Raw genomic sequence first — 72089 nt, 5'->3', positions numbered from 1 at the left:
TTATGAATGTGATGAAATTATTTTATATGTTCTAACCGTTTTCTTTGCACCGCACTTGCCGCATACCCCTCCGCGAAAAACAATTATTTTCGTGCGTGACAAATTACATCATAATTCCGGACGCGCGACGGACGGGTAAAAATATTCTTGATCATAATGATGTAAGAAAGAGTTGGTGTGATTTTTTCATGATATATCATCTCATGAGTAATTTCTAAGTTTTTGTTTGCTTATATCGATTTTGAGCAGATCTTTGTAATAAATTGGTGTTTGCTAACTAATTTTAGTTTTTTGAAATTGTTTTGATTGCTTGTTCGATGTGGCACTTTCCAGTATTAATGCTCGTTCATATCGTGACCCTCAGTCAAGTTCTATCGATGCGCAGACGATCTTTGATGGCTCTCTATCTACCTCGCGCATGGACGGCCGGGTACCTTGAGAACTAGCCGTCGACGATCTTATCGATGGAGCGGACGAGATTGGAATTCGGCGAATCAGGCCTGAAATTAGGTCCGTATTGTCTTCAGAAAATAGATCAATTGGGATCAATTATTAATGCAAAACTATGTTATACGATATTTTAAGCATTTTCTGTCATTTTTGAGAAAAAAAGGTAGAAGTTGGATTTTTTCGCCTTGTTTTTGCAAACTTGTCTTTGAATTGATCTGTGAAATTGAACTGCGGAAGTCTTACGGTACGAAATTGATTTCGTACGCAATAATATGCGCGTCCGGAAATATGATAGTGTCCGGTAATACAATACGTGACTATACAAGGTACTACTAGTACCGTACCATGCGTACTACTAGTTTTACTTATCAATTTCATTTATTAATTCAAGCTAAATTTCAACTTGGGATTTGATCATCCAAATTCCAATTGGTTCATTTATTATTTTTTTAATACTTTTAATAGCTAATTTAGACAATTGCACAGACACAGTGCCCCCACTTGTCAATATAATCCAAAACAACAGTAGATCTTGATTTAGAATTATTTTTAAAATGTTGAAAGGAAAATAAATATAGGCCTATATGTAAATAAAGCCAAATATGGCTTCCGACAAGTCACACATTAGATTAGGTAGGATGGGGGGTCCAGGTGTCTGGACACTTTATCTTTTTGAAACCTTCTTTTTTGTCTGTGGATTACACTAAAAATATGAATTCATTACTTGTAATCATGATCCATTTTGTTATTTATAATATTTCCTAACATTTTGTACTAGAAATTGATGAAACTTCGCTTGTAAATTTTTCCAAATGACATTCTAAAATTGATCGTCCGGACACAACCCGTCCGGATACACAACAACTGGGTACACCTACATAATTAACCCAGGAAGCTTACCATGTATTTACCCATACTCACGGGACAAGGGTAGATTATGGTCAAAATATCTAGAGAGATACAATAGGTGGTTTCAGACCGCCTCGAAGTTCGCCAGTTCCAGGTATTCTCTGATCGGGAAATTTACCCCGATCAGAAAATACCAGGTATTTTGGTAATGTGAAAGCAAACTACGCGTAATATCCCCGAAAGAAAATACCCGCTAAATAGCAGGTACTTGGCGAAATTACGAGAACTTTCGTGGGGATTTTTCCAAGGTCGCAGGTATTTTGGCGATGTGAAAGCAAATTACGGGAACTTTTATCCCAGCGTGTCGTTGGGCGCGGCGGTGTGGGTGGCTGCTGGGCTAGTGATTTTGAATCTCCCGCCTTGCCTGCTTATCAGACCACACTGCGCATGCTCGTAACTTCGGGAACTTATCCCGAAGGATGTGTTTCGGGGCGGTCTGAATGCAGGAATGATTAACGGGTATTTTTTAGCCTTAAAAAGTTCTCGTAATTTAACGGGGATTCTTGTGATCGAGGCGGTTTGAAACCGCCTATTGTGAAAAAAGAAATTATGCACTTACCACGATTATATGGATGAAGGTCTAACGAGTGGTAGAATCCTGGCATTTATGCACAGACTGGAACCTCAAAAAACCGAAAAGTTCTCTCCTTCTACCCTAGTCTCGATCGGCCATTTTGTTATGATTCATAACAAAAACGGCCAATCGAAACTGGGGAGGAGAGAACTTCTTTCGATTTTTTGAGGTTCCAGTCCGTGCTTCGACGTCAGAATTCTACCACTCATTAGACCTTCATCCATATAATCGTGGTAAGTGCATAATTTCTCTTTTCACAATTTATCTTGCAAGATATTTTGACCATAATCTACCCTTGTCCCGTAAGTATGGGTAAATACACGGTAAGCCCTAAGCGGGCCGGCGCTCCCTGGGTTACTACATAATGAGAGTAAAAAGTGGAAACTCAGACTTGTCATCAGCTTACTCTTGTTTGCATGCTGGTATGTTATTTGTTAAAAAATCAAATTCACATTTAGGCCCTAACTGTTAGATAAAGACAATGGCCCGTATTCTGAAGTCGGGTTTAACTTAAACTCAAGTTTAAAGTTGTGGTTTAAGTATGGAAAGCCAATTGCTACATAAATCACTAATAGTAAAGATATCATAATCAGCTCATTCGACTCTCAAATCATTCATAATTGTCTAGGAAGTATAAATAGATGATTGTCTTCACCATCGATGAATCAGGAAAGAGCACTGTGAAAAATTAGAAACATACAACTTAATAAAAAATTTGACACTTTTGGCTTCCCATAATTTTAGCACAGAGTTAGACCATGGTCTAAGTTAAACCTGACTTCAGAATACGGGCCTACGAGTTTAAAGTCAATAGATTCTACATGTAAAACAAAAATTAACATTAGGCCTACCGTCCAATACTGATACGATGGCATGGAACTTATTTAGAATTTTGTAGGACTCAAATGAGCTGATGAGCAGTAAGTTTTATTAACTTTATCAACCCCCTCTATAGAGTACACATGGTATTATACAGGGATGTGAGAGTTTAGATTTGAAGCTGATATCAAATTTTTGTTTTGTTTTTATTTTTAGCTTATTGTTGTCTTTCCTCTGTACAAAACGTACAGGAGCTCTTTCTATTTCAGACTTTTTCAACACTCTTCAGCTTTTTCAGATCTTTTTATTTGTGACCACTCACACCCCTGTATTAACAATCAATATGTATTCATCGAACATACAAAGCATAGATAAAATGAACATGGAATAAAGAATTGGTATAAACTATAGCTACATGAATACAAGGTTAATGCCACAAAAAAAAAAATCAAACATGCAGGATTTTTAACAGCCTTGTAACTATGGGTAACAACACCCTTAGAAAAGGGGGGGGGGGGGTTCTCATAAATCACCTTCTGTTTGGGTTTGTGTGCAAATAGATATTTTTACAAATTACACAATTTTTTTTCAGATAGCTACTTTTTAAGTAGGTGTAAGTGTAAATAGCTAATTAAACTGTATAGAACATGGTCTGTGAATCTGGTTATAATCAGTTAATAGGGCTCAAGTAAAAATGCAGATATGACAATTTCAGCTTTTTAATAAAGTGGGTTCAGTGTAGTGATCAGTCTGGTTATAATTGCAGTGGGTTCAGTGACACACAGATGGCGCAGGTAAAACCATTTCAACCCTGTTTACATTACAGCGGGTTCAGTGTTGTGGACCAAGTGGAAGACGGAGCCGGGGATAAGTTCGCTCTGAAGCGGATTCAGTGCCACGGGGCTGAAGATGAAAGACAGGCGAAGAAGGAGGCTGAATATCATTGTCAATTCAAACATAAGAACCTCATTGGGCTAGAGGAATGGGGCTCGGTGAAAGGAAAGGAAGGTCTCACAGAAGTTCTTTTGGTGTTGCCATTGTTCAAGGTATACTGTAGTAGTAAATGTGAAATGTTCAGTGATTGTTTATGGTTGATGATATGATTTGTACATTCTGTCAAGAGTTCAAAGTGCAATTGTATGGTGCTAGTACCAGTATGGTACAGTAATATATTTATGATGTATTTTACGGCCTGCATCTATTGAGGTGAACTCAAATGACCAGTGTTAACTCGGCAAAGTGGTAATAATTATACATTTTTTGGACAAAGTTGTGTAAGAATTGTATGAAAAACTACCCGTAGATTTTCATTTCATAAAGGATATTTTGAAACAAGGTTAACGATGAATCAACTCCTAATCTAAGGATGGGGGGGGGGGGGAGAAGACTGAGTTTTGAATGGAATACAAATGTGTGTTTTTCCCCCGTTATCAATCAAATTTACAATTTTAGTTTTATTAAAGAGACTGGTGAGAATAACAGAAACCAGCCTGCATATAGACTCTTCAAGTCGAAACTTCATAGTGCGCAAAGTGAACTCATGTCTTCACACAATTTATTCTATTATTCTCAGATTTAAAAGCATATAATTCCTTTTTAATTTCATGGGGAATTTGACACCATTCGGATTTCAAGATCAAGATTACAACCAGCATATGTTATGTAATCTCACTAAAAATTACATGATGTGTGTGATTATCTCACATTCTGGCTTGACAGTTTCCAGTGGCTATAAGGAGGTTTGATCTAACAATACCTTCCAGGTACGTGAAGATTGCCTCCCCCCCCCCTTATGAAGTTCATATTCCAAATGCCTCGGCAAATTTATATTAGCCCACTCCCCATGAAAAACACTATACAACTTTAGGCTTATCTGTTCTTTCTCCTTATAGAGAGGAACACTACAAGATGAGCTGGATAAGATGAAAGCCAATGGCAGTCACATGCCTGAAGACAGGATCTGGAGGATATTCAGAGGCATATGTGAAGGGATCAAGGCATTGCACTCAGCCAAACCCAAGCCATTAGCACACAGGTCAGTTCACTCATATACTGGTGTTGAAGTTAATTCTCGTCCAATGTACTAAACTTTTGCCCCAAAAAGGCCAAAGTACTGTAATAGGGACAGTGATTTTCCGTTTCAAAAAAATGCCTTTCTGTTTGAGAAAATCCCAAATTCCGTTTCAGCATGTCAGAAAACGGAAATTCAGTTTCCCCATAGACTTTGTACACACGGAAAAGTGGCAATTCCGTTAGCACATTGAATAGCAAAATCACAACACGTACACTGGCACTGGTCAAAATTTGTATCTGCTACTGTACCAACAACACAATAGAATCCGTTCTAATCGGATCTATGCGGGTGCATAACATATTTTCATGAACATAGTTAGCATGCATACATTGTACATCCTCACCTTTCACATTATTAGCATTACTAGCAGCAATTACCCGTGGCAGCATGCACAGGGGGTAGGAGTCATTTTTCTTTATCAAAGTGTGTGGGGGAAGGGGGTGACAATCTTGTATGTACAGCTAGACTGCCTATTCACACTGAAAGCCAAGCAGTTTATTGATGAAATATATTTAGACAACTGATTCATAGCAGACTTCTCTTTCAATATAGATAGGAGGTTCAATTAAGTTAAGCATCTTGGGTTGAACTGGAGGAAGAACTTCAATAATCATTACAGAGTGAAATCCAAATCTAACTATAAAATGGAAAAATGTATTAGAACACGGTGTATTCAGTAAGCAGTCAAGAGGCAATTATTGTGATATAGAAATGTTATGATTACATGTATTGGGTCAGAAATAAATATGTAAGTACATTGCACATGTACCTTACAATGTACATTAGACTGTGGTTGTTTGTACTTTTTAAATTAAAGGTTGCTCAATCATATATAAGTATGGCAGGATGTCGAAAAGAAGTGAGAGTGAGAGAAGGGGGGGGTGATAAAATGAGTGAGACAGTCTGTAAAATCATTTTACCAATGCTTGTTTATTACGATCACACTACAGTCATTAGTATTTTGTTAATCACACAGAAATAAAGTTTAACATATGAATTGGCGAACATAATACTAAATATAGTTCATTTATATTTGTAAATGAATTTTAGAGACATTAATTTTGTTGAATGTGTGTAGCAAAGAAAGAAAATGCCAGTGTTACCAATGTTCCGAAGAAAATCTGATCAAATTTGCCCTTAAATAAAAGGGTTAATAGCAAATCTATTGAGTGGCAGGTAGCTGAATCTGTTAAAATACAGGATTAAATATAAAGGATGTTTTAATGAAACTGGGCAGAAACATTAGATCTAGACCCTTACCCCCCAGCATATAGGCGCCGGAAGTGGGGGGAGGGGGGCTGGGCAGTCGCCCCCAAAACAAAAAAGTGGGGGCAAAACATATTTTCGCCCGCCCCCCCCCCCCCAAAAAAAAAGTAGTAGTAATAGTATCATTGTTATTATTATTAAAAGTAGTAGTTGTAATAGTGTATATATAAAGTGTTCAAACTCTTACTTTACCTTACAGGTTTTTGTATTTTGTTAATCACACAGAAATAAAGTTTTACATATGAATTGGCAAACATAATGTTTAAATATAGTTAATTTATTTGTAAATGAATTTTAGAGACATTAATTTTATTGAATGTGTGTAGCAAAAAAAGAAAAAATGCCAGTGTTGCCAATTTGCAGAAGAAAATCTGATCAAATTTGCCTTTAAATAAAAGGGTTAATAGGAAATCTATTTAAGACAATTTTAATTTTGGGTTTTGGAACTTAGCACTGAGTTGATTTTCTGACTCAACCAAACAACTTCATCATATGTTGGAATTTAGATTTACTGCGGCATCAATCATTCAATATAAATATTACATTTTACGTCAAAATACTAACCATGCACTGAACTGTGTACAACAGAGCACTGGCACAGTTTGATTTTGGAGCGTTGAGTAGCAGGTAGCTGAATCTGTTAAAATACAGGATTAAATATAAAGGATGTTTTAATGAAACTGGGTAGGTAGGTCATTGGATTGACCTAATTATCAAGAAAAGGTAACCTTCTCAAAGATTCATCATGAAGGTTTTATCTCCCGATTTCACTGATGTTGACATAGATTCTAGGCCTACAAATAATATTCTCACTTCATTCTCACCTGATCAGCAAGCAGGTGACAGTGAAGTGAGAATATTGTTTGTATGTCAAAGAAATCGGGAGATAAAACCTTTGTGATGAAGTTTTGCAACATGTACCGTCGCAAGAAATACACATCGCTTGTGAGTTGTGTTACGCGTTTGCGATTACTGCTGCTGCATAGAGTACCGCGTGTAGCGGTATCCTCAGCGGGCAGGGCATCACTGATATATGATCTCTCCCCTAGGGGAGAGATCAGTGCAGGGCATGCATGCTTTGTATTTCGCTGACCCGAGAGAGGTAAAAGGGACTGGGAACTTCGAAGCTATACTCAGGGCTGCGAAAAGGAATGCCAAAAAGTTACAAATTGTAAAAAAACTTTAAATAATGCGACCAAAATACCACAAACAACCCCCCTCATGACAATCTGTGAACAATTTAACCATGTTTAGAAAAAATTCCAGCTCCATTGAGTGGAAAACCACGGAGAAAATCTGCTTCAAACAAACGGAAGGACACACAAGATTAGCCAAATTATAGTAAGGATTTTACGGTGAAATATTTCATCGATTATTTTGGGGGTTTTTTGACATCGTTATCATCTGTCAACGACTTTGGCCAATCCGCCATCTTGGATTTTAAGACCTCGATATCGTGCTGTTACATCTTCAAACATAGAGGGCAGCAACACACGACCGTGTAGTTGGAACGATATTTGTGCATATGAAGCTCAACCCGACCGGCCGCCGGGTACGGCTGCGGGGTACAATTGAGTGTGCTGATGTCGAGTGCAGTCACAATGTGTGAATTGTCATGATTGTAGCGAAGTGAGACCGTGTTTTGGGGGGTTTTGTGGCCATTTTATATTCTCATTTTGTTGTGATTTTGGAGTAATTTCTGTTGATATTCTGTGTATTTTGAGGGAAAATACGTTTTCCGTGATTTTTCGTTCGAAATGCCACTTTCCGTTTCAAAAGGCCCTTTCCATGAATTCCGTCCGTTTTCCGCGATCGCGGAAAATCACTGTCCCTACTGTAATTATCAACAGTTGACTGACCACTACACCATTTCCAACTTGTCTTAAACGTTTCTTTATATTTAATATTGTACAATTTTTTGTAACATTGGAATAGCTTTTCTAGTACTAGGCCAAGTTGCATATTTAGTATTATTTTTTGTATAATACAGGACATAATTATTTTCCTCTTTTTTTGTCATATGAGAGAAGCTAATAACTTTAAATTCTTTATAGTCCTATGTCGAAATCTGCTACATAAATTACTTTTTTCGCTGTGATCGCGCAATCAGTGGTGGAGATCTAAAGGGGGGTCAAATTGACTCCTCCCCAGTATATCCTGAAATAGCCCAGTTAAGATAGGGTTACATAAATGTGGAGCATACTTCAATGTGTTGCTCCTGTAATGATGACTTCTAGAGTAACACTGCAACAACCAATTAAAAAATGGACTCCAAACACAGGATGGCAAGGTCTCAAGACTACCAACATGCAACAGGGTTCAGGAATCACTTCTAGATAGTAATGAAAGTAATACTTTTCAGTCTATGTTGACACTCCAAGATTTGTAAAGTGGGGATGTAGAAATGAGGAATTAACTAGGTGATCATCTAAAGTGCATACTTGTATAAAAATGCAAATTATCCTTTTCAAGAGTCGTAAGTAAGTAACATACCAATATTTATTTAGTAGTAAAATGCATTACAAATAAATATGGTTCCAGGCTATGGCCACAAATGCCGTGACCTTCGACCTCCATGCCCCTCATATTGGCCTTGAAAATATCTGTGCCCTTTTAGATTTTCTCATTTGTGAGCTTAAATTATGCTCTGTTGAAGGGTGGTTAATGACAGAGTTATGGTAATTCAGGTCAGAATAATTTTCATTGTGATTAAAATATACATACCGGTATACCGGTATGTTTGTTTTTTTTCTTCAGAGATATGAAGCCAGGTAATGTGATGTTATCTGAGGATGATGCACCTGTCATAATGGATTTTGGCTCAATGGGTGAAGCAAGAATAGAGGTCAAAGGTCGATCTGAGGCATGTGCTCTACAGGTAAAAGAAGAGACCTGGATCCCGTGACACAAAGGTTAGCGATCGATTGTAGAACATTTTTTTTTATTGATTGCATTGACTACAATGTACAATCAATCATGAAATCAAGAGTACGATCAATCGCTAACCTTTGTGTACGGGACCCTGGGAAGTGTTATATGAGATAATTTTCAATGATTAAAGTCATAAGTTACTATAAAAGCTTGTAACTGACTAGTTAAGAGAAAAATAGTTAAGTCACTGACAAAATTCTTCATGAAATGCTCCTCTGTATGACAGTGATACTGGTTTTGAGGCGACGGATCACATATGTTCTTTATATTCAATGTATGGTTTTTAACATATGAAATGATTGTGCTTTTCCAATGATGTTAAGGAGGTGATGACAGTGATAAGGATCCATTGAGTATCATAAAGTTAAATCAAAACTTGAAGTATCTCTAAACTGATATGTAAGTCTTTGCACAAGTTATAAAACATTTCAGAATTGTGGAAAAATTGTGAAATTGTTATTTTGATCTTTGTTGGTTATTAGGATCTTGCAGCTGAAAAGTGCAGTATGTTATTCAGAGCTCCAGAACTTTTCCATGTTGATAGCCATTGCATTGTGGATGAAAAAGTAGATATCTGGGTGAGTATCTCTGATCTAAGCTTGTGAAAAATCCCTGTTTTAGGCATCTTGTTTTAAGTCAGAGCTATGCCTTTCCTGCAGGGATCGTTCATACAGGCTTTCATTACCAACACTTTACATTTCATTAGTGACAAAGTGAGGAATACAGGAAAGTTTCTATGAAAAGATGCATAGAGCATTTTTAGCGTGATTTCTGCATGAGCAATGTGTGCTCGGCATTTACAAAGGCGTCAATACAATTTAACAGCATATTTTCTTTCATTATCTTTCCATAGAACGATCAATTCATCCCCAAATTTTGCCTGAACGTCCAACATGCAAAGGGTGTTTCAGAAACAACAATAATTCAAATTCGACTGATGTGTCACTTGCTTCCTTTTGCAAAAGTTTGGCAGTGTAGTCCACTACTTTTCTATGTTTAAGACTTGAAAATCCTGTAATAAATAGTAATTGGAGTAATTAGTAATGGAGCATTGTGGCCCAGTGGATTAGTCTCCGGACTCTGAAACAGAGGTTCATGGGTTCGAATCCCAGCCATGGCGTAATTTCCTTCAGCAAGAAATTGATCCACAATGTACTGCACTCAACCCAGGTGAGGTAAATGGGTACCTGGCAGGAATTTATTCCTTGAAACGCAGCGCGCGTAACAGCTGCTCTGCGAAAGACAGGGTAATTATGCTGTATATACTGTAGAGTGCTTAGAGACTTCTGACAAAGTAATTAATAAGCGCTATATAAGCATGTATAAGTATTGTAAGATATGAAAATATTTGGTTTATCAACTTTTTGTTGAAAATTTCATCTGCAAAATATATTTGGAACGTACACTGATATCATTATAGTTATTGAGTTGTCATAGACCCCCTGATCATAATTTTGAAAGAAAACTAACTCTTTGGTAAAATTAATTTCAAATAATGTATTGTGTAAAAAAGGGGGAGAATTACTCTACACTACCCGCCAAAGAGGATGGTTTTGCAAAACATTCATGTATATATTGTTGCATTTTACAATGTACATGTAAGATAAATTCAAATTTGAATTCTTTTATTGAATTTTGTATATGCATTTAAAATAAAATAATACTTAGTAAATTAAGCAGTAATGATAAAAGAAAATGAAAATTGCAGTGGATGATTGACTTGAATAAATTTACAAACTTATATTTTACATCCTTTAAATTTATTTTGTATCCTCAGTCTCTTGGCTGTGTTCTCTTCAACATGGCGTTTCTTCACTCACCGTTTGAACCTATCTATGCCAGAGGGGATAGTATTCATTTAGCAGTACTCAGCAGGAGTTTCAAGTTTCCTGAAAATTCAAGGTAAAATCATGAGAAATTATTTTTATATTGAAAAATTGAAAGTTTGAACCTTAAAATGTGAGGAATAGTTATATTTTACAACAGTAATAGGAGAATGAACCCAGAACAGTGGAATTGAATGAAATTAGAAAAGTCAAAGAAACAGACCAAAGAGAAGTTTTGAATTTTCATCGATCTGTTTCTTTGATTTTTCTGTTCCATAGGTTTCAACTGGTTTAAAGGTTTCTACTCCTATCGGAATGTTTCCATGAAAATGAACTTAATATAGTGTACAAGCATGAGAGAAAACAAATATGAATATTTTGGGAAAATTGACCCAAGAATCATATACTTATGAATGTATTGATTTTTAAATTTTGTGCTGCCATATGCCATTACATGCTAGCAGCAACCCAGATATAAATCCCATAAAGAAAGTTTTTAAATGTTTTTGAATGTGCATAGAATATTATGATAGATACACTGCAATACATGCTTTGAAGAAAATTATATTTCCAGTAATTTTCAAAACATCATTAAACTATTTGTTAGTCTGACCCCCTCTCCCCATTTCTGTTCTTTTTAATTTTTAAAATGCTCAAGCCATGATAAATTGGAAGCTTTACAACTGTCAGTAAAAACTAAAAACAGGAGCAAATAATTTGAGAAAGGTCCCACACATAAAGCGTCAGACTTACATAATTCAATTGCCTCAAAGTTTCTTATGTTGTCATTTTTATGCAACTTTTTATTTTTTCATTCTACCCTTTCTAATCTTCTTTGAAATGCATAATATATTATATCAGGGAATTTTCTGGGCTTTTAATTGAATTTATTAATGACATGCTGCATGTTGATCCTCAAGAAAGACCCTCAATAAATCAAATTTGTGCAAAACTAACCTACTAATCTATGTTTTATTTTTCAAAGAGGAAAAAATATGTATATGTATAGGCTTTGTATATACCTAACGTGCACTGAAAGGATCTTATGTATATTTTCGGAACTCTTAATTGCAAAATAAAACAGATTGGTATTCAAGCTATAAATTCAAGTGTTATTAATGATGTAGACCCTTTAATTGAAAGTATTGTGTTTTATCTGTTAGATATCAATCTTCAATAGAAGTTAGGCCTTAAAAGTCTGGATGATTACATGTTGGCTAAACTTTGACCTATAATTTTTTTTTACTTAGCAATCTTTGACATTACATGTTTTTATGAATTTGGTTTTGTTTTAAAGTGCAATAGGATCGTTTATGTTGGCCATTAAAAAAATATTCACATTTTGTTTGAGGAATTTCATCACAAAAGACACATGGGAAAATAATTACTAATATCAATCTATTCATCAAGAATAAAACAATTTGTGTGTCTCAGTATTTTGCTAATGACTTTGTTGGAGAATATGTCATTTATCTCTCACCTTGAAGTATTTTTTCAAGTTGGATATTTGCTATAAAGTGTCATCCTCATTCCATTTCTCACATACCAGAACGTTTAATTATACTTATGTGCTGTGGCTATTTTTGTGCTTATACAATGCATTTCACCCTCTATATTGTGTGTTGACGGTGGTGGTAAATATATATAAATACTGTCTTACCTCCTCTCTTTTTCCTCTTACAAATTTTCCATTATCAAAATACACCATTTCAATACTTTTCCCACCCTCAATAAAACTGCATCTCATTTGCCCTGCCTTCTTGTTTTGAAAAAAATTCATATTCCATATTCCCATGAAATAAAACTATCACTTTCTTTTCACATACGTACATGTATCATTAATATTCCCAACTTTCCTCATTATTTGTCATACTTTCTTATTTCTTCATGAACATATCTCTGGTATACTTCATAATAATAACATTCACTTCACACTCCTATGACTGATCCTGCTCCCTCTCACACTCACCACCCACACTCGCACTAGGTATTCTCAAGGTCTCCTGGATGCTATATCAGGCATGCTGGTGGTAGAAGCCCTGGAGAGGCCACACATTGACTGGGTCCTGAACAAGGCCAACGAGGGACAACTCAACATGGAGAATAGAATATAGACTCCTGGGACTAGTCTCGGTTCCAATCTGAGGACTTGCTGACTTCCTGCTGTGGTACGTGGTCTCAGATAAGCTAATGAAGGATGACACAGCTTGAGACTTGTGGGATTACAGGTTTTGCCTTTATAGTTTACCCAGCTGGCTGTCACTAGACGGGGTCCTAAACAGGGCCCCCCTGATCGACAACACAAGTATAGGCCTGTGGGACGACATAATTTCACTTCTCTAGTTGACTCAGCTGGTTGTCATGAATAGTGAGGGTCCTAAACAAAGCCCCTGAAGGACTGCACCATGTAGAAGATGGAATAGGTTCCTGTGTAGTCAACTGGCTGTCATTGTGCAGGGCTTACGAAGCGAAGATAGCAAGAAGTAATGATACAGGATCAGAGATATCTCTGTTATGTCGATTTCTGATGCCATTCAATGTTGAAAGAAGGGTAGTTGACATGGAGAAACAAGAGGAGATCCAAGGTATTTTGTGTATTCTGAGATTCTGTAAGTGTTAACTACTGTTAGACAAGCTGATTCTTCTGCATGGGAAGGCAATTTGATCTAATGGACTTCTTGAAAAGTTTTAAGATCGTCTAGGATAGAGCGGTAGGGTTTAAAGGAAGGAGGTAAAATGAGAGGAACTACTGAAGAGGGAGAACAGAGTCAGTGAAAATAGTCTCTTGTCTGACAAGCAGGCTACCTACCATCAATTGCATGGAACCACAGGCCACCTTTGTGTGTAATTCCATACTCTTCTAGTTACTGTGCAGGTTTAGATATATCATTGGGTTAAAAAAAAAAGTGATATTGACACACCAGTATAATGCATAAGACTTTGTATCAAAATATATATGGTCTTGTCATTGTAGTGAATTCCAATTTGGTCATTGTTTCATTGTTCACTAATCTGCAGATTTATGCATATCGTATGTAGGTGTGGCATAGGAAGATTGGGTAGTGTCTGACAATGAGAGATGTTAACCATAAGTTTGGGCCATGCTTTGAGATGTCTAAGCATTGAAAAGACTTACAGTTCATGGAGATCGCTAGGGTTTTTTTTTTTTTTGGTCATTAGCAATGCAGTATGCTGCAGAAAAAAAATGGAAGATGATATATGGTAGGTTCCGGTAGATATGTAATGTGCAATTTGTATGCATGAAGAGGAGGGCTCATATTCCAAGATCAGGTTTAACTTGATAGACCGTTGTCTAACCCTTTGCTAAAATTATGTGAAGCCCAAAATGTCAAGTTTTGTTTACATCGTAAGTTTCTTATGTTTACTGTGCTCTTTCCTTATTCTTTTATGGTTAAGACAACTCTCTTATTTATTCTTCCCAGACAGTATAGATTGATTAAGAGTCAAATGAGCTAATACATTATACCTCTGCTGTTAGCAATTTATGTCAGAATTGGCTATCCATAGTTAAAGGTAAATGCTAGTTTTGGTAACGATAGCAAAATGAGTTCGTACAGAATCCAATGAAATGACCACCAAAGTGTCTGTTTGTATAGATAAAATGCATGTGCCAAAGGATTCTGGAAGAAATTGTTTAATTGCTTAGAAATCAGCAGATAAGCACAGGATTCGGGTAGAGCGTCGGGCCCGACGCTCTAAGCAATAATTATGCATTGTCCCATGTGCGCTTATCTGTGTTGGGGATCTTCGATGTGAACATTTTTCAGCGTAGATTTCAAGATTTCACAAAGTTCAGTTAATGTAACTATACCAGATCGAGATTCTCGATGATATGCTGACAATTAAGCCTTGTTTTACAGACTTTCTCATGAAATCAGTGTTTACTGCAACTACTGGAATTTCTCTTTAAACCACAGATTTATACCATAATCTAAATTCATCCAGAGATCAGAATACGGTCCAATGGGTTTAAAGAAAAAGTTGCAACTCTGTAATAGTTGAAGGGAGTGAGTAGTGTGCTTGAAACCGGAACAACTCAAATAAAGTTTAAAGAAACATTTTTGTTTGCTGGAGATTGTTGTCTCGCGATGAGTGATTAGTAATTTTACAGGTAGATAACCTCCACATGTAAAATGGCAGATTCAGGGGGTCCCGGGTCTAGGCCTCCATACCCTGAGGAAAATATGTGAAAATGTTGGAAAAAGACAATATTATTAAATGCATGAAAATTGAGTCCCCAACCTCGGTAGCAAGACGAGGGGGAAGGGTGAATGGAGTGATGATCTTCTGTTTTTTTTCTTGTCACAGAATTTTGGGAGAAAAGTGAAGAAACAAAGCACCCTCCTAGATTTCCTTGGGTGCTGCATGTATTATTCTCCATAGGCAGGACCCCAGGTACACATAGTCTGCAAGATTTGTCAAAATTGAAAAATTTAACCAAAATTACCTTCACACTACATTTTTGAGTGAAACTTTCTTTTTGCTTTTCAAATTTCTGGGGACTAATTTGTCTTGATTTTTTGTTCAGATTTCTGGAATTTTACTTCCATTTTGTAGTGAAAACCATTTTTTCCTTTTCTTTCAAATTTAAATCAGCATCTCCACTTAAAAAAAAAATGTTCCCAGGGCCCTGCCCCTGGCCAGTCATGAATTAGTGCAATACTTTGTAGAATGATGTGACATGTTGCAAAAACAAACGCATTGACTTTTCAGTTGCAGGTAGTCACTCGCAACTCTCCCACAACTTTTCCGCATGGAAATCAGGTTTGCCTGTGCTTCTGCGGGCAAGACATGCGCAAAGTACAATGTGGACGACCTGCGGGTAGCAACAATGGTCACCTGCAAGCAGTGTTATCACAGATCCAAAACAGATTTCTCGAAACTGAATCTCAAATTTCCTGAAATTCATAGACATTTCCTGGAATTTTCATATGTTATTTTTTTTAACAAAAAAGAGACAATAACAAAGTGAGCATAAACTTTGTCCAAGTGACCAAAATGAAGGAATTCGACCTTTTTTGAATGCACATTTTTAAAATACCAACAAAATTACAAAATGTGAGCATGGGGCGCTTGCAGATAATTTTGAGTTACGTATGAGGTAACAATTATTTGAATGTAACATGAATATTGAAAGTTGCTACTTTTTATTGTAATTTATGATTTCCCAGAATTTCCTAGAATTTTTTCATTTCCCGAAAAACTACCTGAAAATGATCAGGATTTCATGGAATTCAGGACATTTTGTTCAAAACGTAAACACTGCCCGCAAGTGATACGCAAGTGTTACACGGAATGAAGTGACAGGGCACTTACAGATTTATATTACAGAGCCTAGCTTTCTTTATCGATTTCTTGCTTCTTTAAAGTGATTGGTTAACATTGGTTTGACTTTTAAACAATCTTGAGCTAGAAGGTCACACTTGTCACCTGTGTCTGTGATATATTACAAAAAATGAAGCCCAGAAAAAATACCTTTATGCATTGCAATGGCATTCTCCACTTTATGACCCACCATTTTTTGTTGACCATCGATTGCACCACTAATAAATAAGCCCTAACGAATCTGCATCAACATAATTTATATAAATTATATTCATTACAATTAAGAAATCTTTGTTTTACTAAAATAAATTAATATTTTAGTACACGTTTGTTGATATCAGTACTAATTAAGGCTCGCAAGAAAACCGAACCTGTAGAAGTTGCAAGACAAATAATATCTAGCGTTCTTCAGCAGTCTGCACCTTTGTACTCAGCCTGCTTCAAGGAGTCTGTGAGAAGGCCTATTTATTCTACTAATGAATTTTTACTATGTTATAGGTCTATAAATGTTATCAATGTTGACTTTAAATTCTCAAGATGTATATCTAGTGGGGCATATTGTGAAGCGGTTTGAAACCCCAAGGAAAAGGCGCTATGCCAAATATTCTATTGATGGGATTGAATAAAAAAAATCTAGAATACCGTTTTCCATTCTCTTGATATGTGTATGGTCATTTAGAGCTTTAGGGAGAATCGTGCCACTGTTTCTCAGGTCATTCTATACATGTAGGTACTTTATGATAAAATGAACATTGTTTATCGTAGTATTGATTAAAATGTACTAACAACCTCAAAAATGATTTTGATTTTGTGTACATGTGGAACAGAATCTTGAATTGTGTTCCGCTGAAGCCATGTCATTTTTAAGTTCTGTTACATTGTTCTATGCAAGTCTTGCGGATGATTGCACACAACTCACCCGCAACAAAGCCCGCACTCCTGCAGGCCAATACATGTGAGATACATGCGAGATACTGTCAATGCGGGTAGCAAAACAGTCAGCCGCAAGGCTTGCACAGAACGATGTGACAGGTCATTTATGTTTATATATGCTTAGTCTACTAAATCGTGTAACATGTTTTTCATGTTTTAAAAATGCTTGAAGAACGACCAATCATAAATCTCTTCTTACATGTATGGTGGGTGCACTTTCAATCGGAAAATTAAAAATTTTTAATTTTGCAATGCCTTTGATATGACCGCACAATGGGAAGGTAAATATATCTGTACATGTATATGTTTCCCGTATTGTCTGTATTCTGTGTATGAATATCAAATAAAATGAAATAGTATAAGCTTTGAAAATGACATGTGTAAATGTTGTTCTGATTCTTTTGTGATTTTTCTGCTTTTTTTCATGTACATGAGAGGGAAGTTTCTTCAAAATTCAAAAATGTTTTCAAATGTTTGTACGTTGGCACATTCCTTGTGATGCTTTGTTTTTTTTTCCCAAACAAAATGTTGGCAATGTGGCATTACTTTTGCATGTGAAATCACGCATACTTGTACAATGCAATGTGAAGGTACGGCGAGGACTATTTCGGATCTGTGTTCCATGAAACGTATATTAGTCGCATGTGCTTTTGTGTGAGGGGTAGTGAGAAAGGGTTCAATGACATTTGCTCCGGCGACAATTGCTCCGCGGCTCTAATTTCCACACACTAATGGAATGGCCAACTTCAACCCTTGGTTTAACACTATACCCTACCCTAAACCTAACATGAAGCCCCATCAAAACCCTCAACCCAACATGAAACCTTATTAAAACCCTAACCCTACATCTGAAGACAATATAAAGCCCGGAGCAATTGTCGCAGGATCAAATGTTGTGTCATCTAAGAGAAAGTGGGAGAGGAAATAGGAGAGGGAGAGAAGAGGAGATAGAGGATAGAGAGAAGGGAGGAAGGGGAGATGAATAAAGGGAGATAGGGAAATATAAGAGAGAGGGATAGTCAGAGGGAGAGATTGATGAACAGAGAGAGCAAGAGCAATGTTGTCTTCACTTAAACTGCCTTGTTCTTCTCATGCATACAAATTTTTTCCTGCATAATAGATCCCAACTCATCAATATTTCACAATTAGACTATCCACTGATGAGATTAGCCTCTTTTCTGTTCCTTCACTCCCATTTATTCAGTGTCCCTGTCTCACTCTTATTCTGTCCTTCCCCTTGCACACTCTCTTTCCTATTATCAGGGATGCCACTAAGAATTTATAAAAAAGGTATGAAAATCATTTAGAATGACCCCCTTTCCTACAGGAAAAAGTTTTTCCTGTTGCCAAAAATAGGATGAAAGTCTGAATTCAGACTAAGCCTGATATGTGGCATTGCTTTCATTCCCAATCCCCTCCCCCACACAAACAATCTTCTTTGTTTCCCCGATTCTATTTTCTGCCCCTTCCTTATTTTTTTCCTCTTTCTCCCTCGCTCCCCTATATTTCTCTCTCTCTTCCCATCAATCAATCTTGCTTTCACTCTCTCCCATCCATTCTCTCTTTGATTTCTCAATCTTTCTCTCTGAAGTTCTGAACCACGATGTAATCATCAAATCAAGCATTAACTATGAACATTGGTCAACTCCAATACCACTTTCAACAGGATTACACACGTACCAATTTCATTTTGCTTGACAAACCAAATCCTTTCTGAGTAAACACAAAGAACACACATATGAGATGCAAGACGTTTGTAGATAAATAATTTTTATTAAAAGCAAAGAAATGGCAATGTATAAGTCAAATTATTACTTATTCTTCATTCCGGTTGACTCGATACTGAGCTTGTTAATCCCATGATCAGCACTCTCGGTATTTCACATTGGTAAGGAAACCAATTCACTTTGTTTATATCTGTGTAATTAAGAGGATAACCACAACTTAAAAACTTTCTAAAAAATATATATCAATTTGGCTTTCCTGCATTAAAACATGACTTTACCTTTATAGAGAGTTGGACAACAAAAGTGATGAAACATATTCAGGAATGAAAATCAGATCATCAACTTCAGAAGAAAAGAAAAAAGAAGGCATGCATGTTCAGTTGAAATCAGCCGTTTTTGTTTCTTATTTCCTGCTTATATTCAACTTTTTGTGAATGCTTCCTGAATTGATTCATAACGGCTTTTGGTGTAACTTGAAGGCCGATGTTTCTTCCTTAGTTTGGTACCAAATTATAAAATGTGGCAGAGGTTGAAAAATGCGAGATGAACACAGGGGGTCTGTTTCATGAAACTTGTCAGCACTGACAAGTTGTTTTTCTCCGACAGTTACCATAGTAACAGCCAGAGGCTTGTGCTTCTCGGCCAATCAAAACCAAAGATTTCACTGAAATTGTCAGTGCCGACAACTTCAATAAAACACCCCCCCCCAGGTGTACTTAACTTTTGGAGGGTAATGGACAGACATACATGTGCCAAGTATCAAGCTTGGGATGTGAGTCTCCCGCCCTTGGGACACTTGCTCATTTCCCAATATCTCTTTCTCATGCCTGTATCACAGCCTATCCCCATATATATTATACACAGCGTATTGAGTGTACTCTCACGCTGCATCACAGAAAATCTTGAGCTTATCTGGGCCCCATTCCCCCGTCTAACAAAGAATTACTACTGATCCAATGAATTGTCATTCTATGGAAATCCATCACTGTCATAATTTTGTCTACAGGAAATTTGCACAATGTCCTTCGTAAACAAAGAGAAGCACAGTGAATTTTCAAGAAAACAATGAATGCTCGAATATCCATCATAGTTAGAAAACATTTTGAACAAACATGCATAATAGATGTTGACGTTACTGGCCGTCCATTATTGTGATTGATCGGATCAATCGCAATTCTTTGTAAGACGGGGCCCTTGTCTTTGAAGTTGAACTTAGACCCTCTGAGTGCATGTCCAGCAACACAGTTACTGCACCTTGGCACCGACACGAAGTGCATCATTCTAGAATAGCTTCCAAGTACACATTTAAATGTTGCCTGAAGACGAGTCTATTCAATGCTTCCTACTCTTGTTTCTTATTTTATTCCTCATTGTATTTGTACTTTTCTCTCTTTCACTGCGCCTTGGGCACTCTACAGAGTGAATTTGGTGCATTACAAGTCCATCTATTATTATTAATATCATCATAAGCAACTGTGATTAAGATTACTGCCAGCAGTACAATGTTTGACAACTGTTTAAAGGACAAGTCCACCCCAAAAAAACTTGATTTGAATAAAAAGAGAAAAATTCAACAAGCATAACACTGAAAATTTCATCAAAATCGGATGTAAAATAAGAAAGTTATGGCATTTTAAAGTTTCGCTTATTTTCAACAAAATAGTTATATGAACGAGCCAGTTACATCCAAATGAGAGAGTTGATGACATCACTCACTATTTCTTTTGTATTTTATTATATAAAATATGAAATATTTTTATTTTCTCGTAATTGTCATGTGAAATGAAGTTTCATTCCTCCCTGAACACGTGGAATTCCATTATTTTAACATTTTGTGCTTCAGGCAATGAGGTCCTAATCATCAAATTCGTAAAAATTGAAATATTGTATAATTCAAACAATAAAAAACAAAAGAAATAGTGAGTGACGTCATCGACTCTCTCATTTGGATGTAACTGGCTCGTTCATATAACTATTTTGTTGAAAATAAGCGAAACTTTGAAATGTCATAACTTTCTTATTTTACATCCAATTTTGATGAAATTAAATATTATATAAAATATGAAATATTTTGGATTTTCTCATAATTGTCATGTGAAATGAAGTTTCATTCCTCCCTGAACACGTAGACTTCCATTATTTTAACATTTTGTGCTTCAGGCAATGAGGTCCTAATCATCAAATTCGTAAAAATTGAAATATTGTATAATTCAAACAATAAAAAACAAAAGAAATAGTGAGTGAGTGACGTCATCGACTCTCTCATTTGGATGTAACTGGCTCGTTCATATAACTATTTTGTTGAAAATAAGCGAAACTTTGAAATGTCATAACTTTCTTATTTTACATCCAATTTGGGGTCATTCCATGCCAATTCACCCAATGAATGTGCAATTTTGCACCCGACCGTCTCAGAATTCGTTGTAATTTGGTATACATAAAATTCACCATGGCTCAAGCACAAAACAAAAAAAATTAGTCCAATCGGTCCGTCGGTTCTCGCGCTATGGCCTGCCCTTTTCTCCTTGTTTTGACAAAAATGGGCATGACCTTCAACTTTCAATGGCCACTGCGTCGTTACGTGTTGACCAATTTTCATGAAACTGGTACCATTTGATAGGAAATTCAGAGAGGAATCCAAAACATGCATCGAATAATGTATTGGAGCAATTCATAAGGTCATGACCTTTGACCTTAACTTTGACCTTGAGTTTGACCCCCGGACAAATAATTTTTTAACTTGATTTTCGTGTATGTTAATTATTGGTATGGTATTGACAAAATATGTTAAAATCAATGATGATATTTTATTTCTTCACCTTTAAAAACTCTTCCAAAGATACCATGAAATTTCACTCTAGTCCCACACACTGATATTCATGTTAGTAAAGTGTTTACCAGTTACATGATTTCTTCCAATCTTAAGTTACAGCATGCAAACAGATGAAAAGAAATTAAGCTTAATCAGTTTACAAATAAAAGATTAAACCTTTATGCTCATGAATAGGTATCTGTTTAGGCATTTTATGATTCAGCAATTAATATCATATACATATATATATACGTATATATTTTGATGATAGAAGTGAAGACTTTACTACCATGAATATATATGATATATATTGCCGAACATCAAAATGAATATATATTGATGAACATCAAAATGCCTAAACAGATACCTATTCATGAGCATAAAGGTTTAATCATTTATTTGTGAACTGATTAAGCTTAATTTCTTTTCATGTGCTTGCATACTGTAACTTAAGATTGGAAGAAATCATGTAACTGGTAAACACTTTACTAACATGAATATCAGTGTGTGGGACTAGAGTGAAATTTCATGGTATCTTTGAAAGTTTTTAAAGGTGAAGAAATAAAATATCATTGATTTTAACATATTTTGTCAATACCATACCAATAATTAACATACACGAAAATCAAGTTAAAAAATTATTTGTCCGGGGGTCAAACTCAAGGTCAAAGTTAAGGTCAAAGGTCATGACCTTATAAATTGCTCCAATACATTATTCGATGCATGTTTTGGATTCCTTTCTGAATTTCCTATCAAATGGTACCAGTTTCATGAAAATTGGTCAACACGTAACGACGCAGTGGCCATTGAAAGTTGAAGGTCACGCCCATTTTTGTCAAAACAAGGAGAAAAGGGCGGGCCGTAGCGCGAGAACCGACGGACCGATTGGACTAATTTTTTTTGTTTTGTGCTTGAGCCATGGTGAATTTTATGTATACCAAATTACAACGAATTCTGAGATGGTCGGGTGCAACCACTGGGTGAATCCAGATGGAATGACCCTTTGATGAAATTTTCAGCATTGTGCTTGTCTGATTTTTCTCTATTGATTTAAATCAACATTTTTCTGAGGTGGACTTAACCTTTAATTTAAACACAAAGACTTTAAAGAATAATATATAGTATTCTGCTTTATATAGAACTTAAAGTGATCATTTCACTTTGTTCCGATTCCAAAAATTCTCATTTTGGTTCTTGAAAATGGGCTAAACATTAGGCTTATATTGTAAAAATACCATCCCAAAAGTTTCAAAGTATATCTACAGTATCAATTTTAAAACCTTGGAGATGTAAACCAACGTTTGAAAATAATTGGGAGTTGGTTTCAATGACTATATGTTTCGAGCGAATCTGTACAACACAACACATTAACTCTAGATGAACACAGCATGACATACATACAGTGTGTATATTAAAGCTATACACTGAATGTACAGTGCAGCAAATAACAGTGTGTGTATACGAGATACACACAGCAGAAGGCAGTCAACATAGCCAACAGAATTTTGAATTGGAGAAAACTGGTCATAAGCTGGAACCCATCTACTAGACGGTTCTCAAAATCAAGCTGATAAATTGCTACTTGTATCTAAATCAGAGTTTTTTTTTATCCTATATTGTGGTCTGTTTCAGGGTTTTTGAGGTCAAATACAGGCACTCATACACATGTTTCGTCTCAGTTTGAGAATTTTTTTAAAATCAGTTGCTCACAAAGTTAAACAATCCCTTTAATACATCAGAACATATCTAAATGGTTTACAGGTATATAAAACCCAGACATATAAACATAAATTGCCCACATACAATGTATGCACTCACTCTACTCCCTGGGGAGAACTCCAACAAAAACTCTGATGCCAGGCATACTACATAGCTTTCGCATCCTAGTGGGTACTCACATAACACCTGGGTGGAGAGTGGCAAAGTGTGGACTTATGCTTTGAAAAACAATGCTACATGTAGGCTGTGGTGAGTCCTAACAGAATGGTACGCCTTCATGTACATGGACTGTACATATACATTTTCTTTCCACCCATACAGTGATACCAATGAACTAGCCCCATCTTTATGGTCGTAGCAGGGGAAGAACAAACCTTTGAACTGTTGAGACTGTTAACAAGGTATCTTGGGCTGTGGACTATGAAAATAAGACTCATAGTGCAATCTAAATGACAAACAGGTTCTTGGTAACTTTCTCTGTTGTGGTTCTAACTAGTTGTCTAATGAAACCCGCTGGCCGTGTAAAAAAAAGATCTGCTGGCCGTGTAAAAAAAAGATCTATGTGGAATCAGGGGAATCGGGGATATCAATTTTCTAATTTTCTCAGTTGTCCTGGATGATTACTACATCAGGATATGACTTTTGATTAAAGTTATTAAGGTCTTACTGTGCACATTTTACCATAACGTCGCACGCACCACAAACCGTCCTCTCTGCGCACTTCGATGCGAAAGTTAAGTGCACTGTATCCCACGAACCGCCCACTCTGTTGCCCACTGTGGCATAAATAATTAACTTCAAGAAAATATAAAGATACGGGATGAAACTTTGGAACCTGAACTTTTTAATGAAGACACTGGTAAATAATTTGCTCTCCTTGTAGGTGCACTTATTGCTGGTTAAAAAAAAACTTTTCTTTAAATGCGTTTTCTGCAAAAGTAACTTTCGCATCGAAGTGCGCAGAGAGGACAGTTCGTGGTGCGTGCGACGATAATGTATTGTATTACAGGTTTTTATGTTATAATATTTTCTGTCTGAGCCACATCCTCTTTTGCTACATACAACTACTGGAAACTGAAAGTGTGCAGCAATCACAGAGCAGGGATAGTCCCACAGGCATCATTGGAAGTAAGTAACTTATTAAGTCCGAGCCATCATGAATCTTATAAAAGTCTATGTCAATGTTCCATGTCTTCCTCCTCATCTGACGAAGCTTCGCTGTCAATGTCTTCATCATCTTCATCCTCCTCTTCTTCCTCTTCTTTTCTTTGTCTTTCCATCCAGTCTTCCTGATCCCCCTCTCCCGGTCCTAATGATGAAAGGAGCTCGTCGATGTGGACTAAGACCTGTTCGTCATCACAGCTTAATGCACAGTAGAGCTGCAAAATAAAAGACATAAAGAAAGAAAAAGATGGATAAGTTATCACACTAGCCATCAGGGTATTCCAATCTAATTATTTAAAGGAAACCAAAACCCAAGAAGAGAAGCAATCTTATTGGAAGAGAGGAACAATTCAAAACAAGTTTCATCAAAATAGGTTATGAAATAAGCAAGTTATGAATGATATTAAAAAGTCTTGTACTTACTATGTGGATCCTCAAATTGGCAAACGTGCTTAAAAATGACTGATTTTGTGGACAACTCTCCATTTGTTTTGTACACATATTTTCAGATTTTCCCCTTTGTTTTACATACTTCATATTATCTCTTCCTGACCTTGACATATATGGTGTGGATTATATTTTCCCATGACATATGTTGTGCTCAGAAGGAGGCAACATGCAATTTGAAAGATAATGAGGAAAATCTGAAAATTTGTGTACAAAACAAATGGAGAGTTGTCCACAAAATCAGCCATTTTGAAGCACGTTTGCCAATTTGAGGATGCCCATAGAAAGTACAACAAGAGTTTTCAAACTCCCACAACTTGCTTATTTCATAACGGACTTTGATCAAACTTTTTGTAAATTGTTCCTCTCATTTTACTCTTTCCAATAAGATTACTTCTCTTCTTGGGTTTTGGTTTCCTTTAATTCAGGTAATATAATAATCAGCCAGGCCTGAGACACAAAGGCCCGAATTCACAAAGGTGGTTTTGAAAACCCACGGTTGAGTCCAGAGTTTTATGCAGATTTCCTGTATACTATACTCTTCAAACAGTGGACTCATGAATGAAATAGCATATCTAACCATGGTAACAGGCGACAATTTGGCGCACTGACAAAAGCGCGCATCAGGATTGGAATTTTTCATACACGTGCCCAATACGCGCTAAATCAAGCGTAATTTATACAAGAAATCTGCATAAACCATAGATCCAACCTTGGGTTTTCAAAACCACCTTTGTGAATTCGGGCCAAAGCTTTGCAATGATCTTAATACATTTTTCTATGATTGATTGCAATGACTACAATGTAAATGGTCATTTTCAAACGTGAGTGACACGACAATCGGAGAGGTTTAAGGGCTCATATCTTCAAACTTAAAGGTTATGAATCAATCATGACTACTATATTACATACAATGTAGGACTGGCATGGGCCACTACGAGTTTGATTTGAATTCAACAATTCGTTTAGTAGATATGATTAAAAAACGGTGCGTGAGTGACACGACAAATTTTGGACATGGGTTTCTGACCACTAACACATATGGTTGGATTCGTGCCCAAGTAGTTGTCATGGAGTACTGTGAGTACCAGTAAATGGACATAAATAGTGTACCTATCTAACACATATAGTAAAAATCAATCAAACCTTCTCTATGGAAAATGGTACCCTCCTATATACCGTGAGTGACACGACATCCAAAACGTGAGTGACACGACAAGTGCAAAACTACAACATTTATCTCAACATTGAAAGTAGTTTTTGCATGATGTAGAAGAGTAAAATACCATTAACCAAAAACAAGCTTAATTACATAATAACTGCTTTCTTTTAAGTTCATTATATGTCATCCTGATGTTTTATTCTTGGTTTATGGTCATATTTGCCCATCAACTCACATTCCCTATACCATACCACATTGTCACACTAGGGCTTCTACCACTCTCCTCTTTAGAGGAGGAGGGGGCACTTGAAGGAGGTGTTATGAGGTCTTGGCATTGACATCAACTCAAACATTCTTTTTGTGGCCTGATATTATTCAAAACTTTAACTCTTTCTCCCTATCTGTATATGGAAGTTTACAAGTTTATACAATTCATCATCCACAACGGATGGAATAATTTTTCCTTGTAAGAAAGATATTCTCAATAGCCACTCACATCATCTGGCATGGTCTGGTAGCCAATGATGTCATGTATGACTCCCTTTTCTTGAAGTATTGGATTACAACATTATCCTCCTTTAATATTTTAGGCATTGTCCAAATAGGACATGGCAGTTTATGTCTTTTTTGGTCCCAAACCACAATCATGTTGCTGCACACTTCAGATGGACTATCAGCAAATCGCCTTGAGAAAATTGGAAATTCAACTCAACAAGCATAGGTTTTCTCCTGAACACTGCTTGTGTGTAGACCCTCCCAAGGCAGTACATGTAGGCACTGTACCAAAATTCAGAGCTATGCTTTTTGCTGGAATTTGTAAGCGCCTTTTCATTACTAATTATTTGATCATATACCATACCACGGGAATCCAGGGAAAGCCACAAGGTGAAAGACGCAGTCAGTACCTGATTCTTGCAGTCTGCTACTATTACATAACAACTACAAGTCATTAGCCTTTCCTTTTCTAAGCCCTTGGATGTCACACTAAAATCCAATTCAGCATCCCAACCAGGCTCCCTTTACACCTCAATAGCTTTTTCCCCTCGAGGTCCAGCTCTGTTCTTATCAGGGTACCCCCCCAAAAAAAAAATTGATTTACTAGTACATGGCAACCCATCCAAAGTTGCTCAAATCAAAATGCGGTCTCGGTTGGGACTTGTTGGGACCTACATGAACATGCATCATTTTGTTGTAATGAATATAGGTGGTTTCAGACCGCCTCGAAGTTCGCCAGTTCCAGGTATTCTCTGATCGGGAAATTTACCCCGATCAGAAAATACCAGGTATTTTGGTAATGTGAAAGCAAACTACGCGTAATCTCCCCGAAAGAAAATACCCGCTAAATAGTAGGTACTTGGCGAAATTACGAGAACTTTCGTGGGGATTTTTCCAAGGTCGCAGGTATTTTGGCGATGTGAAAGCAAATTACGGGAACTTTTATCCCAGCGTGTCGTTGGGCGCGGCGGCGTGGGTGGCTGCTGGGCTAGTGATTTTGAATTTCCCGCCTTGCCTGTTTATCAGACCACACTGCGCATGCTCGTAACTTCGGGAACTTATCCCGAAGGATGTGTTTCGGGGCGGTGTGAATGCAGGAATAATTAACGGGTATTTTTTAGCCTTTAAAAGTTCTCGTAATTTAACGGGGATTCTTGTGATCGAGGAGGTTTGAAACCGCCTTATGTGTAAATGCAAATCTGCTCTGAACACACATCAGCCCACTTACGGTAGTTTGCTGTTCAGACCCTACATGCAGTTAATCACTAGCGGTATGAATGGTGGCCGAACAAATGATTTTGAACTTGACATGTAGCTGCTTCAAGCAATATCCAAAATGTTCTATCAAATCTCAGTACATTCTCACCTGAAATGTTTGTTTCTTGCAAATTTGTTTATTTCATGTCCTGGAATACAAGCTTTATGGCAAATGAAGAGGTTGATTTAATCAATCAGAAGGAAAAGAAAAATATTTTCTTTTCCGAATTTGAAAAAATGTTTGGTGTTCATGGTGATCTCTTATATCTTACCACTAAAATTTCTGCAAATTTAAAAAAAGGATCCATGACTTTTCTAGCTGAGTATAACAAAGAAATAACATTACTCAAAACAAAGGTGAACTTTCTGCTTATTTCTGTAAATGGAGACAGAGAATGTTCGAGTAATACCTATGACTTGAACCATCACCATCACCAACCCTTTATGCATTGTAAATATGTCCATTGCTTGAGTATAGTGGTTTTTCTCTTGGTACATTCATAATTTTGTGTTGATTATGTTGTTATATTCTTAATCACAGTACATTCACCAAAATATGAATTAGGATCCGAGTCTTCACACCAATGGAAAATTGTCAGGATTTTTTAAACCAAGGCAACCACGGAGAGGAGAGAAAATAGATGAACTCAATGTCAAATTCAATATTTCCATAAATAAAAAGGAGTAAAATTAGGAAGATGGAGGAAATTATTAGCCTAAAATAGGCCTAAATGATGTCAGGAACAACATTTTGACTGTATCCCTGGTAAAACTCTTCAAAAATTACTGGATGTCCTTTTTTATACACAATATAATACCGTGAGTGACACGACATTTCGTGAGTGACACGACATTGTGAGTGACACGACACAACTTTGACAGTTAATTATAGCTTTACCTTAACACATTGGACCAAGTTACTTTATATACAATAAGGTACAGATAAACTGTATTTGCTCCAGTACTGGGATAAATTAATTTTCAGAATACACAGCTCTAGAAAACTTTTTGTATTTAAAACGTGAGTGACACGACAACCACTTTTGAAAACTTCGAAACCCAATTTTTTTCAGAAAAACACTTCACAGAATTTTTTTTTGCTTTTTAGGAGTTAGATACAATACACAGCTTGTATCTTGCCAACAAATGTGCTTCTAATACAAATTTTATATTGTGATAGGCAATATGTGAATTTTAATGCAAAAATCAACATTTTGTAACATTCAATTTCCCTTGCATAAAATTCACTGTATCTCAAGACATAATTAATAATTTTATGTAAATGAAATGGAAAAATATACTTTAAGATGTCTAGTTTCAAAAAACATTGAAGCCTAATGATTTCTAGCAAGTTTTAATTTTCACCCCCATGTCCACTTTTGTTTGAAAATGACCAAATATATAATTAATCATGTAAATATATAATTAATCATGAAAATCAAGCGTATGATTAATCTTTGTGTTATGGGACCCTGATGATAGATCAATCAATGCAACCTTTTTTAATTCATGAAGTTACACTTTTTTTTTACAGTCAACCTAGTAATCCATTTGGTAGCCAAATTACTCTGGTTTGTCACACATTCTACACCAGTTTGGTTTCAAACAGAGGTAAAAGATTATCATGAATTCTAGCTCATCACAGCAACATGGAACTCAAGCTTGACTTCTATCGTGACCCACTCGTTGATCCAAGTAGAGTCTGTTCCAGTAGACAAGATGGTCTCGGAAATACGTAACTGTTAGCAGTCGAATGGTTAAAATATAAATAATCACTCACTTTCTTTGCTTTATGAAGGTAGTATCTTGCTGGTGGTTTACATTCATCTGATCCTCGCTCAAACTGGACCAGGCCTAACATATACCAGACTTGGACTACTTCATCATCCTCTTCTATAAGCGTATGAAGAATACTCTCTGATTCCTATATCATTAAGTGAATGATAATTATATGATAAAGGTTGATTTTTAGTTACTAGTGGAAATGTATTCAACCTATCCAATCCCTGCATACACTACAAAGTACTTCTATTCGCCTACCAATGTTTCCATCAGTTTGCTCCATTGTATCTCATTGAATTGTTAACACCATTTAAACCTGACAGAATGTTATGTTCAAGTAAAAATTCATTAGTACAGGTCTCACATACTGTGACAAAGTCATATGGGAACGATCATTTTCACATGCAGCTGCTACTTATGGAATTATCTGCCAAAATATCTTAGAAATATACAACCATACAAAAAGTTTAGAAATTGCTTGAAAACACATTTATTCACCATTTTGTAAACAATTAATGTAAGAAGCCAGTGCTCTCCCCTCCATCTCCACTCCTTTTTTAAAAAGCACTTAGAGACATGCAACTTTGCTTATGTATTTTGCGCTATACAAAAATGTTTCATTATTATCATGTAAATATTTAGCAGATTAAAAAGAATCAGTAGATCAGGAATGAAGAGATAACCACAACATACACACTGACTTTTTTGGTTTACGATGGAACAGGCCTAACATATTCCAGACCTATTCTACTTCATCATCCTCTTGTAAAAGAGTATGAAGTATATCCTCTGATTCCTATAAAGTGAACATGGTGATATGATAAAGGTCGAGTGACCATCAAAAATGAACATTTAATAGCAGATTTAACACTCGATCAGAAATGAATAGAACTAGAAGGCAAACAATGATCTGGTTTTTTTGTGCTTTACAAGGACCATGCACAACATATACCAGACACGGACTATGTTAGAGGTGATGTGGCTCAGTGGATAAGTCTCCAGACTTTGAACCACAAGGTCTGGGGTTCAAATCCCACCACAGTACTCGCATCATTTGGCAAGGCATTAATCTACATTTGCCACTCTCTATCCAGGTGTAATAAAAGGTTACTCGGTAGGAAATTATGCCTTGAATGCTTGATGTGCCTGATCAAAGTGCCTGTGCTAAACCCAGGAAAATAGCATGCAGCATTTAGAAACGTAAAGTCCTATATGAACATTTCACATTAATATCATTAAAATGGAAAAAAATCTAAGTATCCCATCTAGAACAAATGAATTTGACTAACATCCCACATTTCCAGCTCCATAAGAATCTTTGCGGCTCCTATTCTATTTTCATAACTCAAGACGGGTTCAGCTACGATGTCATCGTCTTTAGCCCCGCCTCCTTCTCCATCTCCTTCCATATGTTGCCATAGTGATAAACTCTTCTTCATTGATGACATGGCTTCCTGTGTATGTCAATAATAAGGTACATTTATTAGAAAAATATTTAAAAGCGAAGGAACGATTAACAAACATGATACTCTGAAGAAGAGAATCAGAAGATGGTCAAATCAAAGAGTGGCACCCCTTGGTAAAATAAAAAAAATTAACATGGCCCCATGAGAAGAGTCAGTTTTCCCTAACAAAAATCGCTCCCATGCAAAGCCTGCACATTCAGCCATACCTAAAGCTTACCCAAACCTACCAATAACTAACAAATCTTTACATAAGTCTGATATTGAAACCCTATCTAAACCTGAACCCAAATATCTTTGATGGAATAAAGAAAGGCAAAATGATTGTTAAAATAGCTGAAAAAGATAAAGAAAAATCATGCATCTTGAATAATTGGTCAAGTTAAATAATCTAGAGTAGGAATTTCCAAAATTGCCACTTTGTATACATTCCAGTTGGTCCAATACACATGGTTCAACAACCAGTTCATCTACAATCAATTTAGTCTAATTGCCACCCAGCCCTCTTATCATTTTGCCTGATTTCCAGTTTATTGTACACCTACTTTGTCTATTATACAACTCCCAAGAATGTTCTGTAATCTGATTGGTCCAAATCAGATCGCATGATATTCAGCGAATAGCACTATTGCATCCAAACTGCAATACCCTGCACTATGACGTCATACCAAATGTACTATCCTGCACTCTGACATCACAGTGCAGGATAGTGCGAGGTCTGGAATTATCTAGAGTTATCTAGAATTTAGATCAAATATAGCATTCGGGGCAACTCAGTAACATGGGGGAGGGGGGTTGTATAAAAGAAACAATGCACGCATCTTTGTGCATAGAGGACCTAAATAATGAACTCTGTGCTTGACTTGCCGAATGGATATACCGCATTCGGTCCTGTTGACCTCGGTGCGGTATATCCATTGGCTCTTCTCGCACATCGTTCATTATTTGGCCCCGCATGCACATGCGTATGTGCAATATTTGTATAATATCCACTAGGTCAATTAAACACTCACGTCTATATGATCACATGAACTGGTTATGAATCAAATATTCACATGGCAAAGTGCAATAAAAAGAATACCAAGCTAGGGTTCAGTGACAGCGACAATTGCTCCGCTGTAAATTCCACACACTAATGGAACAGGTAACTTCAACCCCAGGATTAAACATTACACCCTATCCTAAACCAACATAAAACCCTATTGTAACCCTAACCCTATATCTTCAAAGAAATAAAAGCTCAGATCAACTGTCGCAGGAGTAAATGTCGTGTTAGACCATGGTACAAGACAAATAAATGTTAGCTCAAGTAAATATCAGACCAAGAAATGGTTGGAAGAAGTGTCGATTGGACTTGGCCAAGATGGCATTTGATAACCTAGGAATCAAATCGTCTTTTAGAAGACCACATGAATACAAATCAACAGTTCAAGCAAAGTGAATGAAACTCTCCATCAAGCCATGCTTACCTCTTTATTATCTTTACTAAGCCAGTAGCTAGCTAGGAGTTGATACGCTTCCGGGTTGTGAGGGTCTTCGTTGACGGCCTGATCGATTGCTGCCTTGCATCTCTCATCCGAATCTTCTTCAAAGCTAAGCATCAAGACAACAGGACAATTTACAATTAATACAAGCATTATTGTTGCTTAATATCCACTATCAAGCTTCTTTACTTTCAAGAATTTCATAATACAATCGCGTATATTTCAAATAGGAATGTATACATTTAGATAAGCAATCTATAATAAAAATAGATATAATTGTAAGGCACCAAATCCAAAATAGCACTAAAGGAGCAATGAAAGAAAGAGGAGACAGGGATAAAATATCTAAAGGAGGAGTCAAGAATAGAAGGCATAATTGGCGCATATTCAAGGTTTAACCTTATATAGGCCGGGTTATTTTGGGAGTTCCTCTAGCGGGGGGGGGGCCTCCCAGGCCCCCCTCCCCTAAGATCTCGGCCGTCGACCGCGGGATCGCGCCGAATATTGGCACGGGTTGCCTGGGACATAATCTACAAGATTGTATAGTAATTTATTTCATGTGAATCGCTATTAAGTGATTATGCTAATTTATGCGTAATAAGTATGCGAAATCATACTTTTTCCTCTAACTCCCTAAATAGAGCTCCAAATGTACTAATTTTTGGTATAGAAACTCTTTGTGGTGTCTTTAGCAAGTGTACATGAAAAAAATTGTGATATCGAATCATTTTCTTATGTATTATATTGTTTTTTGCTTTTTCTTATGTATTTCCTCGTTTTTTTACCTTTTGTTTTTTCAATGAAATTTGTTGGGGACTCTTCTGTAATCATAAAAAGCATAAAATGAATACATTTAGACTAGCAAAACTAAAAATAATCATACATTTATGAATTTTGGTTGAAAACACAATTTGCATTGACTTTGTACACGAAATCACTGTTTTGAGCAATTTTCGGTCTGACATGAACTTTCATAATGTTGCGTAATTTCGGAACCACGTACCCGGTTGACGCAAACTTGGTCTTAACAGTTGCGCAAGACTTGAAAGTAAAAAGTCAGCGAGCGACATGGTCAAAAAATTTCGCACAGCAAAAATATCGCGCGATTCGTTGAGGGGGGGCCTCTGAGGCCCCCCGGCCTACTAGATAGGGTTAAATGAATCACCAGAAGTGCATTCTCTAATTACCAGAGGAAGGTTATAGCAGAAAACGGGTCCAGTGTATGCAAAAGCCTAAACACCCATACCTTTATGCATTTTGGAATCTAATAAAGTAACAAGAGATTTGTTACAGCTTTACAGGAACAAGATTAACCTTGACATAACTGCCTATAAACATGTGAACTTACCATGCATCTGTTAGGAAGATTTCAGCTATTGAACAATAAGCTTTGGATATATCAGCATTGGAAACATTTGAAGAACCATTTTCTAATGAACTTGAAGCCCCTTGTGTTTCTTCCTACAGGAATCAATTTAAAAAAAAAAAAAAATAAAAATATATTTGAATAGAAATTCCTAAGCACCCATATTCAGAAGTCCAAATAAGACCAACTCAAATTATAGGAAACACAACATGTCAAAATTATGTTTAAATTGCACGTTTTATATGTTTACAGTGTTCTTTTCCAATGCTTTAAAGTTGAAGAAATTCCCACACAGTAATAAATGAACTACATGACCTCTAGTTATAGAGATAAGTACCCACAATCAGCTTTCCATAATTACATGTAAACCACTTATAGACCATGTGTGTGTTACATAAAGCTGCTCATAATTTAAGGGAGACTTTAAGACCATGTGGGTGTTCCATAAAGCTGCTCATAATTTAAGGGAGACTTTAAGACCATGTGGGTGTTCCATAAAGCTGCTCATAATTTAAGGGAGACTTTAAGAACAACTGGTGAATCCTTCTTATGCGCTAAACCATCGCCAATTCAATATACCATTTACCACAAGAAAGGATCACCAGTCATTCTTAAAGTTACTCTTAACTTACAGATTTATGAAACAGCCCCTGAGCTTAAATTACACCACGGTTCATAGTATGGTTTAATAATAATAATATAGGGTATTTATATTGCGCACATATTCACCTTGTTAGATGCTAAAGGCGCTCATATACGTTCACAGGTGAAGGAAATAAAGATTCAGAAATTACAATAAAATAAACCTCAGATACCATTTCCAAGAAAGTGAATTTGAATGATTTACCTGTGCAGTAGCAGAGCGGACTGCACAAAGTGCCAAAATCTAATGAAGTCATATATAGGCATACATAAAGAACTTGCTGTGCAATACTGTGCCACATTGCAGTCTAATAAAAAATGATTATCAATGATCATAATAATTTTACGGGATGGTTTTCCTTTGTGGAATACCAGAATCATTCCTCTCTCTTGGGACAATACTGCACTCATCCTTGACTCATGCAATCTTGTCCCTAACTTGTGGAATATTTCTGGTCCTATGATGAACCATGTAAGTGTCTTACCTGATTACCGTCCCTTTCCTTGATCATGAGCTCAACACCTTTCTGGAAGAACTGAAGCCCTTCCAATCCTTCGTGAAGCTGCCCCATGTACATGTACTTGGAGAAACCCTCTTCAGGACACACTGTTATTGCACGACCAAAGCAGTGCATTGATTTCAGTCAAGGAATCGATGAAAGGTATTAAACTTAATATCAGAGCCATTTAGCATAAATATTACTATAATCCTAGAAGACTCTAATAACTGACAGGTTAACACTCTTCAGGACACACTGTTATTGCACGACCAAAGCAGTGCATTGATTTCAGTCAAGGAATCAATGTAAGGTATTAAACTTATCAGAAGCATTTAGCATAAATATTACTATAATCCTAGAAGACTCTAATAACTGACAGGTTAAAATTACATTATGTGACCTGGTGCAATTCTGTCTATCATCGTCTTCAGGGTTTTGACTTGCTTTTCATTTTTTTCTATCAAATCCTGTAATAGAAAACATAACCCCTGAAGATGGGGCCACGAGTTGTGTTGCTACGTGCTAAGCTAGCTGGCTCACACTCTGCTGTTGCGGGGTCACTCACTTGCTGCCACGGGCACACTAGCCATGCCTGTGCTGGTTGACCAGCAGCAATGCAGCTCGTTTAAAGATAAATTCCAGTTTTGGTAATGATCTCAAAATGACTTTTTACAGAATCTAATATAATGACCACCCAAGTGTCTGTTTATGTGAATAAATAATATGTGCCAAAGGATTCTGGAAGAAATTGTGTAATTGCTGAGAAATAAGCAAAATAAGCGTGGATTCGGTCACTTCCGTCGGGTCTTTATTCCAGCAATAATAATACACTGTCCCACGTGTGCCTATCTGTGTTGGTGATCTTCAGTGTGATCATTTTTCAGCGTAGATTTCAAGATTTCACAAAGTTCAGCTTATGTAACTGTACCAGATCTAGATCCTCGATGATATACTGACAATTAAAAGGCTGGTTTTACAGACTTTCTCATGAAATCAGTGTTTACTGCAACTACTGGCATTTCTCTTTAAATCAGAAAGTGATTTTAAAAGCGAATCGATTAAGATGAAGTTATAGAAGTTAGCGGTCCTAAAAACAGATAACAGCATGGGTCTAGCCCTTGGGTCTAGGCTTATGTGACGATGAGGCATCTACATGTATAAATATGGACTGCTCTGTATTCAGATTATGGTGGAAGTCATCACTGACCCGAGATGACCGAAGGGGGGGGAACAATCTCCCTGACGATTCAGAGAAAGGCATCTCGTTCTGTATAAGGAACTATAGACGAACCAGTAGTGTCACAACCATGTTACAGGCCTTAGAATGGGAATCATTGGAAGACAGACGGAAATACAGTAGTCTGAGCCTAATGTTAAAAATAATCAAAGGTCTTGCTGCCATCAACCCCAAAAACTTCATCCAGCAAACCACCCCGCAGACTACAGGAAATAGTATCAATCTGCGGCGTCTGCTAGTCAAAAGGGATGCTCATAAATACGGCATCTTCCCTCGAACTACTAAAGATTGGAACGAGTCAAACATGGACACAACACTGAAAAACTCTTTCAAATCCAAAATCACTCAAAATCTACTAACTAGTGACCTGCTTACTTGGTGATCTTACACACATTAATAAATTTGGCAGAGTACAGCAAGTCTGCATCTGCCGACTTAACCTAAGACAAGACAAGACAACATATAAAAAGTTCACTATCCCTTAATGTATTTCAATATAAACTTAAACATTTCTTCTACAAAAACTTTAATTTCCAAGACTATGTTACCTCAATTACATTTTTCCCCCTAGTCTTCCTCTGCAAAACTCAAACTTTTATTGACAAAAATTGGAATTACAGTGTATGTTATAAGTTTTTAACTTTTTAAATGATCCCCCGCTGTTACATAATATACTGTTTCTTTTCTTGTCTGATTTTAAGTATTGTTAAGATTTTGGTTTATTATTTTGTGTAGTGTATGTTTTCTTCATGCACTGTAATATTCAAATGTCTATATTGTACTGTATTCTGTAATACCATCTTTATATTGTATTGTTCTTTTTATGAAAAGTGGAAATAAATGAATCAATCAATCAATACATCTCAAAGATTTAAGTGTTACTCAGAGCCACACTTATCATGCGATAGTGATATTTAACACATCATTGTATTGGTCAGATCATGTGCAACAGGGCGCATACTACCATGTAGGCCCATCTATCAATCAGACTAGAATTGTCAATAAGTCCCTCGAAAACAAGATATATCCGAATCACTCAAGCAACTGGCTACCAGTAGAGAAGCGTATCCTCTTCAAAATCCTCGTCATAACATTCAAGAGCATCCAAGGAAAGTCCCCTTCATACATCGCGAGCATGATCAACAGTACACCTACCAACCCTCCCGATCACTTCGATCATCCAACAAGAACCTTTTAGTTGTTCCCAATGCAACCTCCCACACCCATGACGACAGAGCCTTTTCAGTTGTGTATCCTACACTCTTAGCTTAAGATCCCATTCTTCTCTAAATTCCTTTAAAGTAGCACTTAAGACATATCTCTTCCGTAAATAGCATGATTTTTTACAGTTAATATGTCCATAGTTAAGTTAGTATTTTATAAGGTAGTTACGTTGGATGTTTAGTTATGTAAGGCAGTTAAGTTAATAAGTGAGTTTAGTTTATTAAGATAAGTAGTTAGGTTTTTGCGATGTAAAGTGCCTAGAGAAATTTTGTAAGGCGCTATATACATACATGTATTGAATTATTATTATTATTACATGTTCAATAACTCCCCAAAATCCAAAGACAAACAAAATGCAGAAGGATATCCAGAGATGCCAACCTCTTGACACAAAAAATCAGACTGAATATCCTCAAAAATCATATTTTTTAGTGAAAAATCAGATTTTCACAAAAACTCAATATGACCAGTGCAAGCCTTGAATTAAGCAGCTGCAGGCCGGGGGCAATTAAAAAAAAAAATTGCCCCCGGCTCGCGAGCGTTTTACAGGAACCGGGGGGCAATTTTCTGGAACAAGGGGCAATTCAAAAAAAGAATATAACTGTGAACCACCCTCCAAATTTGTTTATAGTAAGCGCAGCTCCTGCAATTTTCAATTAGTACAGAAATAGCATGCTAAGTAATAGGCTTATTCAAACAACTAAGAAATCAGATTTAAATGTTTAAGTGTGTTTTGACACCCTCACTCCACATCCCCTTTACATGGGCTTATATTTACTTTTCATCTTTAATGAACCACAAACAATGAACCCCCCAAAAAAAAAAAAATCTAAATAAATGAATAAAATAAACATATAAAAAAGAGAGAATTCAGATCAAATAATAAATTTAAAAAAAAAAATTTAAGGTTTTTTTTCATGGTTAGAATCACGGGTGTGGGTGAGTGTTTGTGTATGATTGTGACTGTGAGGTGCACTTGGATTGCATATAAATTATGTTAAAGAAATGAAGAAATTAAATCAATATCTAACTCAGTCTATTCAAATTCCAGCACATAGCCACAGCCCACAGGCTACATGTAAATTTTTAAATGTACATGTATTGTAGGTTCATTTACCTTAAGTTTTTCACAAGTTATTTGAAAACGCAGATCTTCACAGAAAATGCCTTTCATTCTGGGAGAGTCTAAATTCTGTAACAAGTGGAATGCCTCTGGCCGTCTCACCTGCATCACGCGGTTCAATATAGCAGCAGTGCTGACTTTGAATACTACTCTAACTCGCACAAGACATGGTTATTCTTTTGTCCACTTTTTATGAACTAGACCAATAAACCTACAGAGATATGATGGTTATTCAACAAAAAAACCCAACATGGCCAAAGTTCATTGACCTTACATGACCTTTGCCCTTAATCGTGTGACCTGAAACTCGCACAGGATGTTTAGTGATACTTGATTACTCTTATGTACAAGTTTCATGAATCAGATCCATAAACTTTCAAAGTTATGATGGTAATTCAACAGATACACCCAATTCGGCCAAAGTTCATTGACCTTTGACCTTGGTCATGTGACCTGAAACGCGCACAGGATGTTCAGAGATACTTGATTACTCTAATGTCCAAGTTTAATGAACTACAAGTAGACCAATAAACTTTCAAAGTTATGATGGTAATTCAACAGATACCCCTGATTCGGCCAAAGTTCATTGACCCTAAATGACCTTTGACCTTAATCATGACACCTGAAACTTGCACAAAATGTTCAGTGATGCTTGATTACTATTATGTCCAAGTTTATTATGTCCAAGTTTCATGAATCAGATCCATAAACTTTCAAAGTTATGATGGGAATTCAACAGATATCCCCAATTCGGCCAAAGTTCATTGACCCTAAATGACCTTTGACCTTGGTCATGTGACATGAAACTCTGATAGGATGTTTAGTAATACTTGATTAACCTTATGGTCAAGTTTTATTACCTAGGTCCATATACTTTTTAAGTTATGACATCATTTCAAAAACTTAACCTCAGGTTAAGATTTGATGTTGACGACGCCGCCGCCGCCGTCGGAAAAGCGGCGCCTATGGTCTCACTCTGCTTCGCAGGTGAGACAAAATGTATTCAATAATAACTTAAATATTCATCACAATGAAGAAATCATGAAGTTTTTTTACAGTTTTCAAAAATTAACATGAAATCTAAACTCAATCTGAAACAGAAAATCGCCATCACTTAGGCAATTACTGATAGAATTCTCACCCAGAGCTCTGGCAGAGAATATGAGCTCAAACTGGCTAGCTAACAGCATCCAAGTACCACACTCGCGTGCACGGCGTCCTCCTATTTTTTTTTTTAAATGGAGCCTTGTTTGATGATTTATTGTCTGATATTTACCCCTCACCAAGAAAGAAATTAAAAAGCTATAATTCACAACTATTGACTTTGGATTAATAAGGCTCCGATTTGACAAGCAAAGTCGGCGACTGTGAGGATACAAGACTCGCATATCCTGTGTTGTGAACGGGGATTTATCTCCTGTGCAATTCAAATTACTATATCACAGAATTGTGATATCCTGACTGGAAATGTGTGCATTAGAAATTGCACATGGTGAAGTTGGGAAAAACTGTTACCGCTATTGGAAGCACGCGCGTACATGTATTACAGGAAAAAAAAGAAGGACGTAGCTCACTTTTTATGGTACTGAAAAAAACACGCACTTGGCAATTTGAAACTGTGCTTATCGTAAATTGAAAATTACTTGATTTTGGCTTTTCAGATATTTAAATTACATGTATGATATGGCTTCACTGCTCACTCACGGGCGGGCGCATACATACACAACACATAGGACAAAAACAGGACTATGACAGAAAGTCGGGAAATCGTATTTTTGATGGCCAAAATCGTACTGTCGTATTTTACTTGTTTTATCGTACTAAATACGATAAAATCGTACTGGTTGGCATCTCTGGATATCTTTCTTGCTCCATCTGTATCACCGAGCTCTGCCAGCAGGTTTCCTGATAGCTCCAGCGCTCTCACGTTGTCAGGTTCCATCTCTAGCGCCCTCTGGCAGAACTTCTGTGCCATTTCATACTCAAAAGTATCCAGGTATTCCTCTACCTGAAAAGTACAGATAATAATGCCATATTTTACACAGGGTAGCCACATCAATTCTGAAAACTTCTCTCCCAGCAGGCCCTGCTATCATGAAAATGTTATTATCAGCAGGGGTGTGAGTGGTCACAAATAAAAAGATCTGAAAAAAGCTGAAGAGTATTGAAAAAGTCTGAAATGGAAAGAGCTCCCATACTTTTTGTACAGAGGAAAGCCAAATATAAGCTGAAATTCAGCTGGAAATCAAACCAAAAAAAATCTGAAATCAGATAAAAATCTGAACTCTCACACCCCGATTATCAGTAACAATAGGAAAAGCAAGCACAATGGTAAATCAAAACTTCTGAAAATTTAATTTTGAAACATTTCCCACAAAGATGGTGAATGGATTTCAATTCTCCACCAAGCGCCTAAAGGGCACAATGCAAGAGGAGAATAAAGAGGTGTCCCCCCCATGTTTTTCTCCAAAATGACAGAAAAGCAGAAAAAAACATATATACCAATTACCAAACTATAAAAATAACCACTGAGAAATGATTGTGAAGTCGTATCGCTATTCAAATGCCTCTATCTTTCAAAAAAAAAAAAAAAAACGAATGCACCTCAGGGCCACGTCTTACAAAGAGTTTTTAAAGATTGATCCAATCAATCGTACATGTATGGAAATCCATCAGTGACATCATTTTTTCTACATGAAATTTGCAAAACGTCCTTTGTAAACAAAGGAGAACACACCAAATTGTCAAGGAATGGAGGGATTTATGAATATACATAACTACAAAAAATTTTTGAACATGCATGATATAGGTTGACTTTGCTGGCTTTCCATAGTTGCGACTGATTGGATCAATCGCCACTCTTTGTAGGACTGGGCCCCAGGACATCACACTCCTTCCTTACAAAGTACCCTGGCACCACCCCAATACTAACCTTCTCAAGAAGTTGGTCGATATTGAATTTGCTGGAGGTTTTTTTCACTGCTTTCTTCTGCTGCCGTCTCTGCTCCACCATATCCTGAAGCTCCCGCCTGCTCATCGAAGATCCTTCCCCTGTTACCGTGGGTACATAAACAAACATATGAAAAGATTTTGTTTTACTTTATTATACCTTGCAAGTAAAAAAACAAATTGACACCTCACAAATCCAAAATTTAAGGGAAATGTCATGTCATGAACACATAGCTATATGTCTGGAAAGAGCATCAGTTCTTCTCCCAAATAATTTGATGCCTTATTTATGTAGTATGTCTTCACGCTTAGATAATCAGAAGGTATTCTTTGCAGTGATGTAAATTTTGACTTGCAGCAAAGGAAGGCATGACTGCAATGAATGAATCCAGAGGACAATGAGGTCAAATCCTACACAAGTTAGTGAGCATTTGCTATAAATCCATTTTCAATGACATTAACTTCAAAATCCGTACTAAAAAGTGTTTATTAAAGAATTATAATGCAAATTACTGAAAAATTATTTTGAAATGGATTTTTATACAACCCTTGTAGGATTATGACATGTCATTGACATCTGGATTCATTCAATGAATTCTTAATTCATATAAATGATTATCATTTGCAAATTATTGTTAAAATATTACGATTAAATAATGATCTATGGTCATAATAACAAATATTGTTTAAAAAGCAATATTTATTTTACATTGATCACCTCATGATTCTGCTTCCAGTTCAATTTTGATATGCGCATGCGCGATCGATGATGATAATTTCCATTCATGAATTCATTGTGCATAAATTATCTCAACACGAACAAACAAGTGAGACTCAAATAAGGATCAAAAGAAACTTCAAATTAATGGCAAATAGGCATCATAATCACACATGGTTTCATTTTGGGGAAATAGAAATCAAGTAATAGTAGTTTTTAAGGCACCGCAAAAAGCTCATAGCCAAACGTCACTGCATGGTATGTAAACTTTGAGAACGCTGCCCGAGCCCCAGGCCGGCCTAAGACAGATTTCATTTATAAAAAAGTTTAAGGATTAAGGCAGCATCATGGTTATTGAAGATTGATGACAGTAAATATAAACACTCAGGCTGGATATGGTATGCCCCAACCTTGTTTATTGAATAGAAGGTCTAAAGTGGTATGCGCTATTAAAGCGACTAACACTTAACAGCTTTACAATATTCATCAAAAATTAATTTGGGAAAGAGTTCCTTTTTGCGACAGCCACCCTAGGCTAAACTAACCCTGCACCTAATCCTTCCCTTTAATGAAAAAAAAGTAGATATACTTTTTCTTCACTTTGGGGACCATATGTCCCCTCCACTAAAATTGAAAAAAAAAAATTGAGATGCTCGGCGGGTTGCGCAGCCGAGCACGTGTATCCCCCGAGCCCACCGTGTCATCCGTCATTGCGATATCCACAGCTCACAAAAAATGTGACAAAAAAATACAATTATCATGGCGACAATGTCCCTATCATGCAGGTCCCCCAAGTCCATCTACCATCCAAGTATGGTTGAAAAGTGACTTACGGTTGCGGAGAAAGAGAGTCTTGCATGGCAAACACTCAGGCTGGATATGGTATGTGCCAACCTTGTTCATTGAATAGAGGGTCTAAGTGGTATGTGCTAAGTGACTATCACTTAACAGTTTTACAATATTACAGTAGGTGTTCACCCGGTGTATTGCACCTGCCGGCCCCCGTACTACAATACTGCAAGAATCTTCAGGATTGAAGGAGGCAGTCAGGGTAGGTTGAAGACGAAGAGATATTCGTCAAAAGTAGATTTGGGAAAGGGTTCCTTTTGCGACAGCCACCCTAGGCTAAACTAACCCTGCACCTAATCCTTCCCTAAAATGAAAAAAAGTAGATATACTTTTTCTTCACTTTGGGGACCATATGTCCCCTCCACTAAAATTGAAAAAAAAAATAGAGATGCTCGGCGGGTTGCGCAGCCGAGCACGTGTATCCCCCGAGCCCACCGTGTCATCCGTCATTGCGATATCCACAGCTCACAAAAAATGTGACAAAAAAATACAATTATCATGGCGACAATGTCCCTATCATGCAGGTCCCCCAAGTCCATCTACCATCCAAGTGTGGTTGAAAAGTGACTTACGGTTGCGGAGAAAGAGAGTCTTGCATGGCAAACACTCAGGCTGGATATGGTATGTGCCAACCTTGTTCATTGAATAGAGGGTCTAAGTGGTATGTGCTAAGTGACTAACACTTAACAGTTTTACAATATTACAGTAGGTGTTCACCCGGTGTATTGCACCTGCCGGCCCCTGGTACTACAATACTGCAAGAATCTTCAGGATTGAAGGAGGCCGTCAGGGTAGATTGAAGAAGAGATATTCGTCAAAAGTAGATTTGGGAAAGAGTTCCTTTTGCGACAGCCTTTTTTCACTTTGGGTGGTGGCAATATGTCCCCTCCACTAAAATTAAAAAAAAACCAAGGAGATGGTTTATCAAGAATTATCTAACATATATCTAAGAGATTTAAGAAGGAAAAGTTGGATACATGCATATTCCGTCAAAATTTTGAGTGTGTGTAATTCCCAATTGGTTTATTTAGTCAGAAAAATAGATACCCAATACTCTTGGAGAGTAGACTAGTTATAATATCGGTTGATAACCGCTACGAAACCCATGGCTTTCAACATTTCTTGCTAGCCCAAGTAAGGGGACAGACTGGGGAAAGAGTTCCATATGCAACCCCCCCAAAAATAACAAGATTGTTGAGACTTCCAGTTTGTTCATCTCAGATTTTTCTATCATTTTCTTACTGTTGCTTACCTTAGTTGGGTCTCAAACTCACCTCGATTTATCTGTAGTCAAGACCTCTTCCCACTATGCTAGCGAGAGGCGCTGATACCGGAAGGGTATTTTAATGATTATCAGCCGATAGTTCGATTTTAGTCTAGATCAACTCACAGATCCTTTACTGACTAAATAAACAGATCTCTATGGACAATTACACTCACTAGATCCTGCTCGAAATTTGACGGAATAAAGCTATATTTTGGTATGTATTTCCACTCCCCCATCATATATGTTCTATATTATGGCTAGATATAACATTCTCAACCTTCTCCATGTTTTTATTTTCAATTTTAGTGAGGGGCATATGGAACTCTAACCCAGGGAGCTTGCCAGAGCCCAGGAGCTCACCGTCCATTTACTCATACTCACGGGACAAGGGTAGATTGTGGTCACAATAACTAGGAAAGTAAATTGGGAAAACAGAAATTATGCACTTATGGATGAAGGTCTATCGTGTGGCAGTATCCTGACATCGAGGAACAGACTGGAGCCTCAAAAAATGAAAAGTTCTGTCGTGCATGCACCAATTTGACCAAGTATATACGCGCTAGTGCTATAGCCTCCGTCTCGGTCGGCCATTTTGTTTTGAATTTTGGAAGAAGGAGAGCTACCGCGACAGAACTTTTTTTTTTTTTTGAGGTTCCAGTCAGTCTGTGCCTCGATGTCAGGATCCTGCCACACGATCCATCCATATAGTGGTAAGTGCATAATTTCTGTTTTCACAATTTACTTTCCAAGTTATTGTGACCACAATCTACCCTTATTCCGGGAGTATGAGTAAATACACGGTGAGCTCCTGGGCTCCGGCCCGCAGGCCGGAGAGCTCCTGGGTTAATGGAGCTCTTGCCCAGACTGGAGATGCGCGATGCCTCGTTCCGCAGCGAGAGGTTCGGGTCCAAGTTCCAACTCAAAAAGAAAAGAAAAAGAGAACGAAAGAAGGGGGTTTTGGAGAAGTTTTTTTTTTTTAATTAGTGGAGGGGACATAAGAAAGTCTTTCCTGGGTGGCTATCGTGAAAGGAACTCTTCCCCTCTTTTTTGCATATAGATTAACTGGAGTCTTCTACTCTGGTTCATGAATGAAATAATGACTTGTCATGTCAGCAGTCCTAGTATACTATTAGTATTAAATCTTGAGTACAACAAAGCTGTGAATGAGCTATAGTAGGCCTATAGTAGAGTTGAATGACGTCTCCAACCACCACTGTCGAAGTAAACAAAAGTATCAAAAGGACCGCTGACATAAACCACGAAAATTCAAATTTTGCATGTTGCAGACTACAGTGCAGACAGTAAAAATCAACCCCTCACTTCGCAATCGCGCAGCGGAAACTGGCCGTCTAAAAACCCGCGACGGCCCGGACCAAACAGATGCTGCGAATGCAAATCACACTCATCAGCTCAGCTCAGCATCAGCTCATCATCAGTCCAAATACTTACTTACTTTACTTTAAGTCCTCGATGCTGTAGGCTTGAGTTGAGTGCCTGTTCATCGATCGGAGTATCTCCTCTGGTGGTAGTACAGTATCCATTGTATTAAAACAAAATATTAATTACGACGAGAAAGGACTGACAGAAGTGAAACGATATAACTAAACCCATCATATAAACTTACCAGTTCCATGTTTTCTTGAGTTCGTACTCCTATTCTTGCCTCGCTTTCTCCTTTGTGATTTCGAACCTCCCATATTTTGTTGGTAATATCAATTTAATAGCAGATGTGTTTCCGAAATAATGTCTCCGTCGAAAATAAAATGCACATGTGCACGTCACGTGTGCGCGCGCAGCGTTGTCTGGTATATGGGGATTCCCCCAGTTCCCCCTTGTCGATCTCCCTTATTTTTGGGGGATATATCCCGGGGGGCACTTACATTGACGAGTTGTGGGCGTTGTGGCGTGCGCCTGTAATCCAAGCTGAGGGGAAGTTACAAATTGATGCAGAGGTAGAGGTTCGAGCCCTGGTCACGTCTGGTATTCAACATAATTTCTGACATTTTACTATGTAGTGGAGCCAACGTAGTTCAGCGGAACAACCAAAATACAGAGACTGAAGCTTTTGGTCTAGGTCCAGACACACGATACACGTCTGACAAAACCACTGATCTCTCCCTTATCTGGATGGGAACAATAACGCTGATTGGCCATTCCGTGTTGAAGCACCGGAAGTTGGTACCTCCGCACGCCGGGTTCCCCCAAAAGAGCCAAAATCGAAGTAGAGTCTGGTTCACGACAATAGTATCAATCTTAATTATACTTACCAGAATACCAGATCAACTCTTATAACAGCACTTTTCAATGTGAATATACCTAATACAAAGTTTAAGATGTCGTCCTGTGCCACGTATAATTGCACTTATCGTGACGACCGTGGAAACAGAGAAAAGGGATTACTTTTCACAGATAAGACAAGCTGGTGAACTGCATAGGTGTAGACTTTATGTAGTCCCATGTGCTCAAAATACATGTGTGGTAATTCTAAATTACCAGAGCAAGTTTCCAAAACTTTAAAACTCCAGGGGGGGGGTAATCGATTGTTGTGATTTCTCTGGAAGCGTGATGAATTTAAACCATGATTCAAATAAATATTCAGTTTATTAATATTCACAAATTATCAGTCATGTTTGGACAGAAGAATATCACGAGACACGAAAATACTGACCGTGTAGCCTGTATTCTGAAATTTGACTTAAGTAAAAACTGAAAATCTGCCGTTTCGGAGGAGTTAAAAAAAAAATTTGCGAAGCATAGATCCTGACCGAAATAGACTGATTTTTTGGACAAGGACGGGATCTACAAGGTATTCTGAAAATTATTTTATCTTTCATTTGTGAAAGGACAATGAAATTTACAAGCTATAGAGGTACATGTACGGTAGGAATAGGACTTTAGGGGGTTATGTAACTTGTGGCATGTGAATTTGTGATATTTCTCTGTCAACAATAGATCGAATTATTTTTCCAAGAACTCATTTTTGAAACGAAAGTATGTAAAAAAAACATTAAGCTACAGAGACGGATTTACAGACTTCAGAAATTTCACAGAACTTATTTTGAGATGCTGAATGTGAAAGAAAAAAATGTCTCGGTGGAACAAAAAAAGGGGGGTTATCAACCAGAAATTTAGGGGGTGACGCAAGAGAAATAACCTGACAAGCAAAAAAAAGGTTATCAACCCAAAATTTAGGGAGGAATGCAAAACAAAAGAAATAATCTGACAAGCATCGAAAAAAAGAATATCAACCAGAATTTTTAGGGCGGACCACAATGATTTTAGGGGGGTCCACCTTAGGGGGGATGCAGGAAAAAAATTGACAAGCAAAAAGAACAAAAAAAAGTTGTCAACATAAATTTTGGGGGTCTATCCCCCACCTAAAATATAGGGGGACAGGACCCCCCCCCCCCGCTCAGGCCGCTGCCTATATGAACAAACTGGGTATAGGATATAGAGGGTCGATCGATGTGACAGAAAGAGAGAGAGAAGGTCAAGTCCAACTCAGAAAAATATTGATTTGAATCAATAGAGAAAAATCAGACAAGCACAATGCTGAAAATTTCATTAAAATCGGATGTAAAATAAGAAAGTTATGACATTTCAAAGTTTCGCTTATTTTCAACAAAATAGTTAAATGAACGAGCCAGTTACATCCAAATGAGAGAGTCGATGATGTCACTCACTCACTATTTCTTTTGTTTTTTTTTATAGTTTGAACTATACAATATTTCAATTTTACGAATTTGACGATTATAGGACCTCCTTGCCTGAAGCACAAAATGTTAATAATGGAATACCAACCGAGATGTGCATATAACTGTTAAGTGAAATGAAGCGAAACTTTAAAATGCCATAACTTTCATATTACATCCGATTTTGATGAAATTTTCAGTGTTATGCTTGTTGAATTTTTCTCTTTTTATTCAAATCAAGTTTTTGTTGGGGTGGACTTGTCCTTTAAAGGGCGAGTCCACCTCACGGAAACGATTATTTGAATAGAGAGAAAAACCACAATAATGCTAAAAATTTAATCAAAATCAGAAGTAAAATATGAAAGTTATATTTTAAAAGTTTTACTTAAGCGATGAGATTTTCGGTGTTACACTTGTTTGATTTTTTTTTTTGGGGGGTGGACTTAAATTAAAGGGGGTTTCAAGCCCAGTGTTATAAGCCTGCATAACCTAGAAAATCGCCAAAATCGTCGCCCTATCGATCCTAAGAGGTTATTTGGCAAACCTCCAAAATACCCCTAGACAAGTCAAAGATTTCATCCATTCTTCCTTAGGTGAGAAAAACACCAACCCCTTCAAAATTATGTTTCCGAAATGTACTGGGAAAGTACCATAGTTTCAAGAAAATTGCGAATTCTGGCACCTTAAATATATGAAGTTTTGTTTAAAAAGCAAGAGCTTTAGTGTGCAGACAGCTAGCGTATCACAATGCATACGCTAATGGAGCGATCGCGTTCTTTTTGGGGGAACTGGTATGGCGGACAATAGAACTCGCTGGCTTCAAACAAAGGACCCTCCCCGCATATCCAGTTGGGGAGAGATCAGTGGACAAAACTCAAATACACACACATTGACGAGTGGATACCATGCGCGACCAAAAACATGTCTTTTTCAAGATAGGGCACGTTCCGTACGTACAGCGTGATAGGGTGTCAAATTGAAAAAAGGGTATTTCGATCGGAAAAATATACGTGTTTAGGGTCAAATATACGGGAATGATAAAAAAAATCAAAATGTTTTGTAAAGGGTGTCCTTTTAGCCCCAACACTACGTGTTTAAGGCCGGGGGGGGGGGGGGCACTTCCATTCACGAGTGGATACCATGCGCGACCATGGGGTCTCGAAAAGCACCCTAAACACGTAATTTCCATATTCTGAAAATGCACCCCTTAACAAGTATTGGCGTGTGAAACCCTACCCTTAACAAGTATTGGAAACAAAACGATACTATTGGCAAATAATCCCTGAAATGAACCCCTAAACAAGTACAGGAATGTTTTATTGTTACGGGTCCTTCGGTCGTCGGCTTTTGTACCTTATTTGGTTTAGTACGACCCCACCTTCTACACCTCGCGCAAATCGGACTCTAAACACGAAGTGTTGGGACAAAAAGGACATCCTTTATAAAACATTTTAATTTTGTTTTATCATCCCTGCAAGCGAAATAGATACCCTTTTTTCATTATTTTTGCGTTTTTGACACCCTTATCACGTTACGTACGTAACGTGCCCTATCGTGAAAAGGACATCCTTTTTACGTGTTTTTTTGGTCGCGCATGGTATCCACTCGTCAATGTAAGTGGCCCCCCCGGGGTTTAAAGTCCGATTTGCGCGAGGTGTGGAAGCTGGGGCGCCGTACCAAACAAAAATAACGGTGTGTAATATTACCGACGACCGACGAACCCGTGACATAATCAAATATCGCTGTACTTGTTTAGGGGTTCATTTCAGGGAATACTTGCCAAGAGTATCGTTTTGTTTACAATTCATTTTCAGAATATGGAAAATACATCGATGTACTTGTTTAGGGGCTCAATTCTGGGAATACTTCAAGGGCAAGTCAATCCCAACAAAAGCTTGATTTGAATAAAAAGAGAAAAATTCAACAAGCATAACAATGAAAGTTTCATCAAAATCGGATGTAAAATAAGAAAGTTATGACATTTTAAAGATTCGCTTCATTTAACAGTTTTTATGCACATCTCGGTCAGTATGCAAATGAGGGAACTGATGACATCACTCACTCACTATTTCTTTTGTATTTTATCATATGAAATATTTTCATTTTCTCGTCATTGTCATGTGAAATGAAGTTTCATTCCTCCCTGAACACGGGGAGTTAAAATTATGTTAAAATTTTGTGCTTCAGGCAAGGAGGTCCTTATCATCAAATTTGTAAAAATTGAAATATTGTATAGTGAGTGAGTGACATCATCGACTCTCTCATATGGTGTTGATTTAACACCAGCCCGGAATCTATATGTCCACACCAGAGAACTTGTGAAACACCATCGTTTTGGTCTAACACCAGATAGATGTTTATACAACACCAATTAGTAATAAAACAGCATTGGTTTGATTCCAATTAAGGTCCTTATCATCAAATTTGTAAAAATTGAAATATTGTGTAGTGAGAGAGTGAGTGACATCATCGACTCTCTCATATGGTGTTGATTTAACACCAGCCCGGAATCTATATGTCCACTACAGAGAACTTGTGAAACACCATCGTTTTGGTCTAACACCAGATAGATGTTTATACAACACCAATTAGTAATAAAACAGCATTGGTTTGATTCCAATTATTGTTTTAATATAGATTCCGGGCTGGTGTTAAATCAACACCGGAGTTTTTGCAGTGTACTATATATATATATATATATCTATATGAAGAGTGTAGTTGCAAAAGGGGTTAGGTCCATTTTGAACCATTCCGAGAAAAAACCTGTTTTTTTTACTTTCACTTATTGCAATACTAATATGAGAAACTAAATTGTCATGATGTACGTCTAACCTATCATGTGAGCATAAAATTGGGCATAAAAGAAATGTACCTGTCTTCAATTTTTTTCTATATATTCTTAAAATAATTATCATCGTGGACCTAACCCCTTTTACAACTAAACTGAAATGGACTTAACCCCTTTTGAAAAAAAAGGAGATTTTTCTTTGCCATTTCAGTTCACTTTTAATAGAAATTTCAACTTTTCTTTGGTATCATCTTATAGAGCTACTAAAAATCTATAATGAGACATAAAAATCAAATTTGATGAAAAATGGACCTAACCTCTTTTGCAAGTGAGCTCTTCATATATACGCCTTATTTTTTCTTCATCCCCTCACGGACCTTATAAACCCTTGCTCTTCTCTCATCCCCTTCCTTCTCTTTTTCATTTCTCTTCTCGTTTTTCCTCTCTCTTTCATCGCTCTTCCTTTTTCTCCCCTATTTCTTTTTCCTTGCCTTTGAAAAATTTAGAGGTTCGATCGAACCCTCGACCCTCTGGTTATACTGGCTTGATTATCATGATTATTCTGCATCGTTTCTTACCTAGAGTGTGGCGTGACATCAATTTACATACTTGGGATTTTTAGAACGGAGTAATAGGCAACCATCACCCCTCCGCCGTATTGGGGATTTTCTAATTAATTATGAAATCGCAATCGTTGGTCTGAATAGGTAAAACATAGGGCTTTATACAAGAACCATCTTCTTCGTAAGTTTTATGAAACTAATTTTGATAACAAGTTTGCAACAGGTCAAAAGCTACTGAAATAATTTTGCTAATAAAACAATTTTTTTGTGAAACACAACCCTGAATCAATTGTAATTCATCAAGCTGTTTGCAATTTACGGATGACTTACACAACCGGTGACCTTTTTTTTTCTTTGGTGTTATTAGTCAATAGAGTACAAATGGAGTGGAAGGGGGGGGGGCTTGAGCTGATGCCCCCCTACCCAAAGTCTCATGGCCAAGACAAAAAGTAAACAAAGAAAAAGGGTGAAGTATCATTTCATTTTCTAAATAGTACATCAAATCACAAAATTAAATTTTGGATAAATAAGGTGAATCAAATGTTTGGCTCACTCGCTTCGCCCTCTTGCAGCTGTAGAATTTTTGCTTCGTACGCCATGTCTAGCCACCTCAAATTACTTTGTTGGCTCACTATTACCCACCCTGCTGCCCTCAGATTATCCAACATTTTTATTCCCATCAGCCACAGTTAAATCCAATCTTTGAAGATGCAAATTATAATGTCGTAAAAAAAGCACACTGCAATTTTTGTCAAAATAGGATCGCAGTTACCATGATTACACCAAAGTCATTCAGTCTTGTTGAAATGCCAGTGAAACCTCAGGTAGGGGTCTTACCTCATAAACACAATAATAGGCCACCATTCGTGCGTATTCGTAACTTCCATTATAGGCTATGACTACCCTGTTTGCAAATTACTGGTTTTGATTTTTTTACCCCGATATGCCAAAAATGGAAAGCTTGAAAAATGTCAACTAGAAGACTTCATTTATTTTTAAGGAGGCTGTTTATTGCATATATTCAACAAATCATAGACAAAGCGACATTGGGAACGCCATAAAGCTTTCACTTTTGAAAAGGACTAGTCATGGTTAGTTATGTTTCATCCTTGCTATGTGTGCTTGACACATAATGCAGCTGTTATTTTTTGTTAATATTTTATCAGATTGTATGTTTTTTAAATGAATGATCAATAAAGACTATTAAAAAGAAAATATATCTTAATAATAAAACAATGAAAATAAGTTTTCCATATATATTACAAGACAACATATTCGAATAGTTATTTCTAAAGTATTATGATAAAACAAACATTTTTATCACAAAATTAAACAATTAGCATATCAATGAAAAGATCTATATGCTCTCTCCTCTGCGGGTTATAATCATTTATAATGTTTAAGAGCTTATTGAATCAAATAGTAATCCAAAAGAATCTCGATCCTTCGGTGATACTTTGCTTTGATAAATATTTGTTTTTACCAAATGAATAGATGTTCAGAATAGAGTCCAAGCCTTGTAAAAATCTCAGGATCGTAATTAATAATTTATCATCAAAATCTTTCTTAGTTTATATTTCCTATGAATAGAATGGCCGTTGGAATTTTCCCTCCTTCATGTCGTTTGAACATTTTTAATGAAATATTCTATTGCACCTTTAATTTCATGTGATTACAATGTAAGTGGCAGTATTTTTACGATTGATTGCATTGACTACAATTCAGTCGTGAAAATCAAGCGTACGATTATTTATCGCTAACGTTTGTGTTACGGGACCACGGAATGGTGTACAAAATAATGCACAGTTGTGGTGTTCGTGACATGCATACAACATGTAGATGGTATCAATGAAGATACAAGAATCACGAGGCTTTATTGCCGAGTGCATTCGCACACTCACATTGAAAGTTGCCTGCATCGCCACTAAACAAAAAACAAACTTCTAACGGTGAACGATTTGTTTTGTCGAAATGGGTGGAGACTATGAATTAATGGCAATTAAAGGAAGAACGTTTGCAAATAATTCAAATGTTTTTTAATGGATTTTTCCCATGAATTTGTTACTACGTCTTTGCATCATTCAATTCAATATGAAATTTAACAGATATGTATCACTAGTGTTACCGAAGGTAAGAATTCAGTAATTACAATTATTAATTACTTTCTGTGACAGTGTCCATCTACATGTTACAACATAATTGAATGGCATCTGAAAACATCAAGCGAGGAACAAGATCTATGGACTACTTCTATTTGCTACAGATCGAAGATGAATTTGCAGATTCAACTCTTGTTTAATAGCCTCCATGAACAATGTCGAATCACGTCCTGGGCGGACAAGTCACTCTCCTACTTGCGGGAGCTGCCCTTGGTTCCGGCGGACTGCAACTGGGAGACGAGACTTCCCTTTGGAACTGACCCGCCGTGACTCTTGGCGGTGGATGACACCTGACCAGCCGCGGCAGTACCGGATTTGACCCCTCTCGGGGTGTAGCCCAAGCGCTTGGCTCCTGCTCTGACCTGTGAAATCACTTGGCTTCGAGGCATATTTGTATCTGTCGAAATAATTTCAAGAAAATTCATTAATTAGACCTGTAGTGTTGCTTGGCCAGCTTGGGGAGGTACGTTTTAGTACTAGGTTTGCTAATTCTCCCGGGGGGGGGGGGGCACTTCCATTGACGAGTGGATACCATGCGCGACCATGGGGTCTTGAAAAGCACCCAAAACACGTATTTTCTATATTCTGAAAATGCACACCTTAACAAGTACTGGCGTGTGAAACCCTACCCTTAACAAATGTTTGACTGTTGGGGCAAAAAGCATGATCCTTTATAAAACATTTTAGTCTTAATTTTTTATACCCTCGCAAATCTGACCCTAAACACGTAGCTTCCCTAGCGAAATAGATACCCTTTTTTCATTATTTTAGTGTTTTTGACACCCTTATTACGTTTACGTACGTAACGTGCCCTATGAAAAAGAGATCCTTTTTACGTGTTTTTGGGGTCGCGCATGGTATCCACTCGTCAATGCAAGTGCCCCCCCCCCCCCGGGAATGCAGTCTGACTCTCTTGTCAACTCGACAGTTTGTGCAAAACATAATTATTAAGCATTTTATGATTGTTCGATCGTTAAATATAGTGTGTCCCCCTATTTTGAGTAGGGGGACACGTCCCCCTTGCCCCCCTGGGATTTCCGCCCATGTATATACATGGGCGGAAATCCCAGGGGGGCAAGGGGGACGTGTCCCCCCTACTCAAAATAGGGGGACACACTATCAAATGTCATCCCCTACTATTTCTAGTCTTTTATGATGATAAGAAATTCATCATTCAAAATCGAAATAAAACATGTATTTTAGGACGAGATGACCTTACTTTTGGGATGAAAACCTTTTTTTTAGGGGGGGGGGGCGTGTCCCGGATCCGACTTTCACCAATAGGGGATGGGGCCCAAAAATATCTTCACCTATATTTTCCCCAATCACTTCTTAGCTTTATTCTTATAAAACATAAATATGAAATAATCTCATAAGCCAAATATTAAAAGTGCGAGCGCGAAGCGAATTTCTTTTAAAATCTTTCATGTATTTTGTCCTGAAAATTTAACATTCTGGGCAATGTTTGTGACCCTGAAACTCCTGAACAAGATGTGTATGTAACAAGATAATTACTGCAAACGTTAAGCGCCAGCAGAAATGTTAATGTCATGTTCTAGCATGATCGGAAAGGTACCTGTTATAAGGACTGTTTACAGCTACCCACAAACACGTTACACATTTCAATAATGGGAGCGCAAAGCGCGAGTTAAAACCTTTTTGACATTCCAACCTAAAAAATTGACATTCTAAGCACTTTTTGTAATCATATGGTTAATTGGGTATCATTAATAATGCGAACGTGAAGCGCGAGCAGACAATTATTGATATTCTGATCTGAAACTGCAATTTAAGCATATTTTAAATGTGGATCACACTTCAGCAAGAAATTGATCCTCAATGTGCTGCACTCAACCCAGGTGAGGTGAATGGGTACCTGGCAGGAATTTATTCCTTGAAACGCAGCGCGCGTAACAGCTGCACTGCTAAAGCCATGGTAATTATGCTGCATACACTGTAGAGCGCTTAGAGACTTCTGACAAAGTAAGTATTAAGCGCTATACAGTGCCTATCAAAAAAAAGTTTACATTTTGAAAAAGCCCTGGGAATTAAAAAATATACAGTATGTGGGTAATTTTTTCACATATGATCTTGGATTTGGGTCTCATCTATCCAATGAAATTAAAAGTTTTGACAGAATGTTACACTTGAGTGAGCACTGTCCATTTTCGTAAAGCTCGCAGAAATCTGTTTGCGCAGAAATGCTTGTTTTCAGGCTGTGTCATGGGGAAAGGACAAAATCAAACTTATCCTGTACAACATTTATCATACTATTCCTTTGCTCTTTTAGTCAATTGAAATAAAACGGATACATTCAAGCATTTAGTAATAATTTTGCCACCCAAATTGAAATTTCAACACTTAGTAAGCACAAACTTTACCCTTTTTGTCCCAGCTGGATCTGAGGACATAACTGAATCTGAACAAAAGTTTATATCAGACCCGGGGGGGGGGGGGGGACTTACATTGACGAGTGGATACCATGCGCGACCAAAAAACACGTAAAAAGTTACGTACGTAACGTGAAAAGGGTGTCAAAAACACAAAAATAATGAAAAAAGGGTATCTAATTCGCTAGGAAGATTACATGTTTAGGGTCGAATTTGCGGGGATGATAAAACAAAATTAAAATGTTTTATAAAGGATGTCCTTTCTGCCCCAACACTTCGTGCTTAGAGTCCGATTTGCGCGAGGTGTAGAAGGTGGGGTCGTACTAAACCAAATAAGGTAAAGCCGACGACCGAAGGACCCGTAACAATAGAACATTCCTGTACTTGTTTAGGGGTTCATTTCAGGGAATATTTGCCAAGAGTATCGTTTTGTTTCCAATACTTGTTAAGGGTATAGGGTTTCACACGCCAATACTTGTTAAGGGGTGCATTTTCAGAATATGGAAATTACGTGTTTAGGGTGCTTTTCGAGACCCCATGGTCGCGCATGGTATCCACTCGTAAAATGGAAGTGCCCCCCCCCCCCCGGTATCAGACATCTCCAGCATTTTCACTAAAGTTTTATCATTTAAAGTATTTTTACATTTTATTTTTCACTTGATAGTGGTATCTCCCCACTTTTCCGAAGCTTGGCAATGATTAAGATAATGGAAATCGAGCCTTAGCCATTTCATGTAAATCACAGCTCAGTGTTAAGCAAATATCGTCATGATGGCCTCAGTGTGTGGGGAAGTGGGGTGGGGCGCAATCCACTCTTCGAAGTGTTTTGGGCGAGGAAACAAGTTAAAAAAGGTAAAATATATCTTCAAATCAATGTTACGAGCTTAATTCCACTTTTTCTTCATGATTAAGGTCTACCTTTATCCGTATAACTATTTCAAAGTTCTGCGCAAATCATTTTTCACTAACTTTTCAAAAGTGGGTGGTGCTCACTCAAGCGGAAATATTTTTCGACAGTTATATCGTCATTTGCTTAAATGGATCTATACCAATGTTAAAATGTGGAAAAATTTTCAAAATATTACATATGTATAATTTTACAGGACTTTTTCTAAGTGTAAATTTTTTGTGATACGCACTGTATAAGCAAGTATAATTAAATTAATGAATGATGCGAGCGCGAAGCCAAGCATATATTTTTTGTTATTGTTATAACAAAGGACCGGGCCATTCTAAGGACATTTTGTCATATAAAAATGATGACTATCTTTCTATTATTCCTAAGCTTGTCAATATATTCCATTCTGAAAAGACCCAAATTAGTTAATAGGAATTCATGAAAATGATATTTTCTTATTTGTTAATCTAATATGTGTCATGGCAGTGTGGAAGTTGTTAGTTTTAAGGCTTGAAAACTAGAAACTTTAAGCATTTTTAAATTATGAATAGGCATTACAATGGTTAATACATTTTAACAATTAATGCGAGCGCAAATCGCGAGCTGATTTTTTAAAAATAAAATGTAATGGAAAGGCTTGGGGTTTTTATAACTATTTCAAAGTTCTGCGCAAATCATTTTTCACTAACTTTTCAAAAGTGGGTGGTGCTCACTCAAGCGGAAATATTTTTCGACAATTATATCGTCATTTGCTTAAATGGATCTATACCAATGTTAAAATGTGGAAAAATCTTCAAAATATTACATATGTATAATTTTACAGGACTTTTTCTAAGTGTAAATTTTTTGTGATACGCACTGTATAAGCAAGTATAATTAAATTAATGAATGATGCGAGCGCGAAGCCAAGCATATATTTTTTGTTATTGTTATAACAAAGGATCGGGACATTCTAAGGATATTTCGTCATATGAAAATGATGAGTATCTTCCTATTATTCCTAAGCTTGTCAATATATTCCATTCTGAAAAGACCCAAATTAGTTAATAGGAATTCATGAAAATGATATTTTCTTATTTGTTAATCTAATATGTGTAATGGCAGTGTGGAAGTTGTTAGTTTTAAGGCTTGAAAACTAGAAACTTTAAGCATTTTTAAATTATGAATAGGCATTACAATGGTTAATACATTTTAACAATTAATGCGAGCGCAAATCGCGAGCTGATTTTTTAAAAATAAAATGTAATGGAAAGGCTTGGGGTTTTTGTTTGCTTATATAGAAGTGATATAGAGTACTCACCAATCAAAATGCGAGCGCGCATAGGCCTACGTTTTGAAAGTCACATCTGAAAATTGATATTTTGATAACTTTATGGAATACACAAAGACAATAGGAACTTGGCAAATCAAATAATGCGACCACACAGCGTGAGCTTAAAATGTTGATATGCAGACCATATTAACGGACATTTTACAGAGTGCAATAAATTTGTAAATGGAAAAAATATAATAAAAGCTCGATGTCCGAGCTGAAATATGTTTTGTACATTGACTTCAAAACCTGATATTTTTTAAGCTCCATATCAGCCTATTGAGCAAAATAAGAATCTTATCGAGCGCGAAGCGCGAGAGAAAATTTTATTTAATTAGTAACACGAAAGATTTTTTTTTTACAAGTCTTCCCAAAAATTATTTTATTCACTCGTCTTCCTGCTCTTATTTTTCTCTTCTTTTTTTTCCTTCTGTCTTTCCCCTTCTTTTATTTTCTTCTTTCTCCTTTTTTTTGGCTCCGCCACTGCGTCAAGACAAATTTTGTGTATTTTTTGTATCTTGAATCGCGAGGCCTATTTGCCGATAACTCTTGCATCCAAGCATATGGTCCAGCGCCACCCCCCTGCAGCAGCGTTATTTTTGTATGCAGAATAATGCCCATCGGTCATGCATATTTGTAATGAATCACAATTAGTTTTCCAAGCAATAGATCTCGGTGGATCATTATCATTTAAATTTTTGGTTACGTTCTAAAATTGCTCTTGCGAGTGAGCGAAGGGAGCCAGTAAACTTACCATATTTGATTTTTTTTCTTTCGAGCACTCAACGATTTTCTAAATCAATATTTTGGTCATGCACCGTCGTATAAGTTACTAAATAAGAACCTGTTGTGTGCCTGGCATTCCAGTTACTAAGTTTCATCAAAATCAACAATGGTTGTATTAGACATCCAAATTGCATATTACATGTAGCTCCTTTAAATGAATAACAATACTTTGGTAATTTTGCCATGACTACCATGAACTTGCTTGGGTGCTGTGCTGAGATCATTATCATTTTCATGGTGGTTGCCATGTTTGGCTTTACTTGCTGCCTTCTCTCGTTTAAAAATCTAAGAACATTCTCCACAAATTCCCCAGCAATAACTATACATAGATGTTCCAGTAAAGGTTGAAACTGCTCAAAGACTGCTTTTATTAGAGACAATCGCTAGACCTTTGTCTGTGTTTAGTAAATTTCTTGTAAAAAAAACTAAAAAAATATTTTGGTTATGATACTCACATATCAGAAAATGTGGCAGAATTATTTTTAGGCATTGATTATTCATGTTACTTTCGCTCTATTTGATTTAATTTCCACATTCCAATAATTAAAGACAAGTATAATCATTTTTCAGCATAACATAACAATCAGCAAATAATATAATGAATAACATATATAATATTATTCCAATTAAAAAATATTACACTTTGAAAATTTCTTTTTTTTTAATTATTGAAACATGTAGCACATAAAATATAAATATCGACACAAAACATTTTGAAAATGTGGAAGACTGTCGTAATATTAATAATGATGATAATATTAATGGGCACTAATAAATAGTATAATATATATATTCTGGAAATTATTATCCAATTGGGCAAATTTATTAACAATTATCAGTTTTTATTTCCCGATTTGGACATATCTTAACCAGTAGTTGTGTGGACAGTATGTTGCCCATGCAGGGTTGGTTAAAAGTTGGGTGTTTTCTACACAAGAGGATGCAGACACAGCAGAAAATATCAGCATCTTCATGACGTTAATATTTTCTTTAAATTCTATTTTGACATTTGACTATTTTGAGTGAATCAATTTTTCGATTTTTTTCGATTTATTAGATATAAAACAGAATACAATGCTGTAGTCCGAAGAATAATTGTACAAAGTTTACATTCAATATTATTTACATTTGAAGATTGTATATATGACAACTCAGCAATCAGACAGTAATGTTTCTCGTGAATAATCGTGAAATAAAAAGCTAAGAATAATTTTATTATATTTGATTTTATTAGTGAAATGAATTATTTCAAAATTTATCTTAGTGTAAAGGACTATATTTTGGTTGTTTGCGCTTTGTAAAATTGTAAAAAAATATAATAGAAATAATCTGATTTAAATCAAAATAAATCCGATATTTTGTTTATTTAAAAAATGATTAAAAAATCGACAACACTAATAATTATCTCGGCAACAAGTTTACTGGTAGGAAATTTCTCCTTAACCCCCCCCCCCCACAAGATCCTATAATGCAGAGTCTCGAGAACATAAACTTACTGCGTTATAGGTAATTTCAGATGCATAGTGTAAAGTTACAGAAAATAATCCGGGCCTTTAATATATCCCCTTTTTCTTTTTTAAATGAGACTTTTTGTGTTAAATTTCCTGTTTCAAGAATTTACAAAACGATTCTGTTATTGTTCTGCAAAATTTTCTGTCTTTAACTTTGTGACGGGCCTGAGAAAAGAAAGCAAAATAGGGTTAAGATGAAAAATAATAAAATGGTAAAAGAAAGAAATGGAAAGGAAAGTAAATATTTATTAAGTACGTCTTCTGTTCTTTCGCTCCAATCATTTATCTTTAGATTTTATTTTCATTTTATTTTAATTTATCATAATTTTAAGTTTTTTCCAACCTTACACCATCCTTCTCCCACTATTTATTTCATCATATTTTTATTTCTGCCGACAGGGCAATTGCGGGGTGTCACACCCTACCTCCACGGCCCCTCTCGAGTTGCCCCTGTTTATGTTACCTGCTCAAAAAAATGCCAAAAATTTCTTACCTGGTCAAACAACTTGCTTCAGATTATGCCACAGAAATCTAATAAGACTTCTTTTCTTTCAAAATAAGTTCAGTATTGTAGTGAGAGACGAAACTTCACACGTTTCGAGCAGTCCTCAGTTGGCTGATAGTCAAAGATCAGTAGTTCACAAAATGTAGATTTAGGCCTACATCTATATCTTTAAAGGTTATCTGTCTGAAACGCCACGCCCATTCCTGGGGAATTCCAGCCTAACCTGGCCAATAAAAATTACTTACGTACATAAAACTGGCTGCTGCTGCGTTAATCGAGAATTGCCCCACCAATGAGAAAGCTTGTTTCGTCAACACGTGATCACCTGATTATGACGTCATTCTGGAGAGAGGGATGTGATTGCATGGAGCGGCGCTGTTATCATGGCTGACATTAGTCGATTGCCCAATCGATAGTGAAAGTCCCCGCTGCCAAGACAAGATTTCAACATGTCTCTTCATTCGGGGTTTTTGTTGCAACGAAAATTATTACCCCCCCCCCCCATCATCTAATATTCAATTGAACCATCTCATATGATGAATAAGAATAAAGCCCATTATAATGTGATATGCGTCGAGTCTGAAGGATGGAGGTGGATAGAATAAGTTATCTAGAGCAAGTGGCGTAAATCCGTCCGAGCAGGGGGGGGGGTGATAGCAATATATTGATTTGAAAATTTAGACATTTTGGGACACCAACAATACATAACTATATAACCGTATACATAATTCTACTATCTATCAGTTAAAGGCCTGTCACGATATTTTGTCGTTGGTTATATTCTAAGCTATACTAGCTGAATTACACTTAACATCAATATGCGAGAAACAGAAGCAAGCGAGCAAATTTTCAGTAGTTGGAAGACAAATTGGTGTCCAAAAACCTCTTGCAAGTGGTGTTAATCATCGCATCAAGGGCTATGTATGCGGGGTATATAAATACTACCATCTATATCACCTGTATCACTTTTGATGATGACAGTTAAAAGCCTATTACGACTTTTTTCGATGACTATTGGAATGGTTTTGTAATATAAACTAATGATTTAAGATCAATACCCTCATGCGAGCTACCAATTTTTTAGTAGGGAGACAGAATGAAAACAAAAATGTCTTTCAAGCGAGCGCTGTGAGCAAGCCTTGAAAATGTTGCTTCAGCGGTTTCAGATAGAGTGCATATTATGTGCATATAACGTATTCATAACGGATACAACGGACAAGCAAAATTTCCACTCCAAGAAAACCTTTTTCTTTTATTCTCCCATATTGCAATATTTTCATGCAAAATTGAATTTTCATGATATCCTACCATGGGAACATAAAATTGGATACAAAAGAAATTTACCTGTCTTCATATTTTTTAAGATATTCTTTTCCAAAAAATAATCTGTGTAGACCTAACCCCTTTTGCTACTAAACTGAAATGGACTTAACCCCTTTTAAAGGAGATTTTCTTTGCCATTTCAGTTCACTTTTTAATATAAATTTCAACTTTTCTTTGGTATCATCTTATAAAGCTACTAAAAATCTATAACGAGACATAAAAATCAAATTTGATGAAAAATGGACCTAACCTCTTTTGCAAGTGAGCTCTTCATATACGCCTTATTTTTTCTTCATCCCCTCACGGACTTTATAAACCCTTGCTCTTCTCTCATCCCCTTCCTTCTCTTTTTCATTTCTCTTCTCTTTTTTTCTCTCTCTCTTTCATCGCTCTTCCTTTTTCTTCCCTATTTCTTTTTCCTTGCCTTTGAAAAAATTTAGAGGTTCGATCGAACCCTCGACCCTCTGGTTATACCGGCTTGATTATCATGATTATTCTGCATCATTTCTTACCTAGAGTGTGGCGTGACATCAATTATTTACATACTTGGGAGTTTTTAGAACGGAGTAATAGGCAACCATCACCCCTCCGCCGTTTGGGATTTTCTAATTAATTGTAAAATCGCAATCGTTGGTCTGAATACGGTAAAACATAGGGCTTTATACAAGAACCATCTCCTTCGTAAGTTTAGAAAAGAATAAAACATTTGGATAGATTTTGACATGATACAAACAAAATATAGAATATTTCACTCCTTTTTTTCTATCCCTTTTTTTTTTGCTTGGTCGTATACCGGTACGTGAAACTATATTAATGCCGCCCATCTGTGCCAGCTTGAAACTGTACCATGGGCTGATTGAAGAGCAATATATTAGACTCGGGAGAGTCAGGAATGTGGAGAGAAAGAAAGAAAAACAAGTGGAATGCCTCTGGCCGTCTCACCTGCACCACGCGGTTCAATATAGCAGCAGTGCTGACTTTGAATACTACTCTAACTCGCACAAGATGTTCAGTGATACATGGTTACTCTTATGTCCACTTTTTATGAACTAGACCAATAAACTTACAGAGATATGATGGTTATTCAACAAAAAACCCCAACATGGCCAAAGTTCATTGACCTTACATGACCTGTGACCTTGATCATGTGACCTGAAACTCGCACAGGATGTTCAGTGATACTTGATTACTCTTATGTACAAGTTTCATGAATCAGATCCATAAACTTTCAAAGTTATGATGGTAATTCAACAGATACACCCAGTTCAGCCAAAGTTCATTGACCTTTGACCTTGGTCATGTGACCTGAAACGCGCACAGGATGTTCAAAGATACTTGATTACTATAATATCCAAGTTTAATGAACTAGACCAATAAACTTTCAAAGTTATGATGGTAATTCAACAGATACCCCCAATTCGGCCAAAGTTCATTGACCCTAAATGACCTTTGACCTTAATCATGAGACCTGAAACTTGCACAAAATGTTCAGTGATGCTTGATTACTATTATGTATAAGTTTCATGAATCAGATCCATAAACTTTCAAAGTTATGTTGGGAATTCAACAGATATCCGCAATTCGGCCAAAGTTCATTGACCCTAAATGACCTTTGACCTTGGTCATGTGACGTGAAACTCGTGCAGGATGTTCAGTGATACTTGATTAACCTTATGTCCAAGTTTCATGAACTAGGTCCATATATTTTCTAAGTTATGATGACATTTCAAAAACTTAACCTCAGGTTAAGATTTCGATGTTGATCCCTCCAACATGGTCTAAGTTCATTGACCCTAAATGACCTTTGACCTTGGTCATGTGACATTAAACTCTAATAGGATGTTCAGTAATACTTGATTAACCTTATGGCCAAGTTTTATTAACTAGGTCCATATACTTTCTAAGTTATGACGTCATTTCAAAAACTTAACCTCAGGTTAAGATTTGATGTTGACGCCGCCGCCGTCGACGTCGGAAAAGCGGCGCCTATAGTCTCACTCTGCTTCGCAGGTGAGACAATAAAACTAATTTTGATAACAAGTTTGCAACAGGTCAAAAGCTACTGAAATAATTTAGTTTGTTTGGTTGATTATGTGCATTTGCTATCAAAAGTTTTTTGTGAAACACAACCCTGAATCAATTGTTATTTATCAAGCTGTTTGCAATTTACGGATGACTTACACAACCGCTTTTTCTTTGGTGCTATTAGTCAATAGCGTACAAATGGAGTAGAAGGTTGGGGGGGGGGGGTCTTGAGCTGATGCCCCCCTACCCAAAGTCTCATGACCAAGACAAAAAGTAAACAAAGAAAAAGGGTGAAGTATCATTTCATTTTCTAAATAGTACATCAAATCACAAGATTAAATTTTGGATAAATAAGGTGAATTAAATGTTTGGCTCACTCGCTTCGCCCCCTTGCAGCTTTAGAATTTTTATCTCGTACGCCATGTCTAGCCACCTCAAATTATTTTGTTGGCTCATTATTACCCACCCCTCTGCCCTCAGATTATCCAACATTTTTATTCCCATCAGCCACAGCTAAATCCAATCTTTGAAGATGCAAATTATAATGTCGTAAAAAAAGCACACTGCAATTTTTGTCAAAATAGGATCGCAGTTACCATGATTACACCAAAGTCATTCAGTCTTGTTGAAATGCCAGTGAAACCTCAGGTAGGGGTCTTACCTCATAAACACAATAATAGGCCACCATTCGTGCGTATTCGTAACTTCCATTATAGGCTATGACTACCCTGTTTGCAAATTACTGGTTTTGATTTTTTTACCCCGATATGCCAAAAATGGAGAGCTTGAAAAATGTCAACTAGAAGACTTCATTTATTTTTAAGGAGGCTGTTTATTGCATATATTCAACAAATCATAGACAAAGCGACATTGGGAACGCCATAAAGCTTTCACTTTTGAAAAGGAATATCAAAGATAGATAGATAGATGGTTTTATTAAAAAAAACAATTCATGGTAGCCCAAAGGCTAAATTTACATTGTTTTACATTGTAAAGATCTTGTTACATATACATGTAAGATATATACAAAGACCATTTTGAACAACATGAAAATTTCAAAGTAAACTATCAATATACAAAAATCATAAAGATACAGACATACATAAGCCTCCAAACCAATTAAGTTAGAATAATAAAAGATAACTCATAAATATATAATGCAAATTAAAATCAGAATTAAAATTGAGGACAGGTCTGGAAATGGGCAACACCAGAGCAACGGACGCGACTCCGAGACATACCCCTACACCTCCGAAGCGCTACAGCCCAGAAATGCTCGGTCCCAAACAGCCACTTCCTAGCTGGACAGGCGCAAAAAAACCACCAGTCGCACACACGACGAGAAAGGCGCCGAGAGAAATGTATCCACCGGGAGCAATGGGCATGGCACAAGCTTGTCACACCCATCACTCCCAGGGAAACACACTCCTCCCAGCCACCCAACCCAATCGGATATGCGACCAAAAGTCTAATGCGCCCGTTCAACCAAGCAACAGCCGTCCGGAACCACACACCCCAAACTGCAGCACTCCGAAACCATAGGGGCCAGTCCCGATGTCGCGTCCGCCGCTCCGGTACCGCCCACACGACACCTATCCCTGCAAAGTCATGGCATAATGTCAATTGACATACATGTATGAATGAGATGTGAACTAAGTCATGGTTAGTTATGTTTCATCCTTCGTTGATATTTTGCTTTGATATAATATTTGTTTTTACCAAATAAATAGATGTTTCATCCTTGGTATGCGTGCTTGACACATAATGCAGCTGTTATTTTTTGTAATATTTTATCAGATTGTATGTTTTTTAAATGAATGATCAATAAAGACTATTAAAAAGAAAATATATCTTAATTATAAAACAATGAAAATAAGTTTTCCATATATATTACAAGACAACATATTCGAATATTTATTTCTAAAGTATTATGATAAAAACAAACATTTTTATCACAAAATTAAACAATTAGCATATCAATGAAAAGATCTATATGCTCTCTCCTCGGCGGGTTATAATCATTTATAATGTTTAAGAGCTTATTGAATCAAATAGTAATCCAAAAGAATCTCGATCCTTCGTTGATATTTTGCTTTGATATAATATTTGTTTTTACCAAATGAATAGATGTTCAGAATAGAGTCCAAGACTCCAAGCCTTGTAAAAATCTCAGGATCGTAATCAATAATTTATCATCAACATCTTTCTTAGTTTATATTTCCTATGAACAGAATGGCCGTTGGAATCCCCCCCCCTTCATGTCGTTGAACATGTTTAATGAAATATTCTATTGCACCTTAATTTAATTTTATTTGATTACAATGTAAGTGGCAGTTTTGATTGCATGGACTACAAATCGATCGTGAAAATCAAGCGTACGATTAATTATTCATTCAATTTAATATGAAATTTAACAGATATGTAGCACTAGTGTTACTGAAGGCCCTGAAGGTCGGAATTCAGTAATTGCAATTATTAATTACTTTCTGTGACAGTACCTACAGACTGTTACGACATAATTGAATGGCATCATTTAGAATGGCAGAAAACATCAAGCAAGAAACAAGATCTATGGACTACTTCTATTTGCTACAGATCGAAGATGAATTTGCAGATGATTCAACTCTTGTTTAATAGCCTCCATGAACAATGTCGAATCACGTCTTGGGCGGACAAGTCACTCTCCTACTTGCTGTAGCTGCCCTTGGTTCCGAGGGACTGCATGCAGCAGGGAGACGAGACCTCCCTTTGGAACTGACCCGCCGTGACTCTTGGCGGTGGATGCGCCATGTGATCAGCCGCGGCAGTACCGGATTTGATCCCACTCCAGGAGTAGCCCAGGCGGTTGGCTCCTGCGCTGACCTGTGAACTCGGTTGGCTGCGTCGAGGCATATTTGTATCTGTCGAAATAATTTCAAGAAAATTCATGGGGTCTTGAAAAGCACCCTATGTATATACACGTATTTTCTATATTCTGAAAATGCACCCAGGTATTGGCGTGTGAAACCCTACCCTTAACAAGTGTTTGACTGTTGGGGCAAAAAGTTTTATAAAACATCTTAGTCTTTATTTTTTATACCCTCGCAAATCTGACCCTAAACACGTAGCTAATTCCCTAGCGAAATAGATACCCTTTTTCATTATTTTAGTGTTTTTGACACCCTTATTACGTTACGTGCGTAACGTGCCCTATCTTGAAAAAGACATCCTTTTTACGTGTTTTGGGGTCGCGCATGGTATCCACCCGTCAATGCAAGTGCCCCCCGGCCCCCCCGGCATTCAGTCTGACTCTCTCTTGTCAACTTGACAGTTTGTGCAAAATATATTTTTAAGCATTTTATGATTGTTCGATCGTTAATGTGTATGTCAATGTACATGGGCAGAAATCCCCGGAGGGGGGGGGGGCACTTACATTGACGAGTGGATACCATGCGCGACCAAAAAACACGTAAAAAGGATGTCTTTTTCACGATAGGGCACGGGTTAGGGTTACGTACGTAACGTGATAAGGGTGTCAAAAACACAAAAATAATGAAAAAAGGTATCTTTTTCGCTAGGAGAATTACGTGTTTAGGGTCAAATTTGCGGGGATGATAAAACAAATTTAAAATGTTTTATAAAGGATGTCCTTTTTGCGCCAACACTTCATGTTTAGAGTCCGATTTGCGCGAGATGTAGAAGGTGGGGTCGTACTAAACCAAATAAGGTAAAGCCGACGACCGAAGGACCCGTAACAAGAAAACATTCCTGTACTTGTTTAGGGGTTCATTTCAGGGAATATTTGCCAAGAGTATCGTTTTGTTTCCAATACTTGTTAAGGGTAGGGTTTCACACGCCAATACTTGTTAAGGTGCATTTTCAGAATATGGAAATTACGTGAATTCGCGAATGGAAGTGGGCCCCCGGGTGGAAATCCCGGGGGGGGGCAGGGGGGACGTGTCCCCCCTATACTCAGTACAGGGGACACACTATCAAATGTCCCCCAACTATTTCTGGTCTTTTATGATGGTAAGACATCATTCAAAATCGAAATAAAACATGTATTTTAGGACGAGATGACCTTACTTTTGGGATGAAAAACTTTTTTTTTTTTGGGGGGGGCATGTCCCGGATCCGACTTTCACCAATAGGGGATGGGGCACAAAAATATCTTCACCTATATTTTCCCCGATCAGTCTTCTTAGCTTTGTTCTTATAAAACATAGATATGAACTAATCTCATAAGCCAAATATTAAAAAGTGCGAGCGCGAAGCGCGATCGAATTTTTTGTAATCTTTTATGTATTTTGTCCTGAAAATTTAACATTCTGGGCAATGTTTGTGACCCTGAACAAGATATGTATGTAAAAAGATAATTACTGCGAACGCCAAGCGCCAGCAGAAATGTTAATGTCATGTTCGAGCATGATCGGAAAGGGACCTGTTATCCTGTTAACAGCTACCCACAAATACGGTACCTATTTCAATAATGGGAGCGCGAAGAGCAAACTAAAACTTTTTTGACATTCCAACCTGAAAAAATGACATTCTAAGCACTTTTTTATCATACGGTTAATTGGGTCTCATTAATAATGCGATCGTGAAGCGCGAGAAGACAATTATTGATATTCTGATATGAAACTGCAATATAAGCATATTTCAAATGTGAATCACACTTAATGAATGATGCCAGCACGAAGCCAAGCTGATATTTTTTGTTATCGTCTTAACAAAGGACTGGGACATTAGGACATTTTGTCATATGAAAATGATGACTATCTTCCTATTATTCATAAGCTTGTCAATACTACATTCTGAAAAGACCCATTTTAGTTAATAGGAATTCATGAAAATTATATTTTCTTATTTGTTAATCTATTCTAATATGTGTATAGGCAGTATGGAAGTTGTTGGTTTTAAGGCTTAAAAACTAGAAATTTTAAGCATTTTTTAATTATGAATAGGCATTACAATGTTTAATAAATTTTAACAATTATTGCGAGCGCAAATCGCGAGCTCTGAATTTTTAAAAATAAAATGTAATGGAAAGGCTTGGGGTTTTTGTTTGCTTATATAGAATTGATATAGAGTACTCACCAATCAAAATGCGAGCGCGCATAGGCCTACGTTTTGTCACATCTGAAAATTGATATTTTGATAACTTTATGGAATACACAAAGACAATAGGAACTTGGCAAATATCAAATAATGCGACCACGGAGCGTGAGCTCAAAATGTTGATATGTAGACCATATTAACGGACATTTTACAGAGTGCAATAAATTTGTAAATGGAAAAAATATAATGAAAGCTCGATGTCCGAGCTGAAATATATTTTGTACATTGACTTCAAAACCTGATATTTTTTAAGCTCCATATCAGCCTATTGAGCAAAATAAGAATCTTATCAAGCGCGAAGCGCGAGAGAAAATTTTATTTAATTAGTAACACGAAATATTTTTTTTTTACAAGTCTTCCCAAAAATTATTTCATTCACTCGTCTTCCTGCTCTTATTTTTCTCTTCTTTTTTTCCTTCCTGTCTTTCCCCTTCTTTTATTTTCTTCTTTCTCCTTTTTTTTGGCTCCGCCACTGCGTCAAGACAAATTTTGTGTATTTTTTGTATCTTGAATCGCGAGGCCTATTTGCCGATAACTCTTGCATCCAAGCATAATATGGTCCAGCGCCACCCCCCTGCAGCAGCGTTATTTTTGTATGCAGAATAATGCCCATCGGTCATGCATATTTGTAATGAATCACAATTGGTTTTCCAAGCAATAGATCTCGGTGGATCATTATCATTTAAATTTTTGGTTACGTTCTAAAATTGCTCTTGCGAGTGAGCGAAGGGAGCCAGTAAACTTACCATATTTGATTTTTTTTTCTTTCGAGCACTCAACGATTTTCTAAATCAATATTTTGGTCATGCACCGTCGTATAAGTTACTAAATAAGAACCTGTTGTGTGCCTGGCATTCCAGTTACTAAGTTTCATCAAAATCAACAATGGTTGTATTAGACATCCAAATTGCATATTACATGTAGCTCCTTTAAATGAATAACAATACTTTGGTAATTTTGCCATGACTACCATGAACTTGCTTGGGTGCTGTGCTGAGATCATTATCATTTTCATGGTGGTTGCCATGTTTGGCTTTACTTGCTGCCTTCTCTCGTTTAAAAATCTAAGAACATTCTCCACAAATTCCCCAGCAATAACTATACATAGATGTTCCAGTAAAGGTTGAAACTGCTCAAAGACTGCTTTTATTAGAGACAATCGCTATATTTTGGTTATGATACATATCAGAAAATGTGGCAGAATTATTTTTAGGCATTGATTATTCATGTTACTTTCGCTCTATTTGATTTAATTTCCACATTCCAATAATTAAAGACAAGTATAATCATTTTTCAGCATAACATAACAATCAGCAAATAATATAATGAATAACATATATAATATTATTCCAATTAAAAAATATTACACTTTGAAAATTTCTTTTTTTTTAATTATTGAAACATGTAGCACATAAAATATAAATATCGACACAAAACATTTTGAAAATGTGGAAGACTGTCGTAATATTAATAATGATGATAATATTAATGGGCACTAATAAATAGTATAATATATGTATGTATGTATATATATATATATTCTGGAAATTATTATCCAATTGGGCAAATTTATTAACAATTATCAGTTTTTATTTCCCAATTTGGACATATCTTAACCAGTAGTTGTGTGGACAGTATGTTGCCCATGCAGGGTTGGTTAAAAGTTGGGTGTTTTCTACACAAGAGGATGCAGACACAGCAGAAAATATCAGCATCTTCATGACGTTAATATTTTCTTTAAATTCTATTTTGACATTTGACTATTTTGAGTGAATCAATTTTTCGATTATTTTCGATTTATTAGATATAAAACAGAATACAATGCTGTAGTCCGAAGAATAATTGTACAAAGTTTACATTCAATATTATTTACATTTGAAGATTGTATATATGACAACTCAGCAATCAGACAGTAATGTTTCTCGTGAATAATCGTGAAATAAAAAGCTAAGAATAATTTTATTATATTTGATTTTATTAGTGAAATGAATTATTTCAAAATTTATCTTAGTGTAAAGGACTATATTTTGGTTGTTTGCGCTTTGTAAAATTGTAAAAAAATATAATAGAAATAATCTGATTTAAATCAAAATAAATCCGATATTTTGCTTATTTAAAAAATGATTAAAAAATCGACAACACTAATAATTATCTCGGCAACAAGTTTACTGGTAGGAAATTTCTCCTTAATCCCCCCCCACAAGATCCTATAATGCAGAGTCTCGAGAACATAAACTTACTGCGTTATAGGTAATTTCAGATGCATAGTGTAAAGTTACAGAAAATAATCCGGGCCTTTAATATATCCCCTTTTTCTTTTTAAATGAGACTTTTTGTGTTAAATTTCCTGTTTCAAGAATTTACAAAACGATTCTGTTATTGTTCTGCAAAATTTTCTGTCTTTAACTTTGTGACGGGCCTGAGAAAAGAAAGCAAAATAGGGTTAAGATGAAATATAATAAAATGGTAAAAGAAAGAAATGGAAAGGAAAGTAAATATTTATTAAGTACGTCTTCTGTTCTTTC

General features: G+C 36.7%; 2 protein-coding genes and 1 long non-coding RNA gene across 4 annotated transcripts in view; 1 reads left to right on the top strand and 2 right to left on the bottom strand.

Moving 5' to 3' along the window:
• The window catches only part of LOC121426415 (serine/threonine-protein kinase 16-like), a 13714-nt gene extending 579 nt beyond the window's left edge, over window positions 1-13135 (top strand). Inside the window, exons 2-7 of one of the 2 annotated variants that reach the window (XM_041622710.1) lie at window positions 3579-3798; window positions 4645-4787; window positions 8850-8970; window positions 9506-9601; window positions 10801-10925; window positions 12837-13135. In XM_041622710.1, coding sequence (XP_041478644.1) covers window positions 3579-3798; window positions 4645-4787; window positions 8850-8970; window positions 9506-9601; window positions 10801-10925; window positions 12837-12963 — 832 coding nt within the window. In that variant the 3' untranslated portion in view covers window positions 12964-13135. Of the gene's footprint in view, window positions 1-3578; window positions 3799-4644; window positions 4788-8849; window positions 8971-9505; window positions 9602-10800; window positions 10926-11710 lie in introns of both variants that reach the window. The other variant, XM_041622711.1, reaches the window with a different exon arrangement.
• Window positions 13136-24465: 11330 nt separating this feature from the next.
• Window positions 24466-46311, bottom strand: LOC121426538 (probable assembly chaperone of rpl4). Its single transcript, XM_041622883.1, has 9 exons — window positions 46140-46311; window positions 41665-41783; window positions 40594-40740; window positions 35134-35277; window positions 33989-34101; window positions 32626-32749; window positions 30983-31147; window positions 29692-29835; window positions 24466-24765 (listed from the first exon to the last, which is right to left on the bottom strand). The coding sequence occupies exons 1-9, from the start codon at window positions 46210-46212 to the stop codon at window positions 24565-24567; spliced, it is 1230 nt and encodes a 409-aa protein (XP_041478817.1). The 5' UTR covers window positions 46213-46311; the 3' UTR covers window positions 24466-24564.
• A 7086-nt stretch (window positions 46312-53397) lies between these two features.
• On the bottom strand, window positions 53398-61297 carry LOC121426218. Its single transcript, XR_005971574.1, has 2 exons — window positions 61108-61297; window positions 53398-54114 (listed from the first exon to the last, which is right to left on the bottom strand). It is a non-coding gene; the product is annotated as an uncharacterized LOC121426218 (long non-coding RNA).
• Between the last annotated feature and the right edge of the window lie 10792 nt (window positions 61298-72089).

This window comes from Lytechinus variegatus, chromosome 13 (genome assembly GCF_018143015.1).
Source record: "Lytechinus variegatus isolate NC3 chromosome 13, Lvar_3.0, whole genome shotgun sequence".
NCBI classification, from domain to species: domain Eukaryota; kingdom Metazoa; phylum Echinodermata; class Echinoidea; order Temnopleuroida; family Toxopneustidae; genus Lytechinus; species Lytechinus variegatus.
Note: the sequence above shows the minus strand (reverse complement) of the source record. Positions and strands in the feature narration are given on the sequence as shown.

What these genes read in the sequence shown, in the direction of transcription:
- LOC121426538 (XM_041622883.1), bottom strand. Translation starts at nt 46,212, where the DNA reads ATGGGAGGTTCGAAATCACAAAGGAGAAAGCGAGGCAAGAATAGGAGT. An exon ending in TCGACCAACTTCTTGAGAAG is followed by an intron (nt 40,741 to 41,664) that starts GTTAGTATTGGG and finishes TGTACTTTTCAG; the next exon opens with GTAGAGGAATACCTGGATAC. An exon ending in ACCTTCATAAAGCAAAGAAA is followed by an intron (nt 24,766 to 29,691) that starts GTGAGTGATTAT and finishes TTTATTTTGCAG; the next exon opens with CTCTACTGTGCATTAAGCTG.